At 42.5% G+C, this 69,331-nt stretch overlaps 3 protein-coding genes and 1 pseudogene across 7 annotated transcripts; all 4 read left to right on the forward strand.

Moving 5' to 3' along the window:
• The first annotated feature begins 834 nt into the window (after positions 1-834).
• On the forward strand, positions 835-21,925 carry LOC149314235 (membrane-spanning 4-domains subfamily A member 15-like). 2 transcript variants are annotated; one of them, XM_089520700.1, is made up of 8 exons: positions 835-1,018; positions 2,676-2,703; positions 10,884-11,062; positions 12,265-12,384; positions 13,767-13,823; positions 16,447-16,593; positions 19,985-20,104; positions 20,562-21,925. In XM_089520700.1, the coding sequence occupies exons 3-8, from the start codon at positions 10,886-10,888 to the stop codon at positions 20,568-20,570; spliced, it is 630 nt and encodes a 209-aa protein (XP_089376826.1). In that variant the 5' UTR covers positions 835-1,018; positions 2,676-2,703; positions 10,884-10,885; the 3' UTR covers positions 20,571-21,925. The 2 variants fall into 2 exon arrangements, with proteins under 2 accessions (XP_089376826.1, XP_089376825.1); XM_089520699.1 differs by lacking the exon at positions 2,676-2,703 and having other exon boundaries at positions 836-1,018.
• Positions 21,926-25,507: 3,582 nt separating this feature from the next.
• On the forward strand, positions 25,508-34,553 carry CCDC86 (coiled-coil domain containing 86). The gene is made up of 4 exons (XM_089520706.1): positions 25,508-25,799; positions 27,501-27,630; positions 27,987-28,061; positions 29,211-34,553. The coding sequence occupies exons 1-4, from the start codon at positions 25,546-25,548 to the stop codon at positions 29,325-29,327; spliced, it is 576 nt and encodes a 191-aa protein (XP_089376832.1). The 5' UTR covers positions 25,508-25,545; the 3' UTR covers positions 29,328-34,553.
• On the forward strand, positions 33,770-47,165 carry LOC149314237 (acyl-coenzyme A amino acid N-acyltransferase 1-like). 4 transcript variants are annotated; one of them, XM_089520702.1, is made up of 5 exons: positions 33,770-33,794; positions 40,953-41,089; positions 42,255-42,736; positions 43,615-43,817; positions 46,488-47,165. In XM_089520702.1, the coding sequence occupies exons 3-5, from the start codon at positions 42,277-42,279 to the stop codon at positions 47,082-47,084; spliced, it is 1,260 nt and encodes a 419-aa protein (XP_089376828.1). In that variant the 5' UTR covers positions 33,770-33,794; positions 40,953-41,089; positions 42,255-42,276; the 3' UTR covers positions 47,085-47,165. The 4 variants fall into 4 exon arrangements, with proteins under 4 accessions (XP_089376828.1, XP_089376830.1, XP_089376829.1 ...); XM_089520704.1 differs by lacking the exons at positions 33,770-33,794; positions 40,953-41,089 and adding exons at positions 37,637-37,760; positions 39,121-39,450; XM_089520703.1 differs by lacking the exon at positions 33,770-33,794 and adding an exon at positions 37,637-37,760.
• A 5,803-nt stretch (positions 47,166-52,968) lies between these two features.
• On the forward strand, positions 52,969-59,671 carry LOC149314238 (acyl-coenzyme A amino acid N-acyltransferase 1-like; annotated as a pseudogene).
• Positions 59,672-69,331: the final 9,660 nt, after the last annotated feature.

Consider the following 69,331-nt stretch of genomic DNA (forward strand, 5'->3'; position numbering starts at 1 on the left):
CAGCCTCAGGGGAAGGCCTTGGCTTAATCTCCTCTGATACAGATGTCCTAACTGCCAAGGAGGGCAAGGCACTGCAGAAAAATGTAGAACATTCAGCACAAATGGAGGATGGGATCACAGAAAAATAAATGCATGATTATTGGTCCTGCTCCAAATGGAGGCTATCTGGGAATTCCTCCTTGACAGAAGGTTGGAATGGAGGGCGTAACCTAGAAAAGTAGGACATCTAGTCACCCTGCCTCTGAACCAGTCTTGCCAAGAAAACCCTGTGATAGTGGACTCTCTGGAGACCAAATTTTGAACCCCAGCTCAGCCATGGAAGCCCACTGGGTGACCTTGGGTAGGTCACATTCTCTCAGCCTCAGGGAAAAACAGTGACAAACCTCATGTGAACCAATCTTATCAAGAAAATCTTGTGATCGGGTTGCCTTATGGGCAATATCGCATTATGCTTTGACGGCGCTCTTGTGCCCCTTTCATTGCTGTTGGATTCTGGGGTTTGCAGTTCAGTGAAGCATAAGAGCTCTCTGGCTGAGGATTCTAAATGACTCTCCTTGAACTACAAATCCCAGGATTCCACAGGAGGCAGTTAAAGTGGAACAATAGCCCTATAACAGTAAAGAGGGTGGTATCTGGAGTCCAGGGTTTGCCTCCCTTCTTGGCCATGGAAGCCCACTGTGGGCGAGTCACACTCTCTCAGCCTCAGAGGGAAACAATGGCAAACCTCCCCTGAAGCAATCTGGGCAAGAAAACCCCATGCTAGGTTCAGCTGAAGGTCAGCATCAATCGGAAATGACTTGGAGGTCCAACAACAACAGCAGCAACAAGAAGAAGAAGCTGGGCTCTGTCAGGGATTTTCCAGGAAGGGCTCGGGAGGGGGGTCCGTTTGCTTCCAAGGGAGAGGAGCTGATGCTGTCAGAAGGCGGGCGGCTGAAGCTGTCCTCCTCCTCCTCCTCCTCCCAGTAAACACCAAACCCACCCGCTTTCTGCAAAGGAGGAGCAGCGTGTGTCGGCTACAGTGAGTCTCTCCTCCAGGCCCAAAGGAGGAGGCATTGCTTTGGGATGGCTGGGGGGGGGGGATCTAAAGGGGTCTAAAAAGGAGAAGGAATGGCGGAGATCTCCGCTTGGGAGGAAAGCCAGCTTGGCTGGCGCTACACTGTCCTTATCCGGGGGGGGGGGGGGAGGGATCTCTTCTTGCTATGCAGTTATCGCGCTCTCATCCCGCGTTTACTACCAGGGTTCTCTTCTCTCGGATTTGGAGGTTAGGGAAAGACTTACAGTAGTGGGGGTTGAGTGTTGGACGCTGGAGACCAGGTTTGGAGCTCCCCCCCCCCCTTTGCTCGGCCATGAAATCCACTGGGTGGCCATGGGTGGGTCACACTCTCTCAGCCTCAGGGGAAGGCCAGGGCAAACCTCCTCTGAATAAGTCTTGCCAAGAAAACCCCATGATTAGGATCTCCTTAGTGCAGTGGTCTGAGTGTTGGGCTATACGTCTCTGGAGAGCAGTGTTATTCCCTCCTCGGACATGAAACCCACTGGGTGACCATGAGCAAGTCATACTCTCTCAGCCTCAGGTGGAGGGCAATGGCAAACCTCCTCAGAACAACCCTGGCCAAGAAAACCCCAGGATAGGGTCGCCTTAGGGTTGCCATAAGTTGGAAATGACTTGAAGGCACACCACAGACATCACAACACATTTAGAATTGTTTGCCAGAGAGCTCCTGGGGAGACTCACCAAAGTACTCAGGGGGTTCCCTAGGATGCAGCCCTGGTAGCTAGAGTGGAATCATAGGGCAATAATTGTGCAGTGCGAACAGACCCCAGGAGGCCAGGGTTCCGCTGGGTTTCCTTGAGCAAAGAATGCTCTCTCAGCCTTGAGGCAACTTTCTCGGAATAATTCTTGCCCAGAAAACTCTATGAGAGGGTCACCATAAAACAGAGTTGACTTGAAGACAGACAACAAATACTTGTAGGGCCAAGTCCTCCCTGCCTTGGTGCCAGCAGCTTTTTCCCTAAAGGATTTGGGAAGTGTGGTGTATCAGTTTCCTGTCAGATAGTGGACATATTTGTTTCTCCATTTGCTTTCACTGCTTTCTTGAGAGTTGTTGTTGCATGCCGTCAGGTCGTTTCCAATTTATGGTTCACCTTTTTTATGGTGACCCTAGCAGTGATGGTGAACCTTTTAGAGACCGAGTGCCCAAACTACAACACAAAACCCACTTATTTATCGCAAAGTACCACAACCCTCTGGCTTTCTACTGACAAACTCTAGTGAACTCTGTGTTGGGACAATGGTGTGCGTGCCCACAGAGAGGGCTGTGAGTGCCATCTCTGGCACACGTGCCATAGGTTCGCCACCACTGCAAAGGTGAACCTATCATGGGGTTATCTTGGCAGGTATCTCCAGAGAGAGGTTGTCATTGCCATCCTTGGAGGCTGAGAGCATGTGAGTTTCTCAAGGACACCCAGTAGGTTTCCATGGCTGAGCCAGGATTATAATCCTGGTCTCTAGAGTCATAGGCCAGTGCTCAAACCACTACACCACGCAGGCTTCCTGAGAGTCCCCTCTGCCAAATTACTTTCTTCATTCTTCTTTTGATCCATTGGAATTGTGGAGCATTTCACTGAGCGTTTCTTCTTGTTGTCTGTTTTCCTTATTTGTTTATTTCTTTCAGCCTGATTTATCATTATATTTTTTTACAGGTGATATTTACATTTATTTATAAATCTTTCCTCCAGTCCAGTACCCCTAGACAATAATTTCATTATTATTTTCCCCATTTCTCTATCCCACTTCATGTCATTCAGAGGAACTTTAAAATCCATGTATTTGAGGTTTATCAGATGCGAGTTTTTGGTGATTTTCCCGCCTATCGTGCAGTGTTAGCATCACGAACATTGAGCAATAACGCAAAAGCGCGATGTTCTTCCAGACGCCATTCATTTCTATGGGAGCCCGTTGCGCAACGCTCCCGTAGTTTAAGCATCATTCCTCCCCCTTTTGGGCATTGCGGGTAAAAGTGGAAGCCAGGCCATGGTCTCCCGTTATCTTGCGAAATGTGTTGCGAAATGGTTTGGTGTGGTAGGCATCAGCGCAATGTAACGCTAAAGTTACTGATTGCTAAGTTCCCATGATGCAGGGCTGCTTTTTGACCCCATTCCCTTCCGGTGGCCTTCCTTCCTTCCCCCCACCCGGGGAGGGGGTGGCGGCTCTGTCTTGCATGAACACCTAGGAGGTTTCAAATGTAAGGAACCTCCAGGGGTCATCCATTTCAGCCCCATTTCCTCTTTCCTGCATGGACACCTGGGAGGCTGCCCCATTCCTCTTTCTTGCATGGACACCTGGGAGGCTGCGAATGAAAAGGGTCCCTAGGGGTCATCCATTCCAGCCTTATTCCTCTTTCCTGCAAGAACACCTAGGAGGCTAGAAATTTAAGGGGTCCCTAGTGGTCATCCATTCCAACCTCATTCCTCTGCCCTGCAAGAACACCTAGGAGGCTAGAAATGGGCACTCATGTACATACATGCATCTGGATATATATATATATATATATATACATACATATTTATGTGAATATTTTCTTATAAGCAGATAGATAGAGAGAGAGAGAGAGAGAGAGAGATGTACAGTGGTACCCCGGGTTACGAAATTAATTCGTTCCGCCGCCGCTTTCGTAACCCGGAAACTTTCGCTAGCCGAAAAGCCCATAGGCGCTAATAGCGAAAGCCGCGATTTCGTGCGAAATCGCGCCGAAAAGCACCAAAAATTTTCTTCGTAACCCGGAATAACCTTCGTAACCCGGAACTATTTAATTGAATGGATTTTTTTCGTAACCCGGAAATTTCGTAAGGCGGCGCATTCGTATCCCGGGGTACCACTGTATATATAAATATATATAGATCGATGTATCAATACTGACTGCCACCAATCCCGTCATCCACTGCCTTTCCCCAGGGGCCCATCTGCACCTCCCCTTCTGCCTGCCACTGATCCCATCATCCACTGCCTTCTTCTAGGCCCTTGGACAAGTCACACTCTCTCAGCCTCATAGGATGGAAATGGTGAACCCCATGTGAACAATCCTCCCACAGCCAGCATGTGCATATATATGATCTGCCTGCCACCGATCCCGTCATCCACTGCCTTTCCCCAGGGGCCCATCTGCACCTCCACTTCTGCCTGCCACCGATCCCATCATCCACTGCCTTCTCCTAGGCCCCCTATCTGCCCCCCTAATTCGACCTGCAACCCTCCCAGAGAAAGCCCTTGGACAAGTCACACTCTCTCAGCCTCATAGGATGGAAATGGTGAACCCCATGTGAACAATCCTCCCACAGCTAGCATGTGCATATATATGATCGCTCATAGTTATAGTTATCTACCCGCCTGTAGATCTGCAAGAACACCTAGCAGGCTAGAAATTTAAGGGGCCCCTAGTGTTCATCCATTCCAGCCCCATTCCTCTTTCCAGCATGGACACCTAGGAGGCTGCAAATGCAAGGGTCCCCTAGGGGTCATCCATTCCAGCCCCATTCCTCTTTCCTGCACGGACACCTAGGAGGCTGCCACTGAAAGGGGCCCCTGGGGGTCATCCACTTGCAAATTCAAATGGGCATGCGTTCACATACATGTATGCAAGTATAGATATCAATATAGATATAGATGTAGATATAGATATACATACATATATGTTAATATTTACTTATAGACAGATAGATATAGATAGATAGATAGATAGAGATAGTTGTATCCTTATAGTTCCTCTGGCATATTCAAATGGGCGCTTGTGTACATACATACATGTATGTGATATATATATATATCAATACATATTTATATGAATATTTACTTATAAACAGATAGAGATAGATAGATGCGTGTGAAAAACAGGCCTGTGGGGGAGTTGGGGGGATCGCTTCAGCCATAGGGAGTTGTGAGGAAGGGGTGAGAGAGAGACAGAGGGAGGGACAGAGGAGGAAAAGAAGCCCTCCTGCCTCCAAAGCAGTCTTTGGAGAGAAAAGAGAGAGGGGTGTAGTAGGGCTAGGGGGTGTTTGCTGTGCTCCATGTGTATGTCTCTGTGGGGGGGGGGGGCAGAGGAAGACAAGCTTGTGAGGGGCTGGGGGGTCTGCAATAGGAGCTCTGAGGAAGGGGCGAGAGAGAGGAGGGAAAGAAGCTCGCCTTATCCCCCAATTTTGTCCCTCCTTAGTCTGTGGGTGAAGCCCAGGAAAAGAGAGGGAGTGTGGTGGGGTTAGGGGGTCTTGCTAGCCCTGGAGGTTGAGGGGGTTGTATCTCAGCACCAGGAGACTCCTGGCTGGTGGCTTCTCCAAGCTTTCCTTCCCTCCTTCCTTCTTTATTCTCTCCCTCCGTTCCTCCTCATGCCTTTCATTCACAGCTCTGGTTGGAGAGAGAGAATCAAAGCGGGAGGACAAGTGTTGGGGTTTGTTGCTGCTGGTGCCAAAGCAGCCTTCCTCACATTTGGCTTTGGGGCGCCTGGCAGGGAAGGTTTCTTGTTTGGCACCAGATATGTGGATATCTGCAACCCTCCCAGAGAAAGCTATCCCCCTCCCCGAAAGCAAAAAGGCCACCAAAACCTCCAAGGCGCATGCGCAAATATGTTGTTGCGAAATGCGAAAGACAAAAGGAAGGCGCAAGTGTAGTAAATAGTTCCGCAATGCGTTATTTCGTATCAGGGAAATTGCAGCTTTCGCGCAACGTCGCGCTATTGTAGCGCTAACATAACGTTATGAGTGAAAGACAGAAAAGCAAGCAATATGGTAAGACATCGCGCGAAATAGTCATTTCGCAACGTTCTTTACATTTCCTTAGCACAATTGCAGGATCCAAAACTTGAGTCTGATAAACCTCTTTCTTTCTTTCATTGGCTTGATGATTCTTTTCCCTGTCCATGGGTATTGGGATACCAGACAACAAAATGTTACAGTATTTCCTGCACTGCAAGGAATTGGCCTGTGGGTCTTTTCTAGCTCTATGATTCTATGAGTACAGTCGCCCCTCCTTTTTCATGGGGGATCCATTCCGGACCCCCCTGCGAAAACAGAAAATTGCCAATATTCAAGCCCCATTGGCTTGAGGTGACACATGCCTCATTTTGTCCCCCTCCATTTACCACCTATGAACAGGCGAGGGACACGAACCTTAAGTCCATGAAAACAGAGGGACATCTGTATATCCTCCCTTACAAAAGCAACACTGATTAACAAGTTCCATGGTTTTTTTTTGGAACATCCAGTCTTTACAACCAGCGGTGTAGTGGACAATCAGAGCATTTGTTTTCCAAACTCTACCTGTACATAAAAGAAAGAATCTAGTGTTTACTCTTGGCTTTTCCCCTTGGTTTCAATTGGAGCTTGTTTCAATTGGACCTTTATTTTCAATAAAGGTCCAATTCTCATGCCCAGAACTGGACACAGTATTCCAGGTGAGGCCTGGCCAAAGCAGAATAGAATGGCACTATTCCCTTGATCTAGACATTATACTTCTATTGATGCAGCCTAGAATCATATTGGCTTTTTTAGCTGCCACATCAGACTGTTGGCTTACATTCAATTTGTGGTCTACTAGGACTCCTAGATCCCTTTCACATGCACTGTTGTCAAGCCAGGTGTCCCCCATCCTATATCTATGCATTTCATTTTTTCTGCCTAAGTGCAGTACCTTACATTTCTCCCTGTTGAAATTGTTTTATTAGTTTTGGCCCAGTTTTCTAATCTATTGAATGACTTTAATAAATTAGAAAGCTGACCCAAATCTAACAAAATCTAACAAAATGAATTCTGATCCATATCAGAAACACCACACTAGAGTCCCAGTCCAGATTGGGCTGGCCATACAAGTTTTTTATTTTTTTCATTTTTTTAAAAAAAAGCCATTGAGACCATTGTCAACAACATCTGTTCTAGTTTGGCTCTTGGGTTCTACTGCATTTCCTCTCCACTCCATTACCCTTTTTCTTTCCTATCATGCAGATCTTTTGCAATAATTTTCAGCCTCCACTGAACCCAAGGACACTGTCAGTGCAACAACATTAGAACAAATTGAGCAATCCATGCACCGCATGAAGCAATTAGCTGGAATGATTTGTCTTGATGTTTTGTTCCAGAAGTGACCACAGAGAGCATAGAATTATAAAGTTGAAAGGGACCACTAAGGGTCATCTAGTCCAAGGGCCACCTAGCAATATTGGGCCTAGCAAAGAGAAATAAATGATTTAGGAGATTATCACATGGGGGATGGGACGTCATTGTCCTCTCCCTGTCCCGTCCTTCTCACGCAATCGCGTTAAGGACTTTCATGCGATGTCACGCTTATCGGGACATTGTCCCATCCAGAAAGCATGAGTGACAGTGACTGTGGGAAAGTCTTTCAAATGACATTGCGTTGATCCTGTCATTGTCTCCTCATTGAAGTGGCATTGCCCTGGCATTTTGCATTAACAGTCATTCACATTAATGCAGTGGTGCTTCAATGACAGAATAATGACAGGATCAGTGCTATGATATGAAAGGCTTTTGCGCAATTCCACTCACAGACAGGTATGGACAGGAGAGCGATCCCATCCCTATCCTGTCTGTGTGTTATAATCTTACTCTCTTGTGGTCCATTTTGGACAGGAGAAGGGGTTTCTAAGTATGCAATTAGGAGAGGTTCAACCTAAGGGGTGAGGAACATGCTGGACTGAAACCACCATCACCCTTCACCATTTGTTATGTTCACTAGGGCCAATGGGCTAGTGACCACACATTCCCTATCCGTAACCTAGCTCTTAGGACTTCCTTTGATGGATTCTTTCTTGGGAGAGAAACTGGCAACCCCAATAGTGGCAGAAGCTGATAGATGAGACTTTAAAGTAAAATTAGCCTATTTAATCTAGAGCAGTGCTTCTAAAGCTACCTGACATGAGAGACTGGCATTTTCCTCCCTTCCTCCCATTGTGTCAGGGACCTATACCATATTTGTGGCCAGTGACTACAATTGTTTCTTTTTTCCTGGAAACTCTCCAGGGACCAGCAGGTGACAGCTCACAGACCCATCCATAGACCCCCATTTTGAGTAGCACTGACTCTACTCCTTTCACGTAGCCGGCCCTAACAATGCACCTGTTATTGTTGCTACATGTGGGTATGAAAGCTTTTGTAAAGCTTATTTAGCTGGTAGTGGGTAGGTAAGAAAACCTATCATAACTTTTATCTCTTCAATATACTGTCTTTAACATTCCAGCTCAGTGCCTCCAATCAGGATCTCCTGGCTTCACTGTAGAATTTTCTGTAGAGAGATCTTGTAGTACCTTTGAGACTAACTAAAAGAAAGATATTGGTAGCATGAGCTGACTGAAGTCTACGAAAGCTCGTGCTACCAACTTCTTTCTTTCAGTTAGTCTCAAAGGTGCTACAAGATCTCTCTACATACTGATTCTACAGACTAACATAGCTATATCTTTGAATGCTACCACTGTAGAATTTTCTGCTATTAATGAATGGAGCAAAGAAGTTGCCTTCTCTTGCTAAGGCAGAAGGTGCCCTCAGCAGTTTGTGAAAAGAGGAAGGAAGTATCTGTGTTTATATGAGGAGTATGCTGGTACACATGGTTCAATCCTTCTCACTTGCTGTAGGAGCAGCTAAACTAACTACTGAGCTAGTTTATCATGCTGTCTGCAGAGGCATCTTCTCTTTTCTATTTTGTTTCCTCTCAACGAAACCAAGGGAGAAAGCCAAGAGTAAACACTAGATTCTTTCTTTTATGTACAGGTAGAGCTTGGAAAAGTACTATATCTTAAAAGTACTGTAAAAGTACTTTTTTGTACTATAACTCTCTTGTAACTTTTCCAAGCTTTGTTTCATTAGGGATAAAAGGAAGCTGGCCAGTGCCTGGCAACATAATAAAACAATGGCAAGCTGAAGCTCCAGGTTTTATTGGTTGACCAAACAGGGTAAAAATTTCTATTAAATACTTTCCTCACCACCACCACACACACCCATCTTATTATAGCCTTTTTTAAAGAAAAATCAGAAGTGACATTCTGGTCGCTTATGGTTTCATCAAAAGGGATGGATGTCACCCATGGATGTACATGTTCCATCACTCCACTTTGCAGCAAGAACAGCTAAACCAAGAATTGGCAGAGGACTGTACAGAATCTGGAGACTACACTGGGCCCATTGTCCATACCCTGGCAGCTCCATGGTTGTCCACTCCTGGCTTAGTCACTCCCACTAAAAATTGAATACAGTTGGCCCTCCACATTTGTGGATTTGACTTTTGCAGATTTGATTATTTGCGGTTTTGATTTGTATGTTCTCTCTAGGAATCCTAGTCTAGGTCCTCCAGTTCAACTCTATCAGAGGTTGGCCATAGAATTGTGCTGGAGAACCTAGAAGTTCCTAGAAAAAACGCTTCTCTAGGCATATGTAGGCCCTCCAGCATGATTCTATGGTCAACCTTTGGCAGATGTTGACCATAGAGTTGCCCTGGAAGACCTAGAGTTTTCTGGGGAGGTGGTCTCTCAGGTTAAAAAAAAAGTAGTGTTTTTTATTTGCATTTTCCTCCCACTTTCATGGGGGCCTTCTGATCTTAACCCCAATGAATGTGGAGTGCCTACTGTAATTGACTACCATGCACGCTCTGCTTATTCACAACTAGCCTGCATTCTGGTAGATTCCTGGCATATCATTGCCAGGTGGATATACACATTGCCTTTTCAAAACTGGTTTTCACTTTAGATCTCAATAATAATAATAATAATAATAATAATTGTATTTATATTTCCTGCCTCTCCCTGCGGATTGAGGCGGGATTACATCCAGTAAAATCCATACAAGAATATAAAAATACAAAAATATAATCAATAAAATACTCAAGACAATAATAGTTTCAAATAAAGATTAACTGTATCATCATACCATAATAGCAACAGCAATAAGGTTGTACAGAAATTACAATCAAGGAGTGGAGCATTAATATAACAAATTTCCTATACAGGGTCAGGTGGGTAAGCCCGCTGGAAGAGATCCATCTTAACTGTCTTCTTGAAGGCATGAAGGGTGGTGATTAGACGGATCTCTTCCGGTAGGTTATTCCATAGTTTTGGAGCAGCGACACTAAAAGCTCTTTGGGAAGTCATTGTTAATCTAGTCTTTTGGTATTCTAATAAGTTCTTTCCAGATGTTCTGCAAGTGTGAGGTGGATTGTGAAGACTGGTAGCCAACAAAGGGTAAATGTGACATCACTCTAGGTATAAAACAATTTTAAAATCTTGTTGCATCTTAAAGATTACCACATTTAAGTTGTCATAAGTTTTTATGCATTAGAGCCCATTTCATATGATCCATGATTTATTACTTAAGTCGGCAGATTGTGATACAAATCCTTGCGTGGATGGTTGAAAGGGAGGGGTTATAACTGGTAGGATCAAAGGAAAGTGAAATGCAGAAAGTACAAACAAACATAGAATCCTAGAGTTGGAAGAAACCAAAAGGTTCAAGCACCTGCCATGTAAGAATACACAATTAAAGCACTCTCAACAGATGGCCATCCAGCCTCTGCTTATAAGTCTCCAAAGGAGGAGACTCCAACACACCACATGGCAGTGTGTTCCAATGATTGTTACCATAATCGTGATCTTTAACAAACAGTAGGTGGGTGATAACATACATTCTTGCATTGATGAACTGAAAAATATATGTGGTGTGATTCAAAAGCTTTTGTCCCTAATCACCACCACCTCCATGCAAAGTGTGTTGTCTGAATCAGTGTGTGAGCATGTCTATGCATGGCTTCACATATGTGAGAAATGCCAGCTGTGCCTAGAATCTGGCTTCAACCCATTCTGCTCTATTTAATGTGTGTTAACCTCTCTTTGCTACAGAAATGGCCAGCGCTGTGACAGAGTGTGGAAATGTAAGGATCATCACACAAGTGGTCCAGCAGCCGGGTCCACAGTCAGCAGATGTTGCTGCTGCTAGCATGCTTGGGTCTACTTCCACTGTGTCACAGATGATGCCACCTGAGATCAAAAATGTTGATACACTGCCAAAAGCACTTGGGGTAAGAATCTGTAGATTTATCAAACTAGGTCCAAATCCCTGTCAGGCTTGTAGATGGTCAAGTCATATCCTCAATGGTCCAAAACACACTTCAGAAATAATCCAGTTTGAGACCGCTTTAACTGTGCTGGCTCAGTGCTAGGGAATTCTGGGAACTGTAGTTTTGTGAGTCATTTAGGCTTCGTTGTCAAGAGAGCTCTGGTGCCACAATAAACTACAATTCCCATGATTTCCTAGCACTGAGCCAGCACAGTTAAAGCAGTCTCAAAATGGATTATTTCTGAAGTGTGTTTTGGACTAATGTCTTTCAAGCATCTTAATGAACCCAGTTGATTAAAAAATGGAGTCATATACTTTACTCATTAACATATTCCAATGCTTTGTAATTAGGCTTCCCTCATCTGAGGGCTTGAGCCCTTAATTCTGGCCTTCCAGGTGAACAAGAATAACCTGAGGGCATGAGCATTACCATGAAAAGTGTGCACACATGTACATATACATACACTTTCCTCATTCATGAAGCCTAGTGTTTGCTTATTTGTTTGTCTGAATGGTACAGTCTATGCTTAATTCATTGTGCTTAATAGCATCACCAGGGGCTGTTCCTTGTATTAAGCATCACTTTCTCTGATATCACAAGGAGTCATTCCTTGATCGCATGTTTTGGCTCTGAAATCTCAGACCCTGGGATAATCCTGGCCTGACAACCCTACTTGTGGGAGTATTCCAAAGGCTGTTAGACTATAGACCAAACTGCATATAAGACAAAAAGCCATTTCACACTACATAATTAAAGCACTATGAATCTAGGATCTGGATATGATACTGTAAGCTCTGGTAAAATACCTGTTACAGCTTCTTAGAGGATGGACTTACACAGCTCTTTAGAATGGTGGGGATGCACAAGCCAAGCAAGGTGAAGAGAAAGAGGTTTGCTGATTTTGATTCAGGAGAGATGTAGTTGGTGACCTTGAGAGGAATGATAGGATAACTGGAGGTGATTTTAACTGTGATGAAGGAGGTGATTCCAGTGAAATATATGTTGGTGACGGTTGGTAATGGGATGGTGGGTATCACTGTTTAAACATATCAGGAGGGTAGCAAAGCTGATGATGATTATGTCAGTGATGATGACAGCAGGAATGCTGATGCTGCAGATATTCATGAATAATAATCCAAAACCTTTTTCTTCTCCCCCTCCAGGCTGTACAAATTGTTTTGGGGGCTACACAGATAAGCTTTGGCATTGTTCTAACTATAGCACAGGGGAACTTAAAGACCCTCACTGTGAAGAGTGGGATATACTTCTGGATTGGGATCTTGGTAAGCAAACTTTTGGACAGGTTGGGAAATCATCCATCAGTTCATAGCATAACTTTCTCCAACATGGTGCCCTCCAGATGTTTTAGATGACTGCAACTACCATTAGCCCCAACTAATGTCATATGACCATGATGGCGAGCCTGTTGCACACGTGCCACAGGTGGCACGCGGCGACATTTCGCCAGGCATGGGGGGCGAGGGAGAAGGCGGAACGGGGGCATGCCCTTTCCGCCTCCTCCCTACCATTTTCGGGCCTCCCGCTGTCTCTCTGAGACAGCGGGAAGCCAGAAAATGGCGCCTGGGAGGAGGAGACAGAGGCGCGTGCGCGTCTGTCTCCTCCTCCCAGCCCTCTTCCCTCCCAGCTTCCCTTCGCTCCGCTCGAAAGGGCTCCATGGAGCCCTTTCACGCGGAGTGAAGGCTGAGGAGGAGGAGGCTGGGACGCGTGCCCAGCCTCCTCCTCCTCCTCCTCCTGGCTTGCCTTCACTCGCCGGGAAAGTGCTCCACGGAGCCCTTTCTTGACGAGCGAAGGCCGAGGAGGAGGCAACTGGGATGCATGCCCATCCTCCTCCTCCTCCCGGCTTGCCTTTGCTCGCCGGGAAAGGGCTCCGTGGAGCCCTTTCGCGGTGAGCAAAGGGCAAGGGCCCTTTTGCCGGCCTCTGACGGCCCCAGGAGGGACCTTCAGGGGCCGGCAAAGGCCGGAGGACAGCGCGCCATCCTCCACGGCCCTTTTTCCGGCCTCTGATGGCCCCAGGAGGGACCCTCAGGGGCCGGCAAAGGCCGGGGGAGGAGCCAGAGGCTCCCTCCCTCTGAAAAGGTGGTGGAAGCCCCACCCCCTTGAGGGCAGAAGCCCCGCCCTGGCACCCAGCACCCATCCTGGGGGTAGAAGCCCCGCCTCCGGCATGCGACCTTAAAAAGGTTCGCCATCACTGTCATAGGAGCTTTGGAAGGTGCAGAGGGTTGTGTACCTAGTCACAGACAGAGTCAGGGAAGCTTGGAGATAGAAGAGGGGGCCCAACAAAGAGTAACCCACCCACAATCCCCTAATGCCTATGGCTCACTCAAATGTTTATTCAGCTGCAAACTTTGCTTCTGTCTAATAGATACTTGCATGGTCTTCACATGTGACAAGGAACTTGTTTGCTTCATACTTTTCCCTATAAAGTGAGGACTTCTGAGTGGTTCTACATGTTACTTTTCTCAGGAAAAAACATATTAGTTATCAAGCAGAAACATGTGAAGTAAAATGAGCAAGAAGTGGGTAAATGAAGTTTTGAATTCTTTCTCAACCTTGGGTGCCTACCTGAATTCTGAGGACTCTCATTTCTGGATATGCAAAGAGATTCAACCTGATGCTTGTCTTTTGTTTTTCCTGTCCTGTACAGCTGTTATTTTCTGGGTCATTACTTGTGGAGATGGAGAAACGAAAGCATGTTTGGCTGGTAAATATTTTCTCTATGTGTGTTTTCTTAGGAGTAAAGCCAATATAATACATATGTGTCACAAGCTGATGCCAGTACCTTTTCAGAGTGTAAAAGGGGTATCTTGAGGGGAAGTTGCTCATGCATATTTGCAATGCATTAGAATGAGAGAGAGAGAGAGAGAGAGTTACAATGCTGTGTTGTGATCTGAAGACAGGTATATATTCATAGGTTAAATCAGTTTAATGTTCCACTTACAAATCCAATCATTTATATATCACAGTAGTCATCCATAAATTTGTCCATGCTTTTATCAGGTGTGCCATCAGAGCACATGAATGATTTAGTACATGTTCTGAGTGCACATGCCTGCCAGGGATCTTGTGCCTTTGGCAACAGCATGTTGGGCAAATTGAACTCAAAAACCCCATTCATATAGAACTCACTTCAAAGTTGAACATACTGTCATCAAAATACACACAATAGTTGCAATGAGGAGTAGTAAATATTAAACAGTATGTGCAGAATAAATACCATTGCTTTAGAATGGGGAGTCAACGCGAGAAAATATGCAAGACTGCATGGGTTTGGAATTAAACAGTTTGAGGTTGTAGGGGGATGATAAGAGGAGGAAGAGATGAGAGAAAGAGATAAGTTCAACAGATGGAGGAGGAGAGCAGCTCAAACACTTGTTTCAGGTAGACTCCATCCTCCAGAATATTTACCTTTCCATTTATATTCCTTTTTAAAGTATCTCAGGATGGGCAAATGAGGATGGCATCAGTAAGCTTTGTAAAATAAAGGAGTTTCTTCAAACAAAGGGTGTACATCCTGGGCTACCTGAGAGACCTTGCCCAATATTTAGTTTAACAAAAAGGTGATATTTTCAAAGGAACATGTATTTTAAAAAGCTATCACAGAAGCATTAAGTCCATCATCCTTGCCCCAAAAGAGATGTTTTCTATCAATAATTCATTTCTTGCCCACTGTAGGGCCACATGCTGGGAGAGACCAAACATAGTATGTGGGATAATTGGTATTTCTATAGTTTTATCAGGAAACCTAGCAGACCTGGTGATGGTAAATAATGGACTTCAGCAGGGGTATTAGCTAGATTTGACCAGGAGAGCCCCTTTCAACTAACCTTTGCTATCTTAGGCGATAGATATTTTAAGATATACATATGTACATCTTGACAGAGGTGTTGTACAGATCTGGCTGTTTTCCTAAGGCCTGTGGTTTACACAAGAGCTGGAAAATGTGTGGATCTCCAGGTACTGTTGCACTTCAACTTCCATTGCCCCTAGACATGGTGAGAAATGATGGAAGGTGCATTCCTGCAGTACATTCCCCATGCTGTCTCTTCATATTAGGCAGCATCCCATTAGTGACAATAGGTATGCATAAGTGTGGCTTACATATGCATAAGTCTCTTTTTGGACAGGGCACAGGGGGGTTACCCCTCCATGCACCATTGAAGACATCTTCCCAGCAGTGTCAAGCCCTGGGAAGAAGAGACGGTAGAAGCAGTGACTACTTACCAGTGGGAAGATGGGAGACTATTCAGACAAAAAAGTTGCTGCTGCTCTGGACTCCAGGCAGAAGGGAAATGAAATTGCACACTATCTGCACATGAACCCTTCAGCTGAGATCAGCTGTTTCTTCCTCTGAATTGCCTCCATCTTCTCATCTGCCCAAGTAAAGAGCAAGTTACTGGGGACCCTCCTGACACTTAAAGCTGCCAGGATAAGAAGAACCAATAACATCCAAACAATGATATCTTTATTGGGCCAACCAAAATGCACACTTACATGTTGCAAGCTTTCAAAGCCATGCTGGCTTCTTCATCAAGCAAGGTGTTAAAATCCAAACAGGAGAAAAGACGTTAGTTGTAGGCCTGCATTTTGCTGTTTCTGGTCTTAGTTCAGATGGTAGGGAGGGTTCGTTGCAAGCTGACACCCCCTCCTCTGGCCATGTAATCACTGGGAGATTCTCAAAGTCAAGGAAATTTAATGTTCATTTGCAACTCAAAGAAGATGCTTCCTTTGAATCCATCATGATAATCTCCCAGTGACCACATGGCCAAAGAAGGAGATGCCAGTCTGCAAATAGCTCTCCCTACCATCTGAGCTAAAACCAGAAACAGCAAAATGCAGGCCTATGACTAACATCTTCAATTTTTTTTCTCCAGTTTGGCTTTTAACACCATACCTGATGAAGAAGCCAGTGTGGCTTTAAAAGCTTGCAACATGCAGTGTGCATTTTGGTTGTTCCAATCAAGGTATCATTGTTTGGATGTTACTGGATTTGCTATGGGGCCAACAGCTATCCCTGGATGTTTTTAGGATGAAGAGAGGACATGGTAGTGCACAGGTGGAGCATTACACTTCACCTTCTCAGTACAGGGTCTTGATTGTTCTCTGCAGTCTCTCAAGATAACTTGCCTTGCAGCAATGTACAGATCTTGTTCATCAAGACAGCAAAGGTAGTACAGTACCCCGTATCCAGAAATAACTATGTGGAACTTCTATAATGTCAATAAAATCAGGGTAGTAAATTCCGAGGTTGGCAATTTCTTTTCAGAGGTATGAAGCTGATCTAATAATTTTACCATTTATTTTATTTATTTAACTTGCTGATGAAGGTCAGAGCTTCGTTAATTGCCAACTTGTTAGTCTGTGTGGCTGCACTGATCGCAATAGTCCTCCATGCTACTGAGATTGCACACCAGAAGAAATCAGAAAAACTTTGTGATGAACTTTACCTTGTATACTGCAATCGTCGTGAAGCGGTAAACTTCCTCCCCTTTCTCTTATTTTGTCTCTTTCTAAGTGATAGGGATGGAACAAATAATCAAAATATTCCAAAAAATGATTTTAAAAATGCTGATGAGAATCCTAGATAGATGAGAATTATTCCGAGAGGGAAACTTACAAGTTTCCTGCACAGAAAATAGCTTTTCCGTGCATAAAATAACATTTCTAGAAAAAAAATACCACAAATATTTTTTGCACTTAGGGCTTTATCATACCAGCCCTCTTCTCGCTGCAATCACGGGGGGGGGGGGGGGGGGCAGTAATGCACCTCTTTTAGTGCCACTATTACTGCATCGGTTTTCTTTCGGGTGAATGGGGACTACTGCCCCCATCACACTCCCTTCTCATCCTTTGCCTTAACTCCACCTTCCCTTCCCAGCATGTATGTATGTATGTATTAGCTGTTCTTGTGCTACTTCAGAGATCTGCAATTCTGATTTAACATTTTAATTTTTTTATCAGAAACTTTGATGCTGTGGAACTCTGGAATTGTGTGACAAAAAGAGGAGAAAAACAATTTAAAAATAGCAAGGTGGAGGAGGAAAGGAAGAGGAGGGGGACAATGATTGCCCATAACACGACTGTCATCATGGGAATGATTTCTGCACCCAGGGCATTGCTTTAATGGCAGCTCATTCACAGGTTTCTCCCATGAGTGAAAAGAGATGGTCAAGGGACAGGGCAAGAGGGAAGTGGCATCGTCACGGATGCCGCTTTCCTCCCATGGGAATTGTGGTCTAAAAGCCACATATGACAAGTCCCTTAATAATCTCAAACTTCAAACAGTCATTAGAAACTGAAGAGTCTTCTATGACTTTCTTGCAGCAAAGAGAATTTTGGTAAAATTATTTGTTCGTGCCTAAAGTTTGAATGAAATGTACAAAAATGTACATCCTTAATTTGCATATATATTTGTCCCTCCATATTCACTAAGGTTAGAGGCACAAGACCCCCATGAATATGGAAAAACTGCAAATAACAAAAACGCCATGTTTTTACCTGAGAGGACGCCTTTCTAGGAATCTCTAGGTCCTCCAGTGCAAGTCTGTGGTCAACATCCAACAGATACTGACCACAGAACTTCACTGGAAGAGCTACAAATGCCTAGTAGAGTATTCTCTCTAGGAATCTCTAAGTCTTTCAGTGCAACTTTTAGTTAAAGTTGATCATAGAGTTGTACTGGAGGACCTAGATATTCCTAGAGAGAATATATTAATCAAATCCCTGAATAATCAAAGCTGCAAATATCAAAGCTGCAAATATGGAGCGATGAGTGTAGTTGTTGTCTGCCTTCAAGTTATTTCCCATGTAGGGCATACCCAAATGACCCTATCATGAGGTTTTCTTGTCAAGATTTGTTCAGAGGGGATTGCTGTTGCCTTCTTGTAACTTGCTTAAGGTCAGCCAGTGGGTGTCCATGGCTGAATGGGGATTCAAACTCTGGTCTCCAAGTCATGGTCCAACACTCAAACCACTATACCATACTGGCTCTCATGCATGTAGTAGCATTCTCCTAAATTCGAATTAAAATGACCTCATTCAGCTAAGGCTCAAAGCACAAAGAAAGCTTCTGTTTTGTCTCATAATGAATGCAGAAATTGGTTTCGCTACAGCACAGGAGAAGCCAACTGTGGCCCTCCATATATTATTAGACCACAATTCCCATGATCCTTCCACATTTGACATACAGGTTAAGCTGATGAGTCCCTATATTGGGAGAAAGGCAGGATATAAGAAAGTAAAATGCATATTTCACACAACTGAGTTATCAATGCCTCATTCCTGCTGGTATCATCGTAATATTTACAACCAGGTGAAGGTTTCATTTTTAGAATAACAATTTTTCAGATTAGTTTTAGACTTGTGTGTACTCACACACAACATGTACATACATACACTGATTTGGTTACACTCTTAGAAACACATCATAGATAGGTAATTATGAAATTATTATGAAGTGAACTATTTCCAGTATAATAGGTTGTTCAATAATATTTGGATTACTTTTCTGCTGTACTTTATTGGAAGGAGAAAAATAATCATTGCTTTAATAGTAACAATGTAGTTTAATTTAACTAAAACAGTAACATTCTAGTTTATGTATTTTTGTATTTGCTTAAACATCCATGTTTGTTAACTGATGTGGATAAACAAAATATCTTCTTTTCAAAAAACTTAAGACTGTCAGCCTGGTCTACACATGAAAAGTTTAAAATACTGTCCCTTAAAAATAAACTTAGCACTTAAGAGGTAAGGGATTGATTGCAAAAGAACAATGGGACTGTGATCTCTGCAGACATAAATTCACCATGTTGAGCACTGTAAAGCCAACATCTGTTGTAATATCCTCTAAACAGAAAAATTGCCCAATCATCTTACAGAAACCTCTGGAAGAGCATGCCATTGTGAATGGATTAATGGAAATACTTTACCACAATTTTTGAACATTGCATGAATATCCATTCTCATGCTAATTAATTAAAAACTAATCCCATGATGAATAACCTTTGGACCAAAATGTATCTTCACTAGAAAACTATCTTTAGATAGATTTTTTTCTTAAAATAAAAAAAGGCAATTTAAATTTTTAAAAAATCCAATATACATTTTAAAGATCTATTTATTTATTTTTAAAAACATTTATTTTTATCCACCCGGCTTGATTTTATGGTGTTTTAATTTTTAAAGCCACTGTGAGAATTCTTGTGGACCAAGTTTGAAGTAAAATACTGAAAAAATGTTTTCAAAAAATGTAAATGTAAAGGCTGGGATTGTTCTGATTCTATAAGGTCCAGAAAAGTAAATATTCTTCAGAGCATCCTGTCTATACACTAATCTTACATCAAAAATAACTGACAGAAATAATTAATCTTTTGGTTTTACAACTGATTAGAATATGTTGCTGTATAAGAGGTAAAAATTTAAATGGATAATGGGAATGTTTCTTTAGCTACGAAGGTTTATTCATCATGATCTTCCTGCTGGAGTTCAGATTGCTGCCAAGTATTTGCACTGTATCCAAGTATGTGTGTAAGAGAGGGAGAAGTGGAGCTCCCTTGAAAACAAGAACAAAAATGCTCCGAAAAATGCCAGTTTTGAACACCCAAGCTTCAGCATTGAGACCCTTTTCAGGGCATAGCTGGTCAGTCTCCATCTTTATAGGTTCCTTGTATCTCATTCAAAAGCCTTCAGATATTGATCACTAAACCAGAAAGTTCTGTAGGGCCAAAATGCTCTGAAACATGGATTCTGCATTCCTAGGCTATGGGTTGTGATGGTTCTTCCAGTTTGGGAATTATAATAAATTGAGTTTCAAGCAGCTAGATCAGTGGCACTCAGCATGACTGTTCCTTGCTTTGTCCACAGGAACTGGTATATGGACTGAACTCGATCTTTATCATCCTTTCACTCCTTGAAATATCCATCGCAATCACTGCCTTAGTGACTGGATACAAGGCCTCAAGACAGGAGCTTTATCGGTGGATGGTAAGAAGGAAACTCCATTTTTTTTAGCTTGCTGTTGTTGAAGCATACCTGGTCCCAAAGCAGTCTCCTTTAATTTGTCATTTAAATTCAAGTCAAACTCAAAATATTACCACAGTTTAGGAGCACCAAAGGTGCTCTTTCTTCCTTTGCCCAAAGCCATCTTGACTGGCCAAATTCTGTGTGTTGTATTCTAAAAAAGTGACTTTTCCAAACTCTAATCCTGCCCAGTGCTTCTTTCTGGCTTTGACAGTAGGGCTTCAAGGTACGAATGAAACACTTGAAAGCTAGGAATCAAAGATTTGATTCATTATCTGTGGACTTTTTTAGATCCTGATTTTTCTGCCTTGTTCGTATTTTTGTGGTCTTTGAAGACATAGGCAAAAAATGTGTGATTGGAGAGAAGGGATAAAGTACAGAATAATTAATAACTGAAGTCTTTTGTTGTGAATTTTTCCAGATATTGTAATTCCTGTCACACCACTTGTTGCAGTGCTGAGCACCTAGATTATTACTTTCCTTGATGCAAATTGGCATTGAACATCTCAACACCTTCCCAAGAAAGACCACAAACCTGAAGAGAAGCCACCTCTAAATCCTGATGACCTTTTGCATTATGTGCCTCTTTCTAGAAGGAAAGGAAAGGGTCTAGATTTGCTTGTGAAAGGGGGAACCAACAAGCTAATCAAACGGGCCTTCCCAACCTGATTTTTCATGAAAGTGTTATTGTGATGAGCATCTTAAAAATCCACATGCTATATTGGAACTGAAAATATATGTGAAAGTTAAAGAAAATGCCTAGCAGTTGAAATACACTTGTGGATCTTAAAGGTGTGGGTTGGGAATCGGTTGGAGTAAATTGTTAATGACCATGCAGTAAATTTCTCCACAAAAAGATCTTCTGTGAAGCCTATCACAGCAAAAGAAAACAATACAAAAAACATAGCAAAACAAAACAAAATTTAAAAAACTATCAGAACCTCAGCTATTTTGTTTTAGAGGAGAAAGATAAATCTTTATTTACCAAGGACTTTATCCTTTCAATTCTGCAGCTTGCTCCAGTACTTTTAAGGTTGCAATAATGTACATACCTGCTCCAAAAGAAGTGCCAATGAATTTAATATGACTTACTTCTAAGTAGACATATATAGTATTGCACTGAAAGGCTAAAAACTTATATAACAAATGCCAGTGACACAGCCGTGCTCAGTTCTGAACAGACAGGGATAGGATCAGGGGGAAACCAACAGTCTTACTTGCATAGGCTTCCCAGAGCGACAACTGAAGAGGGGTCCTGTGTGTCAGCCTGTATTACCTGGTTGTGTGACAAGCAGCCCCTGCTGAAATTCCCTCTTCTACACAGCCATTAATGGAACAGAAGGTCTTTCTAGTTTTTACTCTGGCAACCGTATTCCTGTGTTGCATACTATCTTCTTGCCTTTCATAGAAACACTTTGTTGCTTTCTTGCCTGAGAAAATTCAGAACCTCTAGTGTAACTTGCAGACACATAGCAGTTACTCAGTGGAAACACCTGAGAGATTATTAAGTTTATACTACAAGCCTATGTATAAACAACTCTAGATAAAGAGAGGCTGGTGTGGGAGCAAGGAAGGCATAGGGTCTTCTTAATTAGTATCCTTTCGTTGCACTATAATGGATGATGTAGGCAGATCAACAAATGATGATTTGCTGTGTTTCACCTATTTTTTTTTCTTCTGGTAATTTGCAGAACTACAGCAGATAGGTCAACGTGATTAAATCATTCAGTTCAGTGACCAGGCTATTTGATTTGTTAACATTAGTAAAGTTCTTGTGATACCATACAGTTTTGTTGTTGTGTGCCTTCAAGTCATTTCTGACATGGTGACCCTAAGGTGAATATATCATGGGGGTTTGTTGGCAGGTTTCCTCAGAGGGGGGTTGCCATTGCCATCCTCTGGGGCTGAGAGTGTGTGACTTGCCCAAGGTCACCCAATGGGTTTACATGGCTGAGCTAGGATTTGAACCCTGGTCTCCAGTCATAGTCCAACGCTCAAACCACTACACCATGATGTCACCATTTCTGGAGGTAGGAAAAATAAAAACTTAGGGGCCAATTTAAGTGCTTTGCAGAATGAAGAGAAGTCTTTTCCACTAAGACTTGGCTAAGCATGTCTCCTTGATGTGCTAGTTTTGTATGTGTAAGATCTTTTACACTTCAGGGAAAATTCAGGTATGCCCTCTCCTCCATCCCGCTGCCTGCATCCCATATAACACACACTAGGAAAGACTTAGTCACAGCCTTTCTTAATCTGTTATCCACCAGATGGATTGGGCTGTAAGTCCTACAGGCCTCTAGCCAGCTATGGGACAGCAGAAGTCCAGCACATACAGAGAGAAGGCCATTTCTACTAGATATGGAAACTGGTCAGTATGTCAGACTTAGCAAACTCTACTGGAGGAACCACCCCTACAGGGGCCCCATTCACACTAAAGAAATGACCCACGTTATTTCATGGATTTGCCACGATCGAATCTCTCCATGGCATTTTATCCCATACAAATATCATGTCTCCATGTCTCCAAGGGTCTCTCTTAGTGACTATCTGATTCTTTTTCTCTAAGTTTCAGTGAGAATCCTGTATTCTTTTATTTTTAAATTTTTCACTCAACAGTATCTTTTTATAAGTAATTCTAAAGACAATGTTTTTATTATTATCAACTCTGTATGAAGTATTTCAAGGAATTAGTAATGGTTCTGTCTTTGTTTTTCTTCTTTCAAAGTGCCTGTAAATCTTTGCTGCATTTAAACAACAAAGATGTCTATGGGAGCCTATTTGTGTGTATGCTTATATGCCCTATATATGCCAAGAGCTCATCTAAAGGAGTGGTTAAGAAAGTGACAGAAGAGACCCCATCTCTTCCATCACTAGTGGGTTTTAGCAAGCCATGACTTTCAGCTGTATGATTGTTAAACCAAAACAATCTGAGACAGTGAGTCTGTGAAATTTCATGTGATTCCTGAGTAGACAGTTATTTCTTTCACTTTTGCCTCGTTGCTAAGAGAAGTGAGCCCTTCTTGTAATGAAAAAATATCGAGACGTTGATTTTGCAACTGCTTTGCAACTACTAAAAAATGTGCGCTACTGCACTGGTTTGAATTATGTATGAAAATGAGCACTTATCCTAAGCCTCTGCACTAATATTACTCTAAAGAGCGTGATGCTGGCACTGTGGGTTTAGCAGTAGCTCTTTGGGTCTGGCCAGTAATTTCCAAGGATTTTAGGCCAGACTGTTGAGGGTGTTTACTGTATAGCACTTCCCTGCTATTTGTTTTATACATTTATACTAAAATATGTTTGTCACTGAGGTGCGAAATACCCTTTCCCCATAATAAAGGTGACTTGTTTCTCTATGTGTGTTTCTGTTTCATATGCAGGATCAGATTCCACCTGTAGCCTAACCAGAGACTGGAAAGTTACTAATGGGGGGATATGTGTGTTTCATTAATAATGAATAAGTGATCATTAAAAACTATTCCCATTGTATTTATCCCAGCACTAGTTCCGTTTTTAAGCTTTTAAACCACAGGACCGTTGCGTTTATCTCTCATGCAAGCAAACTGATGCTCAAATTTTTACAACAAAGACTTTTACAATATATGGAATGGGAAATGCCAGATGTCCAGGCTGGGGTCAGGAAAGGAAGAGACACAAGGGATCATATTGAAAACATATGTTGCATAATGGACACTTCTCACTCCATATAATAAAAGTCTTTGTTGTAGATTTTGCCTGCGTGGGAGATCAATGCAATGGTCTTGTGCTTACTGCCATCCCTGGTGTCCCCTTCCTTTAGGGTTGGAATGTACATGGAATGTCGGATCTGGCTATGGTGACATATAATAATAATAATTTGTTTTATTTATATACCGCTATTCCAAAGATCATAGCGGTGAACAGCAAGTAAGCTAATTAGCAAGTAAGCTAATATGCCTCGATAACATCCCCTTTGGACTACTGTAAGGCACTCTATGTGGAGTTGCCTTTGGAAACTTCAGAAGGTTCAAAACACTGCAGCTAGAATGCTGATCTGGGCCAATTATAGGGAGCATATAACTCCCTTGTTGAAAAAGTTTCACTGGCTACTGGTTCATGTCCAGCTTAGGTCCAGACTATTTGAGAGACTATGGGGCTGTACAGATGGTGCCTAAGGGGCTGTGGGACGCCACCCCTTTCTTTGCTGGATCAGGGCCACGGCAACCACACACAGCCCCAATCTGGCCTTTCAGTGGCACAAAAGGAGTCGCAAAAAGTGGGTTTGTTTTGCATCACAGAAAGGGTGCCCTAGCCTCCACTGTGACATCTTTTTGCTGTGCCAAAGACGCAGCATAATGCTGCCCGCCAACTGGTCAGGCGGATGGCATGGGGGTGGCCTCCGTGTGGCCACCGTGTGGATGCTACGTCCCAACTCCACCCTGAGGCCAGCTCCTTATGCCGGTCTCCCCATAATATGAACCTGCCAGAGCCTAAAGATCTCCAAGCGAAGGCTTTCTCTTGGTCCCACTACCATCATAGGCTCACTTGGTGAAGACACAAGCTTCTCAGTGGCTGTTTTCAGGGATGGAGGTCTAATCATAATCAACTGTATGGGGCAGTGCTCATAAACACCCCACACACACACATTCATACATACACAAATACACACACCTATATATATATATATATACACACACACACACACACACATATATATACACACATACACAAAAACACATATTTATGTACGTGTGTATATATGTGTGTATATATGGCTTGGGCCCAGGGTACTTGGAGGACCGCCTCTCTCCGTACAATCTGCCCCGCACACTCAGATCAACCGGGAAGCAATTGCTAAGAGTTCCGGAGGTCAGTTTAGCTACGACCACCAGAAGGGCCTTTTCCATCTCGGCCCCCAACCTCTGGAACTCGCTTCCCGATGAGCTCCGCTCGGCCACCTCACTGGACCTATTTAAGAAGGGGTTAAAAACACACCTTTTCGAGCAGGCATACCCCTGACTCTTGACCTCCAACTCCCAATGTGCTCCCCTCCCTGGTCAGCATTGTTGGGCTGGCATGAGATGGGGTTTTAATGTGGTTTTAATTGTGGTTTTATTATGGTTTTATTGTTGTTTATGTATATGCTGTAAACCGCTTGGATTTTTAGATATTTATTTTACTTTATTATATATATATATATATATATACTTTTGTGTGTGTATGTATGCACATATGTGTGTGTGTAGATACATAGATACACACACACACACGTACATGTATGTATACATGGGAGGGAGAGAGAGAGCGCCTGCGTGAACGTGGCTTGACGCTTTGTGCTGACGTCACTCCCCTGCGCGGCCAGCATGACGTCACCCGGGAGCGCCGCCTGGGAGTCCCCCACGTGGAAGGAAGGAAGGAAGGAGGCGATGGAAGGCAGCGGGGGCCCCGGGACGGAAATGGCGGCGGTGCCTGAGGCTGCAGTGCTTCCGGAGGCTGAGGCCCTGCCTGCTGGGGAGCAGCAGCAGGAGGAGGAGGAGGCAGGGGCCGCGTCCTTCGGGGGAGCCGCTCCGGGGAAGCGCCCGGCAGCCCCTTCGGGCGGCAAGAAGCGGAAAGCGGCGCCCGCCATCCCCAAAGGGAAGCCCAAATCCGGGCGCGTCTGGAAAGACCCGGGCAAGAAGCGGTACGAGGCGCAGGCCCAGGCCCAGGGAGCAGAGCCCGCAAGGAGGGGGCTTGGAGGCTGAAGGCAGGGCCAGGTTCAGCCAGTTACTGCCTATTTTATTTCTGAGGCTGCGGCCACACTGCAGAAATAATCTGGTTCGACAGCGCTTTAACTGCCAGGGCTCCATGCCATGGACTTCTAGGACTTGTGGCTCTGCCGCAAACTACAGTTCCCAGAATCCCATAGCATGGAGCCAGGGCAGTTAATGTGGTGTCAAACCGGATCGTTTCTGCAGTGCAGGTGCAGCCTAAGTAAGGTCCAAAAGCACAAACAATCCAGACTGAGACCGCTCTAACTGCCCTGACTTAAGTGCTAGGGAAATCCTGGCAATTGTAGTTTATTGTTGCAGCCATAGAGAAGGCTCAATGTCTCAGAATTCCCTAACATTGAATCAGGGCAGTTAAAGCAGTCTCACACTGGATTGTTTCTGCAGTGTGTTTGGGACCCCGTTTCTTTTCCATCTCGACTTTGCACCCGATGCTGCAGGGTACATGGTTCTTCTCCTCGATTTCTCCTCCCAGCAACAAACCTGTAAAGTGGGAAAGATGAAAGATTAACTGCTTAATAAGAACTTGAACATCACAGTTATGGTTGTTTACTCATATAGCACCATCTGGAACCAGTGTGTGTTGTAGTGGCTTAAGTGTTGGACTGTGACTCCAGAGACCAGGGTTCAGTTCTCAGCTCAGCCCCTGAAACCCATTGGATAACTTTGGGCAAGTCACACTCTCTCAGCCTCAGAGGATGGCAATGGCAAACCCCCTTTGAGCAATCTTGCCAAGAAAACCCCATGCTAAGGTTCACCTTAGGGTTGCCATAACTCGGAAACAACTTGAAGGCACACAGCAGCAACAGTCCATGTACTAACACTTCACAGTAACAGAATAAAACTTTCATACCTAATCAATAATATAAAATGTTAAAATACAGTATTAAAATACAGTGGGGAACAAACCCCAAACACACAGATATAATAATGCAAATGAAAAAATAGTCAGTACAGCTAATCTGAAATACTATAAATATAAAACATGAATCAGAAATTTCAAAAGTTTTGGAAAACAAACTTTTCAATTTGGATTTAAAATCAGTGACTGAAGAGGAAGTCCGCCAGTTTGCAGGGAGGAAATTCCAGAAGTTTTGAAGCCTCTGTCCAGTGCTCTAGCCACTACACCTCAAAAGCTACACCTCTCACATTGGCCTAGTATTCAGACGTAGGAGGAATGCTAGGTAAAGTGCTTTGTTGCAAGTGCTGTTCTAGATTAAACTGTAATTACAGCCGGTTACAACAGATCTATGATTTTCACACAGTCATTTTCAGAGAATAAATTTCAGCTATTTGGTCGTTGGTGAGGGATGTAGCTTAGCTTTGTTTACAGTCACCCCTCTGTTTTTGCGGGAACCCCGTGAAAACCACCAATATTTAAGCCCCATTGGCTTGAATGGCGGCACATGCCCCATTTTATCCCCCTCCATTTGCCACTCATGCATAAGCGAAGGACGCAAATCCCAAGTCTGCGAAAACGGAAGGGTGACTGTACTTAGAATAGGACTAGCGAGACTCACTCAAATGCACATGATTGAAGTCTTAAAATGGATGTCATGCTATTGTATCCACTTGGTTTTTGTTTGACTAGCAATAACTTCGTTTCCCTTTGCTAGGTTTTCCCACATGACTAAGGACAAACCTTTGCGTACCTCCTGGGAACACAAGATGAAAGAACGTCAGGAAAAGAAATTAGTCAAAGACTTTGTCCGGCAGTTGGAAGATGAAAAGCGGAGAGAGCGTGAGGTGAGAAATGTGGTATAGAGTAACCAGTTTAGTAACTATTGCTACACATCTGTATATGAGTACTGTTGAAGTACACAATAACGGCTGCATTTTTATATTTTTTGCAACAAGAAACGTGTTTTTCACTAAAAGCAAAACCACTGTAACAAGCAGTTCACACTAACTAGAGAGTGGTACCTTTTTATGCTGGATCCATTATTTGTATACCTGAACGATTTGGCATTTTCTGTCTCTTTTTTTCTCTGCCTGAGCAATTTGACATTCTCTACCTCAGCATTCCCTTCGAGGGATTCTCCTGTAGTTCATTAAACAGTGTGCTTGACTATTTTATCAATCTCTCCCCCACCCCTTTTCAGGAGAAGAAACAGCGAAGGAAAGAGAACTTAGAAAGACGTCTGGAGAATGAGCGGAAAGCAGAGATTGTGCAAGTGGTGAGTTTTGGCTCAAGTTCTTATTTTCTCCTGAAACAGTTGAGATACACTGGGAACACTGTTGTAGTATCCAGATCAGATCTTCCTCTGATGTCAGGGTAACCTTGGTTAATGTGTGCCATAACATTATTAGCCTACAAGTAATACTTAGTAGACTGTACTTTATAGTTGCCATTCATTAAGGAAGAAAGTCCTTCAGAGGTGAAAGATGATGACTGCACAGACTGTATTTGAACCCTGTCTTCTGCCAAGTTGACCTGCTTGAGACTGACCATATGTGCTCACTTCATATATCAATCTGACATCACTTGGTTCCCTGGATGCCTGCTACAAAGATTCGTCTTTAGAGTTGAGAGCGAAGCTCCATGCACAGGAACTAACTTATTCCATTGTTATGGAGCTCCTCATTCATTATCTTGGTTGTAGACAGCCAGCTTGTCTCTTTTCACTGGCTCTATGCCAATTCTTCTGGTCAGTCAAGAGTACTCGATCCTAAGGGAGCAACTCCTGGTTTTCTGTGATCATTCTGTGATCAACTTAGTGTCTTGGATGCCTTTGTTGGAGATACTAGTGAGCTGTCAGCATTGGCCCTGCCTTAAAAAAAACAATTACCAAGGATCCTTCCCAAATATGATAGAACTACAGTCTGAGTGGACAACAAGGAAATAATATCTTTTGCCTCCAAGAGTAGAAGGAACAGAAGAAAATGAGGGTTCCATATAATTGGGAGAACATAGCCCCAACTTTGCAGTAGGAGGGAATACACTATAGTGTATACTAGACATTAGCTATGCAAGACATGAATTGCCATATGAGCTCTTTAGTGTTGTTCTTACATATATGGGGCGATGAACGTCTAGTTGTACGAGTACTTCCTAAATCATCTTATAAGTATGATGGTGCTATGTGGTGATACCACATGAATACAGTTGGAAATTTCCTTTTGTCATTTATACTAGTAATTGATGGACATTTCTTTATTGAGCATTTTTAGCCTGCTGTTCAACCAGAGAGAAAAAGAGGAGGTCCCACTGAGCAGATTCAAGTGCTAGTTCTTAGCTGACTATTTTTCAGAGGGTTGTTAGGTCTGATATACAAAAATGATGAGAGAAGCAACATTATCTTTTTCTTTTCATTTCTTTCTTCCAGATTCGGAATCCGCTAAAACTGAAGCGTGCAAAGAAGAAGCAGTTGCGTCGCATCGAGAAGCGAGACACACTGGCACTTCTGCAGAAACAACAGGCACAGCACAAAGCCAAAGAATGAGATCTGGGTAGGAAGTGATCGCTCTCTTCTGACATGTGGAAATAATTTCCTCAGAGAGGCATAAGTCAGGATGCTGGATCCACTGCAGTGGGGACCTTGGATGCTCTGCTAGCATCTCCCTGGTTTCTCTTGCCACCGAAGAGCAGATTCTTCAAAAGGCATCTGTCTTGCATCTAGAAGTTTCTCTTTGGTTTTCCTTGTTGTCATTGGATGCAGAATGCAGCAGACTGAACTTAAGATTTGAGGATTTGCAACTTCCAGGCTTTGGTTATATATAATAGTGCCTCAGTGAAAAAGTGGATTAAAACCTTTATTTGTTTGATATCTGTGACACAAAAAATAAGTAACATGATTGTCATTTGTTATGGGATTCTGTACTGAGATCTAGGATGGAATGAGGAAATTGCCTAATCCTGAAATGGCTGAGATCATTACTTTGGCTGTTCTAGGACCTCATTTTACAAAGACTGTGATTTTTAGTACTGTAAGCTAGTACCCTCTAGTTGCTCTGGACTGCATTTCACAATAATACTAATGCACAAAGCAAATGGACAGGGATTATGTGTGATTATAGTCCAAACCTTCTGAGGGCACCAAGCTGGGTAAAAATTCTGCTGTGTAGTGTCAGCAAGGGTGGGTACAACTTCCCAGGGATATTTTGGAGGCCCTCAGCCTCTGAACAAATTTCAGTTTTGAAAAAATCAAATTTGGACCTAAAAGCCCACCTTCATGTCACCAATGAGCGTGGATGGCACTTTTTCCATGTTTTTGACGCTGATAAACCAGAACATGATGAAATATCCCCCACCCCATCCCATCAAGGAGACAAAATTTGGGGGAAATCAGTGAAAGGAGGCAGAGATACGCAGGGTGTGTGACCTCCAGAGTCCCATGGAGGGCAAATGCTATCTCCCAGTCCCTGGCAAATGTCCATCCCTGGCCTAGAAGTTAGTGCTGTAAACCAGGCCTCTAGTAGCTGTTGTCTTGCCCAACTGTCCATTAATGTCTCCTGAATTTATAGGAGCCCTTGACCTTGCACTTCAGTTAAAAACTCCAGGTGTCCTAAGAAGCACATGCAGAATTTCTGGTCCATTCTTTAGTAGTAACAGCTTAGCCCATTCCATTGTTAGACAAATGAAATATCAATTAATATGCACAAATCTGTCAGTTTTCCTTTAGGAGAGCAAAAAAGGATTAATTATATCCTATTCGGGATTTTAAGTTTCCTATCAGAAAATGGCAAAATTCAGAGCAACACTAAAAGTAAGCTTATTACATGGCGCTGCTGTTGGTACAAAATGTAAACATCACTTTTCGCTACTTAAGAAGATAGTGGTCCCATTTGTGCATTGTGTTGCAACTCTGGTACTATGACTCAGAAAATTAAGTTGGGTTCATTCAGTGGCTGAATAAGTTAAGTACTTGTCAAAGACTCACTTAAAGAAGAGTGTTTTAACTTACATGTTAAATGTCTCTGCACTGTGTAAATATAATATACCTGTTGGGCAGAATGTGACTATGAGATACAAACAAATAATTGAGTTTAGTAAGAAGCTACCAGCAGACCAACAGTTTTATTTCTTTCTAAATTCCTCCATTTCTCCCCAAAAATGTTTGTCTCCATAATCTCAGTGGCAAGCCAGAGATACTTGACATAAATCCAGGAGAAAAAAAACTATCCCATCCATACTTCTTGCAACCCTATACATGTTTACTTATAAGTGAATCTTACTCATTTCAGTGGGCTGTATAGGCTGGAGTATGGAAATATGGTTTCTTGGACATGTGAACATTTTCAGGTTAGTTAAGCATAAGCTGTTTCTCTCTCAAGAAGGAACAGAGATGTGACCCATGGAATCAGATGGAAAACATCTTAACTGAAGAGCCTAAATTCCAGAATGCTAGTCTTTGAGCAGATACTGTCTGTACCTCTGACCATCTAATACAAGGTTGTGGGGACTTGAAGCCCTTGTTTCTATTGGCTTTGTCTTAGGACTTTTAGGGGCTGTACAAACAGCCCGACGGGCGGAAGCGCTGGGTTGAGGATACGGCAGCCAGATGCCACGCCCCCAACCTGGTGATTTCTGCCACTACAGGGGCACCATAAGTGCCCTGGCATGGCGCTATGATGCTCCTCGTGCGCAGTGCCGTTTGGATGCTGCACACGGGGCATCATGGCGCACCCCGTGTAAACGGGCACACACCAAAGTGGCGCCCCAGCAAAAGACGAAGGTCTAGGGGTGTATAAATGCTCCGCCCTCCCTTGGCCCTACCACACGCGCAGGCCAGCGTAAACCGCTGGTCTGTATTCCCCCTTTATTCTGCAACCAGCGCCAGATTCTCTGTTTCCACATTACAATTGAACTGCATACTGCACTGCCTGTAATGGCTAGAATATAGTCAAGTGATGTGCAACAGTCCTGATGATGTTAGAAAGCAACTTCCATCAATCCCGGGTTTGCTTCATGGAATACCCCACCTGACAAATGCTCTACCATCTCTTGGTTTGTATATATACACATACAAAGATGTTTATCTCATTTATTAAAATAGGGCAAGGTTTTTCACCTTCATATAAAACAGATAAGAAGGGGGGGGGGGTCTACACTGCTACCTTTGCCCACTAACAGAATAAAGCACAGATTTCACATCTTCCTTAGGGATGGAAAAACAACAGCTTCTATGGAAAACAGGCTTACCAAGTGATTTTGTAAAAAGATATCCTTATATATTAATAGCCAGTCCCATTACAGTTCTATTTTAACCCTATCCCTCAAGATTAAAAAAACAACAACCAGCAGAACTGAGGAAAAGGGTAAAGCCACAGCTGGAGCAAACAAGGGCAACAAGATGCCATGAATCTTCCCATGAAATTTTCTTTCAGTCTTCAAATTACTAGCATTATAATCACTTAAAACTTCAGCTGAGCATTTACAGATACCATTTAGGCATCCAAAGAAAAGGATGTAGTGAAATCGTGTAAAACCCCAACACTTAACACTTCATGAATGTACTACATAGGACTTTTATCACGTGGAGAAAATCAGGGGTTTAAACAGCGAAAATTACATGAAAATGGTGCAATTTAATCAAGATTAAAGAGCCATCCCCTCATCCATGGGAATCCACCGGTGACCTTACACAAGTCACGTTCTTTTTGCCTCAGAGGGAGGCAATTGCAGGCCTCCCTCTGAGCAAGAGAAATTTCATGTCAAGAAAAACCCATGGTCTTGCCTCAGGGTCAGTATAAGTTGGAAACGAAGGCACACAACAATTTCCAAAAGTTTGTTCCTGTGTGAATCCAAAATCACTAATGTTAACTGCCTGGTGTTCTTGTGTTTGAATGTGTTTAAATTCACATGAAGCAGACGATCACTTGAAGTTATCTGTAACCATTTTTGTGCTCTTGAAGAGACTGCACATTGTGGAAACAAAAAGAAAATCTGTAACTTAAATGAACTGCAACAGTGGTTTCAAACAAAACAGTGCAATTTCTTTTGTTGTTGTTTAAATGGACAGAGTGAACATTTGCTAACAAAGATGTGAAAATGGATGTGTATGGATGTACCCACTGACTACATGAGTTTCCCTACTGTTCTGAAATGCCTTGTACTGAGGGATCCTCCAGGCCAAGCATTGTTTGTGGGGTGCCCTGGGTGACTGCCAGTGCTGCAGTTATCAGGAGAGCTGGATCTGCTGCAGGAGCCTGTGTTTTATTTTTTTTTAAAGAAACACTTCAGCCTATCTCTTATGACTGTGAAAATATGCTTCAAAATGCCTGGGCATGCATGCTGAAATCTCAGAAGACAGAAACAGGTGGCTGAATAAGATTTTCAGGTGGGATTAGAGCAAGGATAGGACTTTATCTTGCAAATTTGAATATGTAATGTAAAAATTAAAGGACATGATACAAACACTTGTTTAGATACGCTAAAGGATTCAGCATTTCTTAGTGTAGAGTTTGCTTTCTTTTTTCTTTCTTTTTTGTTGGTATAGCAATAACTTCACACAACTGCTAGAATTTTTTCTGATTTAAAAAGAAAGCTGAAATTCTAAAGACACTTGCACTTTGGGTCTACCATGTTACAATCATACTACACTGCCTGCAGTGTCTACAGAGGAAATGTGCATTAAAATTCATCACCCAACACAGACACATTTGTATATACTGACCTTGTCTATCAGGTCAAATTGAGCTGTAAAAAACAGTTTAGATTCTGAGCTTCAAAATAGCAGAATCTAAGTGGGGCAGAGAAGAATGTCAGGTCCTCTTGATCAAAACGTAACTATTGCTGCCTGTCAATAATTATCCCTTACTTGGTTGTGCAACGTTTGGCATAAACAGAAGGTATAAAATCAAGGGGAACAAAGTCTAAATCTAATATATATCTCTGGGACTTTGAAATCAAACACTTGTTTTATGAAGTCTTCTATCTAAGCATGTGTACCGGAGCAGCAAACAAAAGGGTGAGTCTGGCCTTTTGTTTCAGGTTGTTCCATGCTTTTGGAACCACTCGAGGTTTATGTGTTTAGCTGTTTGGTTAGTTTGTCCTAGCCACTGCCATATGCTCTGGCACATGGTTCTAAGCCTCTGCTGTTTGACATAAGCCACTGAGCTGATGGGATGTGGTATCAGCAGTTGCATAGCTGTCCAGCTTGCCAGTCTAAAGAGAACTTTCTGCTCAGAGTGAGTAAGCACTACGAGACAAAAATGGAGTTTACTGGAGAAAACTGAGGTGAAGTCAAGAGGTAAGCCAGGCTTGTAAAGAATCCCAGATTCACAAACCTGAGGGGAAGCCTAGCTACTCAAGCACCACAGGGTCAGACAAAATATCTTTAATGCATATGTAGAGGATGTGATTTCTCAAGGGTTGAATGACAGTGTTTTGTCATAGCACATAATTCTCCTCTGAAGACATTCCACCCGAATAGAAGAAATGTGTAAATCACAGAAAATAGTCCTTTAACATTCTAGTTTGACCCTCAACCTCAGTAGCAAAGCACTATGAATGGACCAGACAAATCAGGCTACTCACAGAGGAAGACCAAGGCAATCTACCTGTCCTCACCTGTGGCTTTTATGTTTTACTCTGTCAATGCACCTAAAGATGTGGACTGAAATACAGAAAAGCAAATGCTTAAATGAATCAGTTAGGATTTTATCACACAAGCCTTGTTCTCACCTCAGTCTTGATGCAGTTGTGTTATTAAAAGAGAACAAAATCATATTGGGTTTGGAGCTTTCATTACTATGCCTCTACTCAATAGGCATAATATTTTTGCACCATTGCAAGTCCCAGTGTTCTCTCTTCCTCATTCTTTCTTGACTCTGCCTCCCTGCCTTATACGTTACCCAGCATGCCTTCTCAACCTTTGGCAGGCGAGGAAAAGGGGTCAGGAGAAAAGAAAAGAGTGTTTTAAAAACCCAGTCTACTCTGGAATAGGAAGTGGGATGGAGGAGTCACTGGTACCACGTGTCTGTCCAGTACTGGAACTGCCACCTGAGGAGTTATCATAGCTGAGAACAAGTGCTACAGGAGCGTTTTTGGGACCTTACTGATGTGTTTTCCCCAGCAATGAAAAGAGGCACTCTTAACCCCTAAGCAGCAATGAAACAACCATGACGTTGTGCAAAAAGCATTGCCAAAAGCAATCTTTCCTAGCTTTAATAGCAGATTTAAAGTTTTGTGTGATAAAGTCCAAGGTGCTACTATATTTATGTCTCCCCACTTTTGTATACTGTTACAGACTAACATGACTATTTCTAGAAAATTACTTCAGATAGTAAATAACTTCATTTCCCAAATGAACAACAGAATAACAAAAAGACTGCTGCCATAGTAGAAAGACAGAAGCAGAGGAGCTGCTTTCTAGTGTATCCAACTTTCTGCTAGTGTGATGCAGCATCTAAAAAAGCCAATGCAATTCTAGGCTGCATCAATACTGGTTTAGTGTCTAGACTAAGGGAAGTAATAATACCACTCTATTCTGCATTGGTCAGACCTCACCTGGAATACTGCATCCAGTTCTGGGCACCACAATTTGAAAAGGATATTGATAAGCTGGAGTCTGACCAGAGGAGGGCAACCAAAATGGTGAAAGGTCTGGAAACTATGAACTATGAGGAAAGACTCAGGAGCTGTACACACAGCCCCTAAGGGGTACTGTGATGTTGCTCCTTTCCTATCTGGTTCAGGGCCATGGCAACTGCCCGATCCAGCCTTTCTAGGGCCCATAAAGGAGCCATAAAAAGTGGGGCTCTTCAAACCAGTCATTAAGGCCTGCCTAGGGATGAAGTCAGGGCGTCACATCCACATGATGCATGCCCTGAGTCCACCCCCAGTGCACCATGACACTGCACACCACTCCACATGGCACATGGCATCACGGCGCTGCGTCCATGATTTGCCTTTGTTCTGATCCATCAAGGCTGATCTTCTATTCTTCTTTCCTGCAGAGCAAGACAAATGGTATTTACTGGAAATTAGCTACTATAATGGCTACACATTACCTCCAATCTCAGAGGCAGCATGTTTCTGAATATGATTTGGTTGGGAAAATGAGCAGCCCGGTGATATGGTGCTCATGCACTGCTTGCAAAACTCTTGGAGGATAATTGGGTAGCTGCTCTGGGATAGAATGCTGGACTAGAGAGGCCTTTTGGCCTGAACCAGCAAAGCTCTTTGTGTACTCAGAAGAGCCTAGGTAGAAGCCCTGGCAGCACCAATTTAAAGGATCAGGAAGCAAGATACTGGAAACACACTTTATTTGTTTATTTGATTTATATCCCAGTTTTCTCCCAAATGAGACTCAAAGCATCTTGATTCAGACTAGCCTGGGAAGGTGTTGCTAGTCAAAGTAGACAAGTGGTAAACTGAACTGCGGAATATAAATGACTGCTCCTTCTTGTTGTTAATTGCTGTTAAGCTAACTTCAATTTATGGCAGTGCTTTGAATAAGAGATCTCCCAAGTCACCCTTTTATCAATAGTCCTGCTTAGGTCTTGCAGATTCAGGGCATTTCCTGAGCTTCCTGAGTTTCCTGGTGGCGGAGTGGTTAAATGCCTGTACTGCAGCCATTCACTCGAAACCACAAGGTTGCGAGTTCAAGACCAGCAAAAGGGCCCAAGCTCGACTCAGGCTTGCATCCTTCTGAGGTCGCTAAAATGAGTACCCAGACTGTTGGGGGCAAATTAGCTTACTTGCTGTTCACCGCTATGATCTTTGGAATAGCGGTATATAAATAAAACAAATTATTATTATTATTATTATTATTATTATTAGTCTTCCCCTGTTCCTACTGCCTCCTACCTTACCAAGCACTGTTGTCTTTTCTAGGAAGTCACATCTTCTCGTGATATGTCCTGAGTACAATAGTTTCAATTTCATCTTCTTTGAATATAGGGAAAGTTCATTCTTGATTTGCCCTTGGATCCTTTTTTCTTTTTGACAGCTCAGTGTATTCAAAGAAACCTCCTCCATCTCCTCATTTCAGATTAGTTTACTCTCTTCCAATCAGCTTTCTCAACTGTCCAGTTTTCACAATCATACATAGAAATGGGAAATCTGATCATATGGGCAATCCTAACTTTAGTACTCATTGATATATCTTTACACTTCAGCATCTTGTCTTGTTCCTTCAAAGCTGCCTTTCCAAGGCTGCATCCACACTGAAGAAATAATAGTTTGACACCACTTTAACTGTCATGGCTGAATGCTATGGAATTCTGGGAAGTGAAGTTTGTTGTGGCACCAGAGCTGTGGGAAACTACAATTCCCAGAATTCTGTAGCTCTAGTCTTGTGCAAAAACAAACTACAATTCCCAGAATTCCATAGCATTGAGCCATGGCAGTTAAAGTATCAAATATGGCTAGACACCTGGCTAGACAACAGTTCATGTGAAAGGGATCTAAGAGTCTTGGTAGACCACAAGCTGAACATGGGTCAGCAGTGTGATGCATCAGCCAAGAAAGCCAATATGATTCTTGGTTGCATCAACAGATGTACAGTGTCTAGATCAGGAGAAGTGACAGTACCACTGTATTCTGCTTTGATCAGACCTCACCTGGAATAGTGTGTCTAATTCTCAATTCAATTCAAGAAGGATGCTGACAAGTGGAATGTGTCCAGAGGAGGGTGACCAAACTAGTGAAAGGTCTGGAAACCATGCCCTATGAGGAGCAGCTTAGGGAGCTGGGAATGTTTAACTTGATGAAAATAAGGTTAAGAGGGGACATAGTCATGTTTAAATATTTGAAGGGATGACATATTGAACAGGCTTGTTTTCCACTGCTCCAGAGACTAGGACAAGGAGCAGTGGACTCAAATTACAGGAAAAGAGATTCTATGAAACTGGGTTATTTCTGTAGTGTGGATGCAGCCTTGGCCTTCTAATTTCTTGACTGCAGTGTTCTGATGAATGACTGGGCCAAGGTATAGAAAATCTCAAACTATTTCAATGTCTTCATTGTCTGCTAGTTATGTAATTAATCTGTGGTCATGACTTTTGTTTTCTTAATGTTCAACTGTAAACCAGCCTTTGCACTTCTTACCTTGACTTTCTTTAGTAACTGTCCGAAGTCTTTGCTATTTTCTGCTAGTAGATTGCTGTCATCTGCACATATTAAATTGTTGATGTTTCTTCCTCCAATTTTCATTCCTTCTTCCTCTGAGTCTAATCCCGCTTTATTTCTATGTATGGTATGTTTAGCATGCAGGTTAAACAGATAGCATGATAACCTCTGACCATCTTGCTAATTGGAAACCATTCTGTTTCTCTGTATTCTGCCCTGATGGAGGTCTGTTGTCCTGAGTACAGTTTACCCGTTTAGTCAATCAAATGTTGTGGCACACCCATTTCTTTAAGAGCATGTTTCATGATGTATGCAATCAAAGGCTTTGCTATGGTCTGTAAAGCACAGGCTGACTTTCTTCTGAAAATTTTTAGTGCATTTCATGCTTGCAAGATGATTCCTAGTGCCTCTTTTTTTCCTGAACCCAGCTTGCACATTTGTCATGTCTTGCTCCATATAGGATGAAAGCCTTTGTTAAAAAAATTGGAGCATCACAATGCTTGCATGGGAGATTAATGCAATGCTCTGGGGGTTACTGCAACTCCTAGTGTCCCTTTTCTTGGGGACTGGAATGCATATCTATCATCTCTCTTTTGTGTGTCATGGTTTTATTTTGTTTTGACAGATTAGTTAATTGGCCATTTTAGTTCTTCTTGCTGTATGGCTGGATATGACTTGTGCATTTCAATCTCTAGTGATGTAAATCAGGGCATGTACATATTTCTACCTGAAATGAATTGCACACAAAGGTTGGGCGTGCATGACCCTCCAGATATGCATGTTTCTACCTGAAATGAATTGCACACAAAGGTTGGGTGTACATGGCGTTCTAGATGTGGTTGGACTGCATGTTGTTGTTGTTGTTGTTGTTGTGTGCTTTCAACTCATTTTTGACTTAAGACAATCTTATGGTGAACATATCATGGGATTCTCTTGGCAAGATTTATTCAGAGGAGATTTGTCATGGCCTTCCCCTGAGGCTGAGAGAATATGATATGTTGCTAGTTGGAAAAGCCATCTGGATAGGAGTACAGTGTGAGGACAGCCCCTAATCTTGTTTGTAATCTCAGTTTCAACCCTTGCTCCACAAGGGTGAGGACTGGGGAGAAAGTGACACCCCTCCTTCTCTAACTGTGGAGAGTCAGAAGAACATGGCAAAGTGCCCAGGCTGGCTGGCTGGCTGCTGAACAATGTTTTTTTTTTGTTGTTGTTTTTCCTAGCTGAAGTTTCTCTGGGACTCTTGGCAGCAATTCAAGCACAGCGGTGGAACCTGGGAAAATTATTCAGGACAGTTCCAGGCAGGCCAGGACAAGCAAAGGCACCTTTTTCCTCTCCTTCCTATCCCAGCTCCCTTCCAAATCTCCTGGGTGGCGTGGAGTCATTTCCAAGCCTGTCCTGGTCTTGTGCTGCTTTCTCTGAGGCTGGTACTGCAAGGTAGGCTTCTTCTTCTGCTGGTTGCCTGCTTGGCCAAGGCACCTACCCTACTTCCATGCCCACAAGTGACAGAGCCGAAAGATATCTTGCTAGCTGGGCACTGGGAAGGAGATCAGGTGAGGAGCCAGCCACTGTCTGGCAAAGCATTTCTCTCAGTGATTCAAGTGTTGAGCTAGGGTGTTGCAGTGGTTTGAGTGTTGAGTGTTGGACTCTGGAGACCAAGGCTGGAATCCCAACCTGGCCATGTAAAACCCACTAGGTGACACTCTCTCAGCCTCAGAGGATGGCCAGGGCAAACCTCCTCTGAAGAAACTTGCCCAGAAAACCCTGAGATAGGGTTGCCATAAAATGGAAATTACTTGAAGGCACACAACAACAACAACAGCAACAATAAAGCTTTGTGCAGCCTGCTTTATGTCTAGCTATGAAGTATATTGCTGCTGTACATGCTCATGTCAATGTAACTGCCACAAAGTTGGGAAACCATTCATGTGAGGATTGTTTGCAAGCACCAGCCAGTGGAAAGGAGAGTAGAAACAACTGACCTGGTACAAGGGCAAAAATGTAAGAACCCCTCCCCCAAAAATTGTTTTTATTTACTCTTGCTGTTAAGACATTAATAAAATCTTTCTCTGTTTATATTTGTGTGCACAGAGACTTGTAATATGTTAACCTTTTTCTGTTTATTTTTACTTTGACAAAATGCTTTAGAACACAGAACCAAATCAACAAAATGCTACTAGCTGCCTGAAGCAAAGCAGATATTGCCCTCTGGTCCAAAGACAAAATTATTTTGGCCTCTATGGCATCAAATCCCATAAATATCTTTTTCTGTCACTATCTGTGAGAATATAACAATAGTAAATGGAAAATCTACAGCTTGCTGCCCTTTCATGACTATCTGCCTGGAGCACCAACCTCATTCTGCCAATGTGCACACATAGAATCGTAGACTCGTAGAGTTGGAAAAGACCACAAGGGCCATCCAGTCCAACCCCCTGCCATGCAGGAAATCTCAATCAAAGCATCCCCGACAGATGGCCATCCAGCCTCTGTTTCAAAACCTCTAAGGAAGGAGATTCCACTACACTCCGAGGGAGTTTGTTCCACAGTCGAACAGCCCTTAATGTCAGGAAGCTCCTCCTAATGTTGAGGTGGAATCTCTTTTCCTGTAGCTTGCATCCATTGCTCCGGGTCCTAGTCTCTGGAGCAGCAGAAAACAAGCTTGTTCCCTCCTCAATATGGCATCCCTTTAAGTATTTAAATAGGGCTATCATATCACCTCTTAACCTTCTCTTCTCCAGGCTAAACATCCCCAGCTCCCTGAGTCATTCCTCATAGGATAGGTTTACAGACCCTTCACTGTTTTAGTCGCCCTCCTTTGGACATGCACATAGGTGTGTGAATTTCTAGATCTAGACTAAATTACTGCTTTCAGAGGAAACTTGAATTTATTTCCCCCTCTCATTTGGAAAAAATGAGTCCATAAAAATCACTCAGTGGGTTTATCCATTGTAGTATATTTCAAAAAAGTAGCCGCATTATCTCTTGCAACATAAAAAAGGAAGAAGAGGGGAGAAATGTGCCAGCATCTTTAAACCTAACATTTTTATTCTAGAATAAACTTTCATGGATATAAAGCCACTTCTTCAGATGTAGTATTAAAGCCTCAGGTAGAAGAGATTGGTGATGGTGCCTCTTCACCTGGGGAAAATGGGAAATCAGTGCAAAAATCGACAATTTTAGAGCACCTGTGTGAGTATTGTTTCCTCAAAACCAAAATATCTACTGGCATAGATTCTTTCATTGTTGTTGTGTGTCTTCATGCCATTTCCTATTTATGGTCACCATATCATGAGGGCTTTCTTGGCAAGATCTGTTCAGGGGGTGCTTTGTCATTGCCTTCCTCTCTGCTGAGAGAGGATGACTTGCTCAAGGTCACCCTGTGGATTCCCATGTTCAAGCAGGGATTTGAACCCTGGATGTCTATCTAAGATTATTTCTTAATCAGTCATTTTGTATGAAGGGGGTGGGGAAGAATCCAAAAGCCACCCTATTTTAGAGATAGCCCTGTGGAAACAGATGGATAGTGGAATATTGGTCTGGTGAGCTGTTCCATGAGGCAAATCTGGGTTTAAAAAGAGTTTTAATAGTCAGATATATTGTAAATTAAAGAATCTTTTATGCCAATGCTGTTTCTGCCAGACAATAGACTCAGGGCCATGGCTGCCTTGATTCTCTCCATCTGTAATGTGGTCTTCCTCTTTTCCCACTGCCTTCTATCTTACCAAACATTGGCGCTTTACAGACCGCCCGAAAAGGGCGGTCTCCCGCCACCCTCATTTGTTGCATGAGGGAACCACAGCAGCCAAACTGCGTGGCTCCCTCGCACAACAAAAAGAAGCTGCAAAATGCAAAGCGCCATTGGCGCACTTGCGGCGTCATTATGGTGCCAAGACGTGTGGATGCTAAGCGTCCACTATGTCAAAATGGCGGCGCCCATGTAGAATGGGTGCCGCCATTTTGTATGTGCTCATTTTGTACGTGCCAAGCACGTACTTTTTGGCAGGGTGTAACCCGCCATTATTGTCTTTTTTAGTGAGTCATGTCTTCGCATGATATGTCTAAAGTACAACAGTTTCAGTTTAATCATCTTGGCTTTTAAAGAGAGTTCAGGCTTGATTTGCTCTCAGACCCATTTATTTGTCTTATTAGTACTTCAGAATATCTCTACAATCTTCTCCAGCATCATATTTCAGATGAGTGTGGGCACTTTCTTCATACTTTACAGACCAGAGTTGCTATACAGGACACAATAAAAGATGCTGAGTTCCATCACACTACATATACCCGCCCCAACTTTCAATTTTTATTTTATTTTATTTTTTGATGTAAATGACACTTGGCTCACTTTCCCCAGGGACTGTCGAGAGCTGACTACCATGGTCCACCTCAGCGTCACCCCTGAAAAATCACTTGCTGATGCCCCTGTGTGGATTTTTGTGTCTGGGCTGGTTCCCTCCCAGATTGTGACCCTGCATGCATCGCTGACAGATGAAAAGGGAGTGAGGTTTGAAGCCAGAGCCTTCTACAAGGCCAACAATATTGGGGAGATAGATTTGAAGCAGGCACCTGCTCTGGGAGGCGACTATGTAGGTGTGTGGCCCATGGGCCTTTTTTCCACACTGAAGCCTAATAAAAAGCATTGCCGACTGATGAAACGGGAGGTGATAAGCCCTTTTCATATCCAGATCAGCCTCTATGATGGTTTTAAGGCTTTGATTTCACCATCAGATGTTGCACTTGTAACCTGTACTGTAGAAAGATGGTATGTGGCTCCTGGAGTGGAACGTTTCCAGATCAAGACAGGCCAAGTTCGGGGGGCCCTTTTTGTGCCTCCAGGTAAGACAACTGAATTCTTCTTCTTTTCTTCTTCTTCTGTTCCTCATCCTCTATTTAATTATAAATTCTATTATTATCCTTTTTTTAGTGCTTTGAATGTTTCATTTTAAAGTGTTTGAATGTTAGTAAAAATGTGTAGTATACAACACTGAAAATATTTTATATAAACACTGGTTTTGAAAAAAAATTGCTCATTTGGTCTATAGCTCTTGGAATTCTCCTCCCAACATGGGAAGTGTGTATGGAGATTATCATACACCAAATCCACATCTGGGTAGACGTGGATTGTAACCATCACCAACAGATCTTATCGCACTGTCCTGTGCCTAGACAGTAGGCAGCCCGTATTCAACCTGGGCTTCTCTGGCAGGTTTTCAAGAACGGAAAAATCCCATTCTTGAAGAGCTGTGGGAGAAGCCCAGATTGGATATAGGCTGCCTACTTCCCAGGAATGGGCCAGTGCAATAAGATCCATCAGTGATGGTTAAAACCTGGGTATATCCTGGCGTGGATTTGGCATGTGATAATCTCTAGCATGTTTGTTCAAGTCACCTGTTTATGGTGATCCCATTAATTTTATATGGTTTTCGTAGGCCAGGAATACTCAGAGGTAGTTTTCCCAATTCTGAAAAATAGCATACAGCACCTGGTATTCATTGGGGGTCTCCCACTGAATTACTAACCTTCTTAGTTTCCAAGACAGGATAGAATTTCATGCCTTTAGGATATTAAGATAGTTTTTACCCTGAGCTTTATATTATTGTTGTTTTTAATGATGAGCACAAGGACAATTCTTTTCCTGTTTGGATGGAAAGTGGGGATAATTTCTCTTTGTTCTGATCTCCTGCTTGCTCTCCCTTCATCTGACATCTCTGCAGGGCCTGGGCCATTTCCAGGGGTGATTGACCTGTTTGGTGGAAGCGGAGGCCTCTTTGAATTCAGAGCCAGTCTCCTGGCTAGCAAAGGCTTTGTTGTTCTGGCCCTGGCTTTCTTCGCATATGATGACCTGCCACAGAGCCTGAAGGAAGTGAACCTGAAATATTTTGAGGAAGCATCAATATTGCTCTTAAAACATCCAAAGGTATGTCTGAAAGGGTATATTTTCTTTTGTATTATTATAAGGTACAACAAATGTTCCGGTATATATATAAGGAATTTATCCTGCAGTCAGAATGATTCACTTACTGTCCCTTTGCTTCTTGAACCACAGCAGGGTGACCCGACATTAACCTTTTCCAGGACATGTCTTACATTTCAGCCTTCTGTCCAGGAGGAATTCTAAAATGTGCTCCATTTTTGGAATAACTAAGAAGCATTAATTTATAGTTATATAAGTATTTCTAGCTTTCATGTTGCAATGTCCTACATGTTTCTTGAATGTCCTACATTTGGGGGTCCTCCTTTGCTGTTATGAAATCTGGTCACCCTGAACCATGGAGCTATTAGCACTACACAATTGTGGCAAGATGATTTATATAACGTACAGACAACGAAGACATTGAAATAGTTCAAGATTTTCTGCACCTTGGCTCAATTATTAATCTGAATGGAGACTGCAGGCAAGAAATCAGAAAAAGACTAGCACTTCAAAGGGCAGCTAGGAAGAAACCAGACATGATTTTGAAGTCAAAAATTTTATATATATATATATATATATATATATATATATATATATATATATATCTGAATAGTAAAGTTAAGATTGTACCATTGTATTTCCCATTTTTAAATTATGGATGTGAAAGCTGAAGAAAGCTGATAGGAAGAAGATAAACTCATTTGAAATGTGTTGCTGGAGACAACTTCTAGAGACACTGAACTGCTACAAAAACAAATAAATGGGTCCTGAAGCAAATCAAGCCTGAGGTCTTCCTAGAAGCCAAAATGACTAAAGTGAGACAGTCATACATTGGTTGTACATATGAAGACATGACTCACTAAAAAAGACAGTAATGCTTGGTAATGCAGAAGGCAAAATAAAGAGGAAGACCACACTCCAGATGAATTCAGCCCTTTATCACATGAGGCTTGAAGAGTAGAATTAGAGCAGGATACTAGCATCTGTCATTGTGTCATTGTCTGCTTTAAAGTTATATAAATCATCTGTGGTTATTATTTATGTTCTCCTAATATCTAGCTGTAAACCTGCCTTTGCACTTTCTTCCTTGACTTTCTTCAGTAAATGTTCCAAGTCTTTACTATTTTCTGCTAGCAGTGGCATCACTAAGATGGTGTCACCTGGTACAGGAACTCATGGTATCATCCCCCTCATTGACCTCCTCCCTTACCATACCAAATCCTTAGTAATGTTTTTTGTACTAATGTTATTCCTAAATCTTAATTCTCTTATATCACTGAATATAATGGCAATAGTCGTGATGTAAACTACAAAATTAAAATGTTACCTTTATATAACAATATCATATGCTATATGTATTTACATTTACATAGTTTCATGTGGTTAAGGTAAAAATTTGGTAAGGTGTGATGTTTTTAAAGAAAATTTTAAATGGGTAAAATAATAATAATAATAACCCTGTGGCCTCTCCTTTCTCCGCCCATTGAGCCTTGCCCCAGTCACACCTCCTCCACTGAGCTCCAGGGTTTCAAAAGGATATAGGGAAAAGATTTATTTCTCCCAATTGCCCTTTCTAAAATTTAAGGATTATCTTCAAATGGTTCTTCCTTGAATGAATCTGTCATTCTTTCATCTCTTTGCTATAGTTCTTCCATGGATTCTTTCCATCGTCTTTTTATTTCAACTTGGTCATGTAATACGTTCCTTGCTGGCCATAGAGCATCCCTATTCTTGGTTTAAATTTTCCTTTGATTTCTGAGATCTTGTGGAAGAGGTCACTTTTTCTTCCTTTTTTGTTACCTTCTATTTCTCTGCATTATAATAGTTCTCTTTTTCCCTGCACACAAGTCATTGAACAGTTGCATTCAGGGTTCTGACTCTTTTTCTGACACCCTTTACTTTTTGTTCTTGTGTATCCTTAGCTGCTTGAAGAAGAATGCAACCCTCTATATAAATAGGAGGATCATGAAGGCCCCTCAGCCCATCAGTTGTCTCTCCCTGCTGTATGGCTGAGGTCCAAATTATTTGAAGGACTGTATGTTTCCATGCAAGCCTGCCTGGGTTTTGAAATCTTCAGGAGAGGCCCTTCTCTCCATCTGATCACTTGGGCAGGAACATCTGGTAGCTTTCTCGATGGCTGCTCCCAGACTCTGAAAAACCCTCTGTAGAGAGACTGTACTACTGCATTATGTGTTGTCCTTTGAGAAGGAGACAAAGCCTTGTTTGTTTAAACAGGACTTTGATAACTAACTGTATGATGGGAAATTCAGGAATGTGCTATATTGTTCATATTTGTTGGGTTTTGCGTATATATGCTTTTAAATTGCTTTTGATTGTATTGATAGTTGCATTTTAACTTTGTCACATTAAATGCCATGTAGAACCACTATTTTAATTTTAATAGCAGTGCCTAAGCAAAACAATAGATACATAGTGTGGCAGCCACACTATGTAGAAATATTTAAATACAGTATGAAGAGAAAAGAATCAAAAATTCTAACTTATCTATCACTTCATCTTATGCAGAACCCATCTTATTCTGAATTAATATGTTCAGCAGGAATTTATAAAGAGCATACTCTGTACTAAGTTGTATTTGGAAGCCTGCCTCTTGAGCCTTTTATGAAGTAACTGTTTTAATCATTTGTCTGTGTGTCTGTCTGTTTTCCTCAGGTAAGAGGCCCAGGACTTGGAGTCATTGGATTGTCCAAAGGAGCAGAAATTGCACTAGCCATGGCTACCTTCCTGCCACAAATAATGGCTGCCGTGTGCATCAATGGTGCAACATATATGAATGGTGCATCACTCCGCTTTTGTGATCTCCATATCCCTGCAGTTCCCTATTCTCCAGAGAGAATTATCATCACTGAAATGGGAACAATAGCCAGTCTCCATGTTTGGGGAGATCCTCAGGATGAAAGTTCTCAAGCCTCTGCCATCCCTGTGGAGAAAGCTCTGGGACCTGTGCTCTTTGTGGTGGGTGAAGAGGATAAAAGCGTGAAGAGCAAATTGTATGCTGAGGCAGCCATAGCCAGAGCAAAGAAGTATGGGAAAAATGACTGTACGCTGCTCGCTTATCCAGGGGCTGGGCACCTCATAGAACCCCCTGGATCCCCACTTTGCTGCAACTGTCTAATGCACCAAACACCTCTACCTGTGCAGTGGGGAGGCAAAGCAGAACCCCATGCCAAAGCCCAAGAGCATTCCTGGAAGGAGATCCAGAAATTCTTTGAATTTCATCTCGGCTCACCTGGAAATAGCAATTTGTGATGCCAGAAGAAAGAGAAAATTGAGTGACTTGTTCGAGTCTTTGGAGTTATGCAAATAAATCAACTCTCATGTATGGGACAGTCTTAGTGAGAACGTCTCCACAATGTCTCTTACTACATTCACACAGTGTGTGTGTGTGTGTGTGTGTGTGTGTGTGTGTGTGTGTGTGTGCGTGCCTTCAAGTCACTTGTCAACTATGACAACTTCATGAATTTCATAGCGTTTTCTTAGGCAAGGAATTATACACCTCAGAAAGACAATTTTGTATTAAGTCAGACACAGTTTAGGACTCTAAATATCCCATTCAATCTTCCATCCTCCTTATGCTTCTAATAAGCTGATTAGTGTCTCTGATTTTATTCCATTCATAATGTACAGACAGTATTTTCCCCCCTGTTCTGACATATTTTCCTCTATTCTAAACTGTTGGAGAGAGGAATCTCAGCCCAATTTGACTAGCCTAGAAAGTATAACATGGAACATAATACATACCACTTACAGAAAACACTAGCTTGACTGGCCATATGAAGAGGGATTTATAAAGGATATTTGTTTGCAATCTTGCTATTCTTGCGCAGGCTAGTTACTTGTGTTCGCTTTTCTATTGGTTCTCCTTTGTCTAAGATGACAGTCTGTTGCCCTACCAGACCAACTGTGACTTTTAAAAAAATGTTTCCATTATTTTACCTTTGGGGTAAATTGTTTTAACTGGTTTCTGTTGTGTGTATGTTGTTTGCTTGTTTATAATCAACAATTCAAAATGACCACACGCTGACAACCCATCCACAGCACCTGAATGGCTCCCTTGGCTCACAACCAGAGGTTAGCCATTGCATTCTCTAAACAAACTTCTGGGCTAGGGCCTATTTAACCTTTGACTGGTTCTTGTGGGAATGTCACAGAATTCCAGGCTGACCTGGAAATCATAGCATTTTATCCCCTTTTCATCTTTTTGCTACTACAGTATTATGTCAATTTGACGTTGAACACTTTCATGGCCAGCATCCATAGTATTTTGTGGATTTTTTGAGCTATGTGGCCATGTTCCAGAAAAGTTTATTCCTGATGTTTTACCAGCATCTGTGGCTGGCATCTTCAGAGATGCTGGCATGGAAGAGAGTGGGGTATAATTACAAAAACCTATTATGTCCGTTATTTCAAATATTTTGGCTTGACTGATAGAAACTTCACACGATAGAAACTTCACAACTTCAACTCCTAAAAGCCAGAAATATGCAGGTTTTCTTCTTCCAGATCACTAGTTGTGTCTCCAGTCAGTGACAAGATGGAAATACTTAAACAAGAGTTATAATCTTTACACACAGAAACACCTGGATTCAGGTCCATTATTTGTAAGGATTCGTTTATTGTGTATTTGCAGATGCATCATTATGTTGCCTCTCACTTTCTGGTTCTTAGCTCAGCTGCTTTTTAGGAGATTATCAAATGTGGCTTTTAAACTGCAATTCCCCTGGGAAGGAAGAGGCATCAGCGATGCTGATCACATGATGCTACTTCCCTCCCATAGCTGCCTTGTCCCTTAGTTGTCCCTTTTCATTCACTGGGGAAACCTGTGAATGAACTGCCAATCGCACAATGCCCTGGGTGTGAAAAGCCATTTCCAGGGCACTCACGCAATTGACAGTCACATGGTGTCACTCTGCCTTCCTCTCCTCTTTCTCTCCTCCCTCTCGGTATTTTTTAATTATTATTTTCCCCTGTTTTTTGCACAATTCTGGAGCTCTAAAACCTTGAAGTTTTAAAGAAATCATTTTAAAAAGCTTAAATTGAGGCTGCAGAGCTCTGGAATTCCATGGAAAATGTTGGAAAAACCCCTAAAGGCATGCTCAGTAAGGCATAAGGGAGGAAGGGCAGGGTTAAGGAAGAGGATGGAAAGAGAGTGCAATGAGGGCAGCAGCCACAGTCACGCGAATGGAAGAGGTGTAGCAGTACCTGGTCTAACATCAGTATGGTGTCATTTTATTTTTGCTTGCATGACTGCAGCTTGAAAGGGACTGGTGTGATAATGTCCGCACACAGGACATTAGACACAAAAACCTGTCTGCTCACACAACCAATGTCTAGTCAGCTATAGCCTAGAATCATAGAGTTGGAAGATACCACAAGGGCCATCCAGTCCAACCCTCTGTCATGTAGGAATACACAACCAAAGTAGACATGACCGGTGGCCATCTGTTTAAAAACCTCCAAAAAAGAGAGACTTCACCATATAAATAGATGTTTTGTCAACTGGAGTGATATTTACAACAGTGAGTTGTGTAAAATTAAGACACCTGGGCTTATTTACCTTGCTGTACCCATCCTGAACTAGTTGGTAACACACTGTGTAGTAGACTTGACATCATTGTTTAAAAAGAAAAGGAAAAAGAGTGACTTCCAGCCAGAATAATGTTGTGGCATCTGCAGCTTTGGTGAAGTGCCATGGCATCACCTGCCTACGGTAGAAATTGCTGGTCCAGTGTCATTCAGAAATTATCCACCTGCTATCAAGGACCTGGAAGGAGCTCATAGGGGTCCACTGACCGTCCCTGGTGTCCAGATGGGAAGATGTCCAATGGGACATGGCAAGGTGAAGACCCACCACAGCTGGTCTTTATTGGCACAAACACCACAACTGAAAAAAATTCACCGTTCATCTGACTGTACTGCAGCTCAAATGCATTTGAAGACCTAGCTCAAACCAGGGATGGTAAGAGTGCAACACCCCTCATTAGTCTACTCAGGAAACAACCACACTTTGACTTTTTATATGCCTGTTCCTGGACAGGGCACTAATATTAATTTTCTTTTGTCCTAAAAAATTTTTTTTCTCTGACTTCCTTTTTTTAACTCCCCCAAAATAAATAGATGTCCAAAGCAAGGGGGAGGTGAATTAGAAGATTCAACAGCAAATGTGTAGATCTGCCTGTACAAGTGCTGCACAGTAGGAGAGATTAAAATGCAACTGATTGTCAAGTTTAGACTCTTTGCTACATGAAGCCTGAAAACAAAATGGCAGAAATCCACCATTTTGTAATGTTGTCGCTTGTAATTTAGCAACGTTCTCCTCATGTTGAAGAGTTGATCGTTTGAGGTAAAGTGTGTTTTGGGATAGCTACAGAAAGTCAATGCATTTGTTGTGCAGAAGAGTCTTGAAGGCTTTTCAGTACATTACCTTTTATGCCTACTCCCTATTCTACTCTCTTTTTGAGTCAGAAAATAATGTACATGTGGGGAAGCAGAAAGAGCAGCTGAGGGCTGTCAGCGAGCTCTTGCAAACAGCAGTAAGGAGGAGTGCGCCCAGCTGCACTCCCTTTGCCTAGTTTTGGGGAAGCTTCAGAAAAGCTGTTTTTATTAACAGGATCTTTTGTTAATAAAAATGGCTTTTCCGAGGCTTCCCCATGACAGAAGGAAAGCGGGAAGCCTCTATGATGTTTCAGAAGCACGACAGATGATCCCACCTCTGGCACTTCTGAAACATTTGGGAAACACTTGGGCAACATTTGGACAGCAGCAAGTGCCCTGTGTGATAAACTCCAAGGAGAAGCAAGTCCCGGAAGGGCAGAGTGACTAGATGTTATAAACACAAAATGTAGGGCACTCAAGAAAAATCTAGGACATTACTAAATAAAAGCTAAAAACATTAACATAAAGCTGGTGCCATCCTCATCCCCCACACCCTCCAAGTGATGCCACTGAAGCTTCATGAGAAATGTGAAAGGGGATTTCCTCATAGCACAACCTAATCTTTGTTTCTTTGGGGCCATTCACATTACCATTTACCCCGGTTCTGAAATCGAATCTTGCACCCCAAATCCCCCACAAGCGAATCAGAGGCTTGCACACCCGTTCCGTGGCAAATGTCCTTTAGAGCGGGTTAAAAGAAATCGGCGCAAATAGTGTTTCTTTTGAGAAACCCCGGGTTCTGCAGAATATGAACTTGCCCCTGATCATGACCGGGGCAAATTGAGGTAGGGATTTAGGTCAGAGGGTGGGCAAAGGGCAGGGCATTCCCTCCCTTCCCCTGCCGGCTTTTTGCAAGCCGCTTTCCCCCCCTTTTTTTGGTTGTTGTGAATGAAAGATTATGCACATCCTGTGGCTCTTCCTTCTTCTTCCCTGCCTTTCCCCCTCCTCTTATTCCTCCTCTCCCCCTACTGTTGCTGCTGCCCTCCTTTTTTCCTCCTCCTCCTCCTCCTCTCCACTTTTCCTCATTCTCCTTCTCCCTCCTCCTCCTCCTCCTCCTCTGCCAATGCCAACCCCCGCAGGCTCTTTCTCCTTCTCCTTCTCCTCCTGACCACCTCTTCTTCTGCTCTTCTTCCTTCTCTTCCCTTTCCTATTCCTCTTCTTCCTCCTCTCCCTGCTTCCTTCACACCTGCAGCCAAGGAAGGGCACAGTAGAGGAGGAGGAGGAGGAGGAATACTCCGACTGAGGTATTTATAGTGGGCACTTGCTTCCGGAGGCATTCGGGGAGGGCAGAAACCGAATCTTCTCAGTTCCTTCCACTGCAATGTGCCAGTGGGAATGGGGCCATAGTCATACAGAACAACTCTTCAACCCTTCACTAGGGTTTCCTTTGCCATTGCCTTCCTCTGAAATATAGCAACAGCACCTAGTATTCCTTGGTGTTCCCTCTTTTTATTCATCTCCTTACCCTTGCACTTTCTTCAGCTGATTCTCACTTGGACCTCAGGAAAAGTTCCAGCATTAAGGGGTTCAAAATTCAGTTTTCAGCAAAAGATAAGGTGCCTTGCTGGAGATACGAGCTGCATTTAAGGTCACAGCTTAGAACATACTGCTGTTAGCATTCTTCAATGGATGATGGTATCATATTCTAGGTAGAGGCCTAGAGGCATTAGAGTCTTAATCCTCAAATTGAGAAAATCTTCCTATGATCCAAAACCTGAAGGAGATGGCACCTCAACACCAAACAGGGATAAATGAGCAAGCCTATAATGTTCCAAGGTAAAATGCCTGGCCACTGGTTGCTACTGATTTCTGGTCAGGGTTGCAGATTTGTGGTTCCTGAAAGATGTACGCAGGTCTGTGATCATTTTCCCTACTTGCTGCAGATGACACTCTGTGTTTCTGCATTGGTTCACATAGGTGTTTATCACACATGAGACTGGAAATCTAAACCGAAGTGCTTCTGTAGCAGAGACACTTCGAATCCAAGGCAATTCACATGATGAATGATCACATGTGAAGAACGAAATTGTGGTAATTACTGGGTCAAATTGAAGTGAGTGCACATTGAATTATCATACTAGTACATACCATGTGGATTCAACGATTCGAATTGTGAGCCTTGCGCATGCCCAGTGGGGGTCTGAACGCATCATGAATCAGATGTGCTAGGTGTATCTGCTCAGAATCTCTGAAGACGTAGAGATGGAGGGGAATTTAGAGCACACTCCAAAGCCATTAAACATAAAACAAAAGTCCTAAGAGTAGCAGACATGGGTTTTTTTTCTTATCACAGGCAGAAAAGATAAATCTCAATAAAAGCATCCCCGACAGATGGCCATGCAGCCTCTGTTTAAAAACCTCTAAGGAAGTAGAGTCCACTACACTCCGAGGGAGTTTGTTCCACTGTCGAACAGCCCTTACTGTCACGGAGAATGGTTTTCTTTTCCTAGATTTTTGTGCACGGAAACCATAAGGTGTGCTATCTTGTTAGTCTGCCCAGGCGGCAAGTATCTTGTGCCAGCTCTGCAGGAAATGCAGCACACCAGGAGCTTTGCCCATGCTTTGAAGGCTACAGCTGCTTTGGAGAACACAAGAAGGAAGGCTGAATTTGTTCACACTACCTATAACAGTCCCAGTGTTTTAAAAATATTTTATTTATTTTTTCTCTGAGTGACACAGGTTCATTTTCCCCAGGTATTTTCAAGTGCTGGCTACAATGGTCCACCTCAGTGTCATCCCTGAAAGCTCACTTGCTGATGTTCCAGTGTGGATTTGTGCCTCTAGTCTGGTTCCCTCCCAGATTGTGACCCTGCATGCATCACTGACAGATGAAAAGGGAGTGAGATACGAAGCCAGAGCTTTCTACCAGGCAAACGCTGCTGGGGAGGTGACTATGTAGGTGTATGGCCCATGGACCTCTTTTACTCTCTGAAACCTAACAAGAAGTATCACCGACTGATGAAATGGGATATGATGGGAAGCCCTTTTCATATCCAGATCAGCCTCTTTGGCTTTTTTAAGGTTATGCCTTCACCCATGGATGTACCACTTAAAACTTGTACTGTGGAAAGATGCTATGTGGCTCCTAGAGTGGAATGCTTTCAGATCAAGGTAGGCCAAGTTCGAGGTGCCCTTTCTGTGCCTCCAGGTAAGACAACTGATTTTTTTTCTTCTCTGTGGAGCTGAATGGCTCAGGGTATACTCCAGGAGTACTGAGACATTTATGAAATTAACTTGCCATGAACTTTATCAGTGTATGTATAGTTGGTATCCATAATCCACACTGCCTATAAAAATAAAGTATAATCTGGGGTTGAGGAACCTATAATCCCAACTAGCTTTTGAAGAACAACCACTTTCATCCTTCATAACCTTTGGCCAGGATAATAAGGACTGTTTGGACACAAACTACATCCATTGGATCCCAGGTTCCCAAGTCTTGGTATAAGCTTTTCTTCAGTCCTTTGCCTCTGAACTACCTTTTCTGTCTCTGGTTGGAGAGAAGGAAATGCACCTTTCATTTTCTGAAAATTTCCAACGACTCTGTATCTTTTTCATTCCTGTCCCCACTCTCCCCAGGACTGTGTGCACACACACAGAAACTCATACTCCATTTTAAAAAACAACTGCTATGGAAATTACATCCATTGACTACATCCCTTGCAAAGTATTTGCATTGACCTTTGGAATTAAACTCCTTTAAGCCATTTGCCTTTCTGAAACCACTCACACGGTCATAACTATTATCAAGTATCTTCTTGCTGCAAATGAATAGAGCACAATAAGAATGCCATTTGGAAGGATCATTTGTCTACATTGTAGGCCCTATAGGCTGGATCACACTGGATCATGTGATTACTTATCCAGATCTCACAACTGTCACTGGCATGGCTAGGAATCATTGGCAGTCGTGTAGCTTCCATATCATTAGGGTAATGAATCCACTTTAGCTTTGCGTCCAAGGTTTTGAGACAATTTGGGGAATAGGGTCCAACTCCTAAAACAACACCAGAGTGAATTCAGTGACTCACTGACATGGACACTACCAGCAACATTGCTGGGTGTCCAAATTCCTGAGTTACATAAGTTTGATATTATTTTAAATCTCATGTCTCCATCCTGCAGAATCCTGGGCTATGTCATTTGGAAAGGCACATTTTCTAAATTACTGCCTGATAGGGATGCAATTATTCACTAATTTTCTTCTTGAAGGAAGCAACAAAGAATTTTAGCAATTTTCTTCCTAATATAAGAAAGTATTTCAAAATCACAGTTTTTGAAGCCTATTAACAATCTGGACTTATTATGCACAAAATTCACACTTGGTTGTTGTGTGCAGAGAACAGCATTTTCTGTGCCTAGTAGTATCTTTTGTGGAGAAAAAGCTGTTTCATGCACAAAAAATGCTGCTCACTGCACAAAATAATCACATGGGTACAGAATCAGTCCCCCAATTACACATTTTTGTACTTTAAATAGCTTTTTCTGTGCAGAAAATAATCTTTTTCCTCAGAAATATTCTGAAAATTCTTGACAGTCCAGGATTCTTCTCTTCAGATTTTCTCAGTGCTCAAAAAACATTTTTTTTCAACACAGACACAAACACACTCACATGTTTTTCCCCATCCCTACTGCCTGAACTTACTTTCGCAAAGAATTATTGACAGGTGCCATGCTTTTATAATTCTGTAGCCTAGCCATATTCTGGAACAGGGATGGGAACCATGCATCCCAAGGGAGGGTCCATGGGGGGGGGGACTTTTCATTTTCAGTCCCATTCCCCTCTAAAACAGCTTTGGGAGACATATAAATGCTGTTTTGGATCATCACTAGAAGTCACACAGTTAGGTTTGCCATATCCTGCCTGGGGGTGGGACTTTCCCAGTTTGGGGCGGGTCCGCACGGTCCCGCACGGTTTGCCCTTTGTCCCGTGTCCCCCGCCCCCCGGCGACGCCAGGCAGGGGAAAAGGAGCCTCGCCTCAGCAAGGCCCCATTCCCCTACCTGGGCTCCTCTGCCGGTGACGGAGGTGGCCAGGCAGGGGAAAAGAGCCTTTCCTCTTCTTTCTGCTCCTCCTCTTCTTCTGCTTCCTCTCCTCCTCCTCCTCCTCTTCTTCCTCCCCTTCTTCCTCTTCTTCTTCATCTTCTTCCTCCTCTCCTCCTCCTCCTCCTCCCCTTCTTCATCTTCTTCCTCCCCCTCTTCTTTTCCACCTCTTGTTCTTCTCCTCCTCCTCTTCTTCCCCTCTTCCTCCCCTTCTTCTTCCTCTCTACTTCCTCTTCTTCCTCCTCCTCCTTTTCCCCTCTTCCTCCTCCTCTTCTTCTTCCTCTCTACTTCCTCTTCTTCCTCCTCCTCCTTTTCCCCTCTTCCTCCTCCTCTTCTTCCTCCTCTTCTTCCTCTCCTCTACCTCCTCCTCTTCTTCCTCCTCTTCTTCTTCTGGTGTTTGGCCAGAAAGGGAAGTACATTTCTGCCATCTGTCTAGGAATAATGCCAAATGTCCTCCATTTTGATCATGCCTAAGAAACATGCATTTATATTAACATTTTTTAAAAATCATCAATTTTTTTCACGTGTCCTCCACTTTAAAAATGTGTCCTACATTTGAAAATGGTGTCCTACATTTGTCCTACATTTGTCCCGGTTTGGAGGTCCTGACTTATGGCAACCCTACACACAGTATTCTATCCAGTTACCCCAATCATCCACTGCGATAGCATTCTGTGGCCCTTTGGAGCTTCGGAGAAGATAAAACATCAGGAAGCTGCTCCCAATGGTCTACTTAAAGCCATTACTGACCCCAGTTCATATAATCAAATTAGACAACTGAGGATTTTTTTTTTTAAATCCACATTTCTATTCACAGGAAAGATTATTTTTCTTGCATAAAGGGCACATATGTTTACAATTTAAATAACTTATAGGACCAGTCAAAATGCCATTGTATGCATAGTATGCCATTGTATGTATCATTCTGGCTCCAGAATATACACCTTGGGCTAGAATGAGGACAAGCTGCTTGGTCTCCCTTCCTCTGACTTCTCTGCAGGGCCTGGGCCATTTCCAGGGGTGATTGATCTGTTTGGTGGAAGTGCAGGCCTCTTTGAATTCAGAGCCAGCCTGCTGGCTAACAGAGGCTTTGTTGTTCTGGCCCTGGCTTACTTTGCATATGATGACCTACCACAAACTCTGACAGAAGTGAACCTGGAATATTTTGAGGAAGCATCAATATTGCTCTTAAAACATCCTAAGGTATGTCTGAAAGGGCATGTTTCCTTCTGTATTATTATGAAGATCAACATTCTACCGTATTGTACTAATGACTTCCATATTTCAGGAATTTATCCTGCATTCTCGAGTCAAAATGATTCGGTAAATCATCATGAGGAAGACAGGCAGAACAGAATCAACCGGTGTGTGTGTGTGTGTGCCTTCAAGTTGCCTGTTGACTTATGGTGACCCCATTAATTTCATAGAGGCCTTTCTTAGGCAATGAATGCTCAAAGGTGGTTTTGCCAGTTCCTTCCTCTGAAAGATAGCCTACAGCAACTGGTAGTCATTGGTGGCCTCCAATCCAAGTTCAAACCAGAGCAGATTCTGCTTAGCTTTCAAGATCAGGTGGGATCTGAGGAATAATCAAGACAGAAAAATTATACAAACAAATATTATTAACTTCCTCCTTCATGGAAAATATTTAAGCTTCAGGACATTTGGGGACTTTATATTTTGTAGGCCTGTAGAGACCTTTCTGTGGCCTATACAGCTTCCCCTCCCCCCCCCAAAAAAAAAGACAATGGATGAAGCAGGACATCCCTGGTATGAAAAAAGTATTTGTGAAATGATGATGGGGCCTCAGAAAATGTGCCAATGAGACTCTGCCCTCATAAAGTCTAGTGGTGCTGCTGGCTATGTGGGGGGACCCCAAAACTGAAGGGAGCTTGCAAAGGCTAACAAATGGTGGTGCAGCTTGTACACTAGGGTCCCATGCCCTGGCAGTTGTCCACATCTGATTTAATACTGCATTCATACAGAACAGGTAGCTATTATAAAGCTAATACCTTAATAATAAAACATTTTTATCTTTTTAAACTGTTTAATATTTTAACATGTAATTTGTTTTAATTATTGTAGTAATTTAATTCTGTTTTAATGCAATATTTCTGTATGCTTTTAACTGTACTGTTTTTAATATTGTAAGCCACCCTGAGTGGCAGTCTTGGGAGAAGGGCAGGATATTAATAATAATAATAATAATAATAATAATACCTGAAGGAATTACTCATTGGAAAAGACACTAATGTTAGGAAAGGTGGAGGGATGTAGAAAGAGAGGAAGACCACATGCTGGATGGATGGACTCTTCTAAAGGAGCTCATGAGTATGAATTTGCAGGACCTAAGCAGAGCAGTGGAAAATAGGGAGTCTTGGAGATGTATCATCCACAGGGTTAGCATGAGTCAAGATCGACTTGAGGGCAGTTAACAACAACAACAACAACAACCTGCTAAGAGTAAGCTCCATGTCAGCCTTGTGGTGGATTTCTGCTCAATGTGATTTGCTTATGGTGAGGCACACAGACAAAAATGGGTATGGAAAAGGGGTCAAGAACCATTGACTCGCCAGATCCTTTAGACTTAAGCTTCCAGGAAATCTAGATACAACAACAACCAAAATTAAGGACTTCTGGGAGGCATTTTATAACATTACATGGGTTAGAACATGTACAAATTTATTTGGGAGTAAATTGGGTTGCCTTAGGGTTGCCATAAGTCAGAAATATCAAGTAGTTTTAATGCTGGTGAAGGTAAGAGAACAACAGAACTGGTGAATTGGAAGGGACCAGAAGGAGCACTTCAGTCTCTGCCATTTGCAGAATCCTGATTTCTGAATGAACACATTTTGGCTCAGCAAATAAGGGTTTTACTTTTCACTATGGAGTTTATCAAATGGGGAAAATTGGAAGTCTAAAAAAGTAAGAACCTGTGATTATCCAGCGTATTAGGCACAATTGTGCGATTGATTTTCACACAACTTTGTGTGCAAACTGCTAAGAATCCAACCAGAAAGAGACATGAACCAGCAGTTAGTCATTTTGGGGGAAATATTGTGAATTCATTCCCATTTCATTCACTATATCGCTTTTTTTGTGCAATTGCTCTAGTGTGAAAGCTATTTGCAGTTTATTCATGGGATTCTCAGAATTTCTGTACTTGTTGCCGAATTTCCTATGATTCTTTGGGGCAAGTTTACTTCCGGTGCCGCTTTGTCATGCCTGATTGCTGAGAGGAAAGCAGCCTTTTATGATTTTTTAAAAACTTTCCTTTCTTTTGTGTAATGTTTTATTCTTTTTACATAGGTTGGAGACCATTTCTCAGAAACTAAGGGACAGTACAGTAGATTTTTTATTATATATATATATATATATATATATATATATATATATATAATTGTTTGTTTCTCTGGGTGATTTTGTTTGCTGCCATGTGTGCTCTGGTGACACAACTAATTCTTCTGTGCGCACACGCAAAAACGCAATTCCAAAACCATCCATGGGATTTACACATATCTGTGTGAAAACCAAATGTGCATTCGACTCTCTTTCTCGCTTTATTAACAAGTCTCTAATGCATTGTGTTCTGCATGTGAAAATCATTTGCGCATTTGTGCGCTTTTGCAGGATGTGGATATTTTAATCATTATCAGGATGGTGGTACATATGGTCCCAGTGTGATAAACTCCTATGCTGTGTTTGCACTCCAGTCTCTCAAGCTTTCAACAAACCAAATATTTTAACTTTGTTTTGTTTTCCCCAGGTAAAAGCTCCTGGACTTGGAGTTATTGGGTTGTCCAAAGGAGCCGAAATTGCACTAGTCATGGCTACCTTCTTACCACAAATAGTGGCTACAGTTTGCATCAATGGTGCCACAAGTATTAATCATACACCACTCCGCTTTCGCTATGTCCATATCCCTGCTGTTCCCCCTGCTCTAGAGACAATTCTCATCACTGAAACAGGACTGTATTCTAGTCTCCATGTCATGGGAGATCCCTGGGATGAAAGATATCAAGCTTCTGCCATCCCTCTGGAGAAGGCTCGTGGGCCTATGCTCTTCATTGTGGGAGAAGCTGATGAAACCTTGAAAAGCATGTTGTATGCTGAGGCAGCCATAGCCAGAGCAAAGAAGTATGGGAAAAATAACTGTACCCTGCTCTCTTATCCAGGGGCTGGGCACCTCATAGAATCCCCTGGATCCCCACTTTGCTACAGTTCCCGAATACACCAATCACCTCTACCTGTACAATGGGGAGGCAAAACAAAGCCCCATGCCAAAGCCCAGGAACATTCCTGGAAAGAGATCCTGAAATTCCTAGAATGTCATCTTGGACTTCTTCAAAACAGCAATTTGTGATGTCAGGGGAAATGAAAGAGAAAACTGGTGGCTTATTTTAGTCCTTTAAAGAAATTCAAATAACTCACATATTTCGTGAAGTAGGGAAGTAGGAGATGTGATCCAATAACACCTGGAAGGAGAAACATTCCCCATCCTTGCCTCAGTACCTTCTCTTTTCAAAAGCAATAATGCACTGACAGTTGGCTGCAGTAAGAGGGGATAGGCAACCCAATTTCCACTCATGTCTTGGACTACGGCTTCCATCATAAAGTCCAGCCAGCATGTGAGACAGTAGTGGGGAATCAAGGAGCAGCACATTTTTCTTTCTGCAGGGATGTGGCCATAGATATCACTCAGTCTCCAGACAAAGCCCTGGGTGGAGTTTCTTAGCATGCTGCTTTGGACAGGAAATGTGAGTCCTTTCACACTATACTAGTGCTATGATTCCACTTTAACTGCCATGGTCCATCCTATGGACTTTATCACATGGAACATTTGGGGGTTTAAACAGCTAAAATCATGTGAAAATTGTGCAGTTGCGATTAACATTTTCACACGACATCGCAATTAAGGTGGCATTATCCTGGGAATAAACAGGCATAAAGAGCAACAAATCATTCACAGGGAAATCCCATAAATGATTTGATGCTGTTTATTGCCTGTTTAATCCTGGGATAATGGCTCTTTAATTGTGATGTGCATGAAAATGTTAATCGCGACTGCACAATTTTCACTTGATTTTCGCTGTTTAAACCCCCAGTTTTCCCTGTGTGATAAAGTCCAATGAAATCTTGGGATTTGCCTTTTAGGGAGGAGAATTTAGTTTTCTCAGCCAGAGAACTCCTAGTGCTTCACTAGAAATCCTGGGATTCCACAGAATGCAGCCATGGCAGTTCATGGTGCTATAATCATATAGTATAGACTTTGCTCCTCGGCAGGGAATGGAGAGAAAGAGTGACTTTCCCCCAGCATTAGCAGGCACCAGCTGAATCCCAAAGTCAGCTTCATGTGTTCCTTTATCCCTTCCATATCAGATGGGAAAGACCATAGAAAAATTTAATTAACTCAAATATGATGAGAGGCATGTCCTAACAACGCATGCATGGGATCATGTCCCTATGTGTATACCAGAGGTCGCCTAGTCCACCCCCACAAGAGAAAGAGACTCGAATGCCAATGAGGTGCAATTAAACTATGAACATTTATTACAGGCACACAACAAAAGGGATCACACACGCACACACACATTCAATGTTATAGCAAGGTAGGGGTGAGTTCGGGGAGTAAAGGAAGGAAGAGAGAGGCACCATTGGGAATATTTACCTTAGACCTCTTCTCCAAGGAACCAGATGAGATGTAGGATGGATAGTGGATCACGGTCGTGGGAACAGAAAGGAAAGAGCTGCCGCGGTGGCTTAAGAGCTGAGTTCCGGTGGGTAAAGCTAACTTAGAGGCCCAGTGACAGTGAGCTTGGCTTCGCTCAAGTGATTTCAGCAGAGCAAGATGCTCTTGGAATCTCAGGCTCAGAACTGTAAGCTTGACAAGCCCACTGAAGGAATGAAAACTCGGACCTTATATAGGGCTGAACCTGCCCTCAGGCGATGGCTTGCCTGCGAGGCAAAGGCTTGATTGCTTGGGCTTTGTCTAAGCCGAAAGCTACACAATGGTTACACAATGCAAGAGGTCTGACACTTTTCAGGAGAGCAGATACCTTGATGGCTGAGCCGTTAAGTTAATCACTGGCTCATTTAAGAAGGAAGCCACATCTATTGTCTTCCTCATAGAGGTCTCTGCGAATCTGGTTTTGCAACTCCCAAAACTTCCTCTGAAAAGTTTTAAATCTACCTTTTTCCTGAGACCATGCCTAGGCAGGACAGCTGGCTACGTGGTCTCCTCGCCTTTAGGTTAATAGTGGCTTTCTGTGGGGTCAGTCAGGGGTCATAGCTTCAGACCGCATGGCACACAACATTTTATATAAAACCATAATTGGTAACAACCTGAAGTAAAATTTTATAAGAGGGATTCTCCTCCTCCAGCAAGTATAGCTTTCTGCACCTTCCCACTTCATTCTGCTTTAACTGCTATGAATCCATCCTATGTTGCCCTGGGATTTCAATTTTGGGAATGGTACTGTATTTAGAAGTCTCAGCCAGAGAGCTCTAGAAATCCCAGGGTTCTATAGGGTAGCAATTGGTAGCAAAAGTGGAATTGGTAGTGGAATTTTGATTGGTAGCAAAAGTGGGATAATAGTGCTATAAAACTGTAGTATGAAAGGGCTCCTCCATGGGCCAGATGCCAACATTGTGCTGCTTCCCTTCAATTACATCTAAGACCTGTAGGTTGGGGTTGTGACTGCAGTTGTCTACAATCCCTAGCAGTATGTAGGTGTGGAAAAAGTTTTAGCAATAGGAGATCCAGTGGCCAAATAGCACTGCTATTTTGAATTAGTTGCAGCTGTGGGCAGTTGTTATCAAAGAATTCTTGCACAGAGCCCTTTTCATGTCAGATCAATTGTTGAAAACCTAGCAAGATAGTTTTGAGTAGTAGCATCATCAATAAAAGCAAGCATACCAAACATTGTCAATGAAAAGACTTTGATCCTCGCACTGGAGAACAGGACTGACTAGAAAAATGGCTATAAGAAAGCTGAAAAAGAACACAGAAGCCATTCCCAAAAGACAGAACAATATATTTAAAAATTTGCTGCAGTGACCATTCCTGGGCCGGCACAAACAGATCTTTTCCATACTGTCACCCTCAGATTGAAAAGATTTTCCTGCTCATATCTTTGGACAGCAATGCCCTTTCCTACTACCTGTTTCATGGTAAAGAAGCCTGCCTGGAACAATGGGAGAACAATCTGAGCAAGGTCTCTAGAAGGGGACTTTCTTCACTGTACCAATATAATCAATATTTCTCTTTTTTTAAAAAAACAAAAATCTGCATGGCCTACAGAACAATCTGGAAATATGGAGGAACGTGAAGCTTGCAGTAGTTGGAGAATAGCATTAGTACATGGTGAAAGCAAGAGCAGCGGATCATAGGTAGGGTTGCCATAAGCCGGCTGGGGGCGGGACAATCCCGGGTTTTGACCACTAGGGGGCGTCCCTGCACGGTTTCCTCCTTGTCCCGGGTGGATGAGGTTGCCTTTGCTGGCCCTTGCAGAGCTGCGCGCAGGGCTAATGAGGAGGACTTTCTCCTCCTGAGGCTGGGTTCTCCAGGCCTGAGCCTGTGAGGGCTGGCAGGGGGCGGGGCTGTTCCAGCCCCAGTCTGCCCCCATTGGCCAGCCAGACTCAGGAGGAGGAGTTCCTCCTTTGTTGGGCTGGGCTGCAGCCAGAAGGGAAAGGAAAGGGCCATTTCCTTTGCCCTTTTTTGGTGCCAGGGAGGAGGAGGAGGAGGAGGAGGATGAAGAGGAAGAGAAGGAGAAGGAGAAGGAGAAGGAGGAAGTACTGTATGTGTTTTTTAAACTGTATTTTTAAAGTGCATTTTAAGCTGTATTTTTAAACTGTATTTTTAAAGTGCATTTTAAGCTGTATTTTTAAACTGTATTTTTAAAGTGCATTTTAAGCTGTATTTTTAAACTGTATTTTTAAAGTGCATTTAAAGCTGTATTTTTAAACTGTATTTTAAAGTGCATTTTAAAGCTGTATTTTTAAAGTGCATTTTTAAGGTGTATTTTTAAACTGTATTTTAAAGTGCATTTTAAGCTGTATTTTTAAAGTGCATTTTAAGCTGTATTTTTAAACTGTATTTTAAAGTGCATTTTAAGCTGTATTTTTAAAGTACATTTTAAGCTGTATTTTTAAACTATATTTTTAAAGTGCATTTTTAAGCTGTATTTTTAAACTGTATTTTTAAAGTGCATTTTAAGCTGTATTTTTAAACTGTATTTTAAAGTGCATTTTAAAGCTGTATTTTTAAAGTGCATTTTTAAGGTGTATTTTTTAAACTGTATTTTAAAGTGCATTTTAAAGCTGTATTTTTAAAGTGCATTTTAAGCTGTATTTTTTAAACTGTATTTTTAAAGTGCATTTTTAAGCTGTATTTTTTAAACTGTATTTTTAAAGTGCATTTTAAAGTGCCTTTTCTGTGTATTTTTGATGCTTTTAATGCTAACAATTGTCCCTTGCTTCGACAAGGATAGTGTGGTGATGATGTGATTTGAGTCAGCTTCTGAAGTTGAGAGAGTGTCACCTTCCAAAGTGTGGTTTTGGTGTATTTTTTGTGCTTTTAATGCTAACAAGTCTCCCTTGTTGTGACAATGATGGTGATGATGGTGATGGTGATATTGATATCAGCAAGCCTCTCAGGCATGGCCAATGTTAGCTGCTCTGATTTTTACAAACTCATGTGCAGTGAAAAAAAATCAAAGTCCCTTGACTAAGTACACACTTCTGAGAAGTAGAGTTGGTGCAAGAAACCTGAAACGGCAAATCCACTTCTTGTGAAACCACCTTGACATGTTCAATATGCATAGCCATGTTAAACCATGCTAAGTGTTAAACTCAAGGGGTTTGATTATGGAATAAGCCTCTGAACTATGCAAGAGGCCATGTTAAGTAAAGCCACGGGAAGTGCCCAAATGTGCTGTTGTGTGTGTTTTGGAATGGAGGGGGGTGGTTTGGGCAGAAAAGGAAGTCCATTTCTGCCATCTGACTAGGAATAATGCCCAAATGTCCTCCATTTTGATCATGCCTAAGAAACATGCATTTATATTAACATTTTTAAAAAGCATCAATTTTTTCCGCATGTCCTCCATTTTTATAAAATGTGCCCTACATTTGAAAAGGTTGTCCTACATTTGCCCTACATTTGCCCCGGTTTGGAGGTCCTGACTTATGGCAACCCTAATCATAGGAGGCATCCCATGTGTCTTTAATCATCACCTTACACTTGGAATTCCACAGCATAAGCACATTCTGGTTCTTTCTTCAAGCCTCCTGTCTTGTCAATTTTTTACTAGTTGTATATTTCCAGCCCTTCAGAAATTTAAGTTGTAAATATATGGGCTTCTCCTGATCATTCCACCAACCTATGCAGGTTATGGGCAAATCTTCACATTTGTTGTTTGCCCATGTGATGACAGGACCATGGCTGGAACAAAGGCCATAATCTCAAACACACATGCCAAAGAAAGTCTCAATCTTGCACACCTAGCAGTAAACCCTAGTGAATTCCAGTGGAGCTTACTTCCATGGAGCCCACTAAACTCAATGAAGCTACTTTACTGAATAAACAACTTTAGGCTCAATACAGAAGGTGCTCTAATACTCACAATACTGCAAAATAGGAGGGGGGCATACATTAGAAGGCAATGATGCAAACCAGTGGATTGTCTTTACTCAGTGCAGTAACTCAAGGTGTCACCCCTCCATTGACCTCCTCCCATACCACACCATACCGAATCCTTAGTCATGTTTTTTGTACTCATGTTACTATTAAGTCCCATATATCACTGTATGTACTGGTAATAGTAATAATATAAACAACTAGCAAAATTAAATTTATACCCTTAAATTACAGTATCATACACACAGCCTAAATGTATTTACATGTACATGTGGTTAAAGTGAAAATTTGGTAAGACTGATGTTTTTAAAGAAAAATTTAAAATAATATTTCTTTTTTTTTTTAAATTACTTGTTTTTTTCTTAAAACCTGGGGCCTCCCCTTTCTCCTCTTGCTGAGCCTCCCCCCATTCACACAATTTCTTCAGCATTTGAAAGGGATACAAGGGAATGCCACAGCCGATTTCAGCCAAAAGGCTGATATTTGGGGAGTAGTGGCGTTACACACACCCCAAGATGTCACCTGGTGCAGTCCATAAACCCTACACACCCTAATGATGCCCCTGATGCAAACATGCCAGGAATAGATGGGAAAGCATCTAACTTTCTATTTACTGCAATTTGCTTGACAGGTTGGCACCCTGGGCCAATTTTTTGTTTGTCTTGGGATTCCTGACGTTCTGCTACTGAAAAATGTAAATAATTAAGCAGTTTAAAAATAAAGTTACAAATACCTTTTCTGTTAGCACCCCCTCCTGGCTGGCTGTTAACACTAGAGTATCAGAAGATTGTACTTGACTGCAGGACTGTGTTCCTACAGGTAAAAGAAAGGGAATTTCTAATTTCATTTGTTTATAGAACCCTACAGGAAATAGGCATGAAAAAAATGGAGCAAAAATAAGGCTCCCAAAGCAATCAACCAGAAAGCCCAGAAGATGAAGCACATTCAGCACTTTTATCTCTTTAAAAGCTGCATTTTATTATTTTAATGAATAATATGTTTTAATGCTGTAATAGTTTAATTCTGTTTTTATGCTCACTTTTGTATGTTTTTTGTCGTATTGTTTTTTTTAAAAAAACTGTAAGCAGCAAAACAGGGGGATGGAAGGGGTATGATGAACAAGAATATTCCACATTTGTTGCAGGTCTCATTTGTCAAACTGGAAAACAGGTGAGGGATCTCCCAGAAGTTGGTGGACTGCCTTAGGCTGCATCTGCACCACAGAAATAATGCAGTTTGATACTGCTTCAACAGCCATGGCTCAATACTGTGGAATCATGGAGTTTGTAGCCTGTTATGACACCAGAACTCTGGCAGAGAACGCTAAATAGCTCCCAGAACTACAAATCCCAAATAACTTCCAGAACTACAAATTGAGCCATGGCAGTTAAAGCATTTTTTATGCACTACACTACTCGGAGTTTAGTGGAGTCTCCTTCTTTGGAGGTCTTTAAGCAGAGGCTGGATGGCCATCTGACGGGATGCTTTGATTGAAAGTTTCTGCATGGCAGAATGGGGTTGGACTGGATGGCCCTTGTGATCTCTTCCAATTCTATGATTCTATGATGCAGTCTTAGTCAGCATAGCCAATGGTGAGGAATGCTAGGAGCTGCAGTGTGTAATACACTTGCCCACCATTCTGGATCCAATGACCATTGTAAACCATTGTAAACCACAAATGCTGCCATGTTGCAGACAGGGGGCTCAGTATAAATTAGAATTATTTAGAATAAACAAACCCTATTTTTCTCAGTTGGATTCCGTTTGGTTTTTTGTAGCTCTGTGATGGGGAAACATCCCTTGGGATAACCTTTTCCAACAGGCCTCAGTCAGTGTTTAAAAAAAAAGAAAGCATGACAAAATTAATAACATTAAAGAATTATAACTAACAATTGGCTTTCCTTTTGTTTCACCCCAGAGTTGCCCCCTGAGGTGCTTGCCTCACTCTGCCTATAGGCCTGCCTTGTATTTTACCTGCACAGGAGGACTACAGATTCTTTTGAGTGTCACACCATTTCCATCATCAATTCAGAGCAAGAAAGGGTGATAAGGGGGGGAATGGTAGACTAGAAAGAGAGTCATGTCATTGCCATAGATACTACATTTCTCTTTGGGCTAAGCTTGGTACTTTTCACCTGCTCCCTCATTAGGGGCTTGCAGAGCACCAGGTGCAAACTCTGCTGGCTGAGTTCTCCTTTCAGCCAACCCCACACACCCATCAACCCTATAAAACCACAGTCTTCCTGCAGCTGAGGCCTTATAAAGAGGGGCTGTTTGGTCCTGTTCATTGCTGCAGCCATGGGGTTGGGTTGCAGGCTTTCTGTGGGTTCACTCATCTTGGTGATTTGGGGGTTATGCCATGGGCAAGGGGACTTTTGGAGACCTGGCTCCTCCACCCTGAAATATCGGTACAACTGTGGAGAACATGGCATGCAGCTGCTTGTGTTTCCCCGCCAGGACCAGGATGTCCGCTTTAAAGTTGTGGGTAAGGAGTACTGTACTTTATTCTCTCTCCCTGAGGTGATAAGGAGGGTAACTGGGGTTGCTTTTCAAAAACAGGGCTGTGGACTGCTTAATGTCTTAGGGGTTTTTTTGATATAAGAAGAAAAGGGAGATTCTAGCCATACTTAACTAGTGACAGAGTAGTCCTATTTGGGGTAAAGGCAAAACAGAGAGTACTCTGGTACTCTGCAAGACACCTGTGTGAATAATACATGTAACGCTTTCCCACTGTGCCTAAATACCCAGTAAAGTTAGCCCTACTGTTGAATGGAACAGTTGCCTCAGGTTAGGTACTAAGTTTTGGATGTCACAAAGACAAAACAAACTGTTAAGCTTTTTACTCTACTGCTACTACATTGGTGATGGTTTTAGCTGCTCAGGATGGAGGGAGAGAGGTATTTTGGGGTTTTTTGTTTGCCTGAATCACCAAAACAACTTGCCTGGCATTAGGAACTTGTGCCCTTGGTAAGCCAGCGTAGCATAATGGTTTGAACATTGGACTATGACTCCAGAGACCAGGGTTTGATTCCTAGCTTGGCTATGAAACCCACTGGGTGACCTTGAACAAGTCACACTCTCTCAGCCTCTGAGAATGGCAAGGGCAAAAGGAGAAACTTGCCCCCCAAAAAACATGATAGGGTCACCACAAAGTTGGAAAGGATTTGAAGGCACACAACAACAACAACAACAACAACAACAGCCCTTTGAGTAGGTGAGTGAAGGGAATGATAAAATTTCTCTTTCTGCTTGGAGCAAAATGTCTTGCATTCACCCTTGACACTGAAAATCAGGTGTGTGATCAATTAGAGCTGCTAAAGGATTTCCAGAACAGTTAAATCCCTCAGTGGTACTATTTTGCTCAACTTGCTTGGCTACATATAGGGCTTGTTTCAGTAGAGGCAGAGGTGTGTGTGTGAGAGAGAAGGAGAGAGTTGGTGAGTTCCAAGAATATTGGAACTCACCAACTCTCTCCTTCTCTCTCACACACACACCTCTGCCTCTTTGAGGCATTGAAGCTGCAAACACAACCGCCTGCTCTGTCAGCACCTCTTATATTGTGTGGTACAGTATTAAGGCACTTGCATCTTCTCGCAAATGTGGCTTGGAACATCAATATCTACAGTGAAACATTTAACAGGAGAGGAAACTTTGAGGCTGTGAAACTAGAGGAAACAGGGTCATATATTTTTATCTTACTTAAATTAATGATTTTAATCTAAAATTGTTTATATTGTTTTATCGATATGCTGACCTGAGATCTCATTATAACCCTTCATGGCAAAGGGTTGAACCAGATGGCTCTCGCAGTCCTTTCCCAGCTCTTAAGATTCTGTTTAAAGAAGCATATAGTCGCTGCATGCATGAGAGAATCACAGCTCTAGCTGTTAAGGCTCTTGAATTTGGTCCTACCTTTATCAGACTTTGAAGAAAGTGAATAATCGCAGATGCAGCCACCTGGGCATTGACATGTAAGGCCCCACCACAAGCCTCACAGGGTGACCAGATATCCTCTTCTTCTAGGACATGTCCTACATTTCAACCTTATGTCCAGGAGGGATGTCAAAATGGCCTCCATTTTCAGCATGGCTAAAAAGCATGAATTCACATTTATATTAGTGTTTTTGGCTTTTATTTTGTAATGTCCTACATTTTCTTGTATGTCCTACATTTTGTGTTGCCTTGTCCTCCTCTATGGTTATGACATCTGGTCACCCTGCACTTATACCTGAAAACACTTAAGAGCATCTGCCAGTTTAACTTGCTTCCTTTTGCAGTGAGACTTTTTGAATGCTTCTTATGTCCCTTGCATTAACTTAGTCCTACGTTAAATCAGAATCATAGAATCACAGAGTTGGAAGAGACTGCATGGGCCATCCAGTCCAACCC

The sequence above is a fragment of the Sceloporus occidentalis genome, unplaced genomic scaffold, assembly GCF_023333645.1.
Source record: "Sceloporus occidentalis isolate IW3139 unplaced genomic scaffold, rSceOcc1.0.p SCAF_4, whole genome shotgun sequence".
Taxonomy (NCBI): domain Eukaryota; kingdom Metazoa; phylum Chordata; class Lepidosauria; order Squamata; family Phrynosomatidae; genus Sceloporus; species Sceloporus occidentalis.

Excerpts from the sequence above, each read along its gene's own strand:
- CCDC86 (XM_089520706.1), top strand. The coding sequence starts at position 25,546 with ATGGAAGGCAGCGGGGGCCCCGGGACGGAAATGGCGGCGGTGCCTGAG. Across the intron at positions 27,631-27,986 it reads AAAAGCGGAGAGAGCGTGAG|GAGAAGAAACAGCGAAGGAA; the intron begins GTGAGAAATGTG and ends ACCCCTTTTCAG. Across the intron at positions 28,062-29,210 it reads AAGCAGAGATTGTGCAAGTG|ATTCGGAATCCGCTAAAACT; the intron begins GTGAGTTTTGGC and ends TCTTTCTTCCAG.
- LOC149314237 (XM_089520701.1), top strand. The coding sequence starts at position 42,157 with ATGCTGAGTTCCATCACACTACATATACCCGCCCCAACTTTCAATTTT. Across the intron at positions 42,737-43,614 it reads GGCCCTTTTTGTGCCTCCAG|GGCCTGGGCCATTTCCAGGG; the intron begins GTAAGACAACTG and ends ACATCTCTGCAG. Across the intron at positions 43,818-46,487 it reads TGCTCTTAAAACATCCAAAG|GTAAGAGGCCCAGGACTTGG; the intron begins GTATGTCTGAAA and ends TGTTTTCCTCAG.
- LOC149314235 (XM_089520700.1), top strand. The coding sequence starts at position 10,886 with ATGGCCAGCGCTGTGACAGAGTGTGGAAATGTAAGGATCATCACACAA. Across the intron at positions 11,063-12,264 it reads CACTGCCAAAAGCACTTGGG|GCTGTACAAATTGTTTTGGG; the intron begins GTAAGAATCTGT and ends CTCCCCCTCCAG. Across the intron at positions 16,594-19,984 it reads ACTGCAATCGTCGTGAAGCG|GAACTGGTATATGGACTGAA; the intron begins GTAAACTTCCTC and ends CTTTGTCCACAG.